Source organism: Natator depressus, chromosome 2 (assembly GCF_965152275.1).
Source record: "Natator depressus isolate rNatDep1 chromosome 2, rNatDep2.hap1, whole genome shotgun sequence".
Lineage (NCBI taxonomy): Eukaryota > Metazoa > Chordata > Testudines > Cheloniidae > Natator > Natator depressus.
In genome coordinates, this window is record NC_134235.1 from 263,059,955 (window position 1) to 263,120,902 (window position 60,948).

The window sequence follows — 60,948 nt, forward strand, 5'->3', positions numbered from 1 at the left end:
TATGTGGCAAAAACCTTTACTGGCAAACTGATAAGTATTAAATAATTTATATTGCAGTAGTGCCTGAGGAGGACCCCATTCAAGAATCAGGGCCCCATAACACAGAGACAGTCCATGGGAATCCAAAGGAAACGAAATCTGGGATCCCAAATTACATTTGACTATTTAATTTTGGCATCCATTCTCCATGTCTCAAGAATGCCAATAATGCAAAATGGGCATATTTTTATTTTAAACATTAACAATGTGGTTGGACCTGTTGAACAGAGGCTCTCAGCAGAGTGCTGAAACCTTGGGGCTATAGGATATTCTGGTGTAGGTCTCACTCAGTCCCTCCTGTTGAAACTGATTCACTTTAGAGAAATACTTCAACAGTCACTGGGAAAGAGAGAGAGAGAGAAAGACTCTTTAGAACAGTGGTTCAGGCACCCCCATGAGAGAGGTGATGTGGTCTAAGAAGAAGGTTAATATAGAAATTAGATTCTTATTTAGCAAGTATAGGTAGAATAAGGAAATTGTGCTTAGCAGTGTTAAGAAATAAAAAGATATAATTTTGTTTTATATAAAGATAAGTATAGGATTTAAAAGTTAAGCATAGTTAAGAATATATATATATATATATATATATATATATATATATATATATATATATATATATGATGTATGTGCCCTGCTGGCCACCCTGAGTGGATAGCAGAAAGGAATGACCCTGTGTTGTTGGAAAAAACACATCAGACAGGCTGTCTGTGTCTGAACTGATGTTAAGGCAGGAATAGACCAGAACAGTCCTCCTGACTGATTATGGTCACTTTCTGTTTTAGGATACATTTTCATTACAGTATTTGCTACAAGGTTTTGTTTCTTATCTGCATTACAAATTAAATTGTGTTTCTTGTCTGCATTGCAAACTAAGTTGTGTAAGGTTCTTTTGTAATCACTTTAGTAACAATATAATCCTTTTTAAAATGTAATCCTGTCTGAAATTCTCTGTAAAATGGTTTGGTGTGAGTGAGGAATGTGTGCATAGTTAAGAATAAGTGTAAAAGCCTTTGCAAATGTCCAGATGGTCAGGAAAAAGTGAAAGACTTTGTGACACCAGGAGACAATCAGAAAACATCCATTGTATCTGATGCTAAACTAGTTAGCAGCACTGACAATCTTGGAGGTTGGGCAAACATCCCCGAAGGCGAGACAATGAATAAGAGATAATGATGGGAAGTCCAACAATAACCATCAAATTATAACAGCGGAAAACCCTGAGATTAAAACTATTTATGGACTAACAACTACAGAATGAGTCTGCAAAATCCATAGACTTGAATAGGAATTTACAAGTATAAAGATGGAGTGTTTTGCCATGGAACTCTGGGTTCAGTCCTGCAAAGCCTCGGAGCATGGGATTTTCGACCAACAGAGCCCAGCTCCTCACTCGTGCTCAATCTAACTGGCCATTAGATTGACTTGAGCTACAACAGACTGGTAACTATAAAGACCATCTGCAGGACCTGTGTGTGTGTGTATGTGTGAATGGATGTATATGCTGATCTTGTATTTTCAATAAATGTAGCACATTGCCTTATCCCCTAGAAAGGATCCTGTGTGTTAGAGAGCTTATTCCTTCACCCTCCCACTTCCCTGGTCCTTCTCGCATGAACAGAGAGCAACAATACCCGAAGTCCGAAGGTGCAAATAATTCGATGTTTATTGGGGTGAACTTCCGGCAAGCTTAAATACAAGTTCCTTTTTCCTTATTTTCGAATCCCAACTTACTTCCTGTTTGCCCCTAATTTATATAGTAATATTCTTAGCTATACCTTAACCAATCATTCTACTGAAATTTAACTAACCAATCCTAACATACTGTAACATGATTAGCTAACCAATTATATCCCACCACCTTAATTAGTTTACACCCAGCAAAATTAATTATACAGCAGACAGAAACAATCACAGAATCAGACAGAGACCATGCCAATAAACACTAGCAAAGTGGGAACTATAATGACAAAACAATACAGAAGTGGGGATTTCACAACTACATCTATAAAGACATAAGAGTTTCACAGCTGTGCCTATTGGTAAGTGAGTTCTTACCAGACAGAAAACTATCAAGCTCAATTTCCTTTTACATCTTCTAGGCACTTTTCTTTCTCTGGAGGTGATAGGCACTATCAGGACAGGATTGTATTCCTAACAGCCCAATAGCACCTTCTTTCAATGGGACTAGTTTGGAATGTGAGGATCTGACCGTTCACTTCCCAGTTTATGGCTGCCTCTGTCGCTTAGCCAAAGGCCTTAGCCTAAGCACAGGGCCTCAGACTGTCACAGTAAGAGAAAGACCTTACACTGGCAGACAGTGATTTTGATTCTTTCTTTTATACCTCTAACTAGACAAGTGATAAGAACGCACCTAAATTCTTAAAGTACAGGCCTTTGCAGACAGGGCTGAATATCTATATCCTAACACCGTGTCCTTCTTATAAGCATAACAGTGAGACCCCCAGATCCAGTCCCCCTGCTTCACCCACTCTTTCATTATGTATCCACAGTGGAGCAGCTTCTACAGGACAGGTCAAGGCAGCCCCACCTCAGAATGTCCCTCAGCTCAGTGTTTAAAACTACTGGGGAAGCCGATAAAGGGGAAAGAAGGAAGGGTGACAACCCCCTTTGCTGGTGTACACGTGGTGCCTTTTGCAACCAGGGGGCAATGGGTCATTGATGGTGGGCTGAAAAGTGATCCTGCCCCACACTCATCCAAGAATGGACTTGGCTCCCTGCTCCAAGTGTTGTCATACCTGAGTCTCCCACAGCTCAGCCTACTACCCTAAGCACTGCACTGTTCTGCACAAAACTTGCCCGGATCATGTGTGGCATGAAGTCCAACTCAGTCACAGGCCTCATGTGGTCCACAGAAAATATTGCCCTCATCTCTAATATTCAAGATTTTGCCCTGGAATACGCTAAAAATTTTCATTGACATCACTACATTGCTCAATTAACCCCTGCTGTTAGATCTGGGTAGGCTGCCAGAAGAATGCTTCTGTTGACATAACTACTACTGCTCAAGGAGGTAGAGTTACTCCAGTGATGGAAAAGCCTCTTACACTGCTGTAGGAAGCATCCACACTACAGTGCTACAGTGACATAGCTATGATGCTCTAGCACCTGGAGCAGACATACATTCTGCTCTCTCTTTCCCCGCTCACTCTCAGATCCTACAATTGCGAAGAAGAGACCACACTTTCTGCAGACCTTAGAAGTGTACAGAACAGCCTGTGTGTCTGAGGGGATTGAGTGAGCAGGCTAGGGAAGGGGCAGGAGAAAGTGGGAGGCTTTGCTGAATCCAGTTAACCTTTTTTCAGAGTTGTAGCTGATGAGGGAGGAAAGGTGGACATTTAACTGGCTGACAGCTACAGGTGGAATTCACAAAGACCTCCCATTTTGCCAAGGGATTCACCAAGGTATTTAGGCCTGGTCTACAGTACGCGATTAGGTTGAATTTATCTGCGTTAGGCTGAATTAAAACTATTCACACAACCAACCCCATTTTGTCGACTTAAAGGGCTCTTAAAATTGAATTCTGTACTCCTGCCCAGCGAGGGGAGTAGCAGTAAAAGCGACCTTGCTGGGTCGAATTTGGAGTACTGTGGACGCAATTCGATGGTATTGGCCTCCGGGAGCGACACCAGAATGCTCCATTGTGACCGCTCTGTACAGCAGTTTCAACTCAGATGCACTAGCCAGGTACCCAGGAAAAGCCCCGGGAACTTTTGAATTTAATTTCCTGTTTGGCCAGTGTGGTGAGCTCACCAGCACAGGAGACTATGCAGTCCCAGAATTTTTGCAAAAGAGCTCCAGCATGGACCGAACAGAAGACACTGGATCTGATCGCAGTATGGGGAGAAGAATCCATGCAGGCAGAACTCCATTCAAAAAAACGGAATGCCAACATATATGCAAAAATCTCCTGGGGCATGACAGACAGAGGTTACTCCAGGGACACACAGCAGTGCTGCGGGAAAATTAAGAAGCTCAGGCAAGCCTACCAAAAGACAAAGGAGGCAAAAGGTCGGCCCGGGTTACAGCCCCATACATGGCGCTACTGTGATGAGCTGCATGCAATTCTAGGGCTGGACCCTACCACTACCCCACCACTGTCTGTGAACACCTGCAAGGGGAGAGTCTCACGCAACAGGGAGGATGATTTGGTGGAGGAGGAAAAGGAGGACAGTGCACAGCAAGCAAGTGGTGAATCCGTTCTCCCCAGCAGCCAGGAACTGTTCATCACCCTGGAGCCAACACCCTCCCAACCCTCCCAAGGCGGGCTCCCGGACCATGAAGCCAGAGAAGGCACTTCTGGTGAGTGTACCTTTGAAAATACAATACAGGGTTTAAAAGAGTATGTGTTTACTGATTCATTTGCCCTGAAGACTTGGGATGCATTCACAGCCAGTACAGCTACTGGAAAAGTCTGTTAACGTGTCTGAGATGGAGCCGGAATCCTCCAGGGACATCATAGAATCATAGAATCATAGAATATCAGGGTTGGAAGGGACCTCAGGAGGTCATCTAGTCCAACCCCCTGCTCAAAGCAGGACCGATCCCCAACTAAATCATCCCAGCCAGGGCTTTGTCAAGCCTGACCTTAAAAACTTCTAGGGAAGGAGATTCCACCACCTCCCTAGGTAACGCATTCCAGTGTTTCACCACCCTCGTCATGAAAAAGTTTTTCCTAATATCCAACCTAAATCTCCCCCACTGCAACTTGAGACCATTACTCCTTGTTCTGTCATCTGCTACCACTGAGAACAGTCTAGAGCCATCCTCTTTGGAACCCCCTTTCAGGTACTTGAAAGCATCTATCAAATCCCCCCTCATTCTTCTCTTCTGAAAACTAAACATCCCCAGTTCCCTCAGCCTCTCCTCCTAAGTCATGTGTTCCAGTCCCCTAATCTTTTTTGTTGCCCTCCGCTGGACTCTTTCCAATTTTTCCACAGCCGCCTTGTAGTGTGGGGCCCAAAACTGGACACAGTACTCCACATGAGGCCTCACCAATGTCCAATAGAGGGGAACGATCACGTCCCTCGATCTGCTGGCAATGCCCCTACTTATACATCCCAAAATGCCATTGGCCTTCTTGGCAACAAGGGCACACTGTTGACTCATATCCAACTTCTCGTCCACTGTAACCCCTAGGTCCTTTTCTTCAGAACTGCTGCCTAGCCATTCGGTCCCTAGTCTGTAGCGGTGCATGGGATTCTTCCGTCCGAAGTGCTGGACTCTGCACTTGTCCTTGTTGAACCTCGTCAGATTTCTTTTGGCCCAATCCTCCAATTTGCCTAGGTCCCTCTGTATCCTATCCCTACCCTCCAGCGTATTTACCTCTCCTCCCAGTTTCCATGAAGCTCTCCTGGAGGTACTCTGAAAGCCTTTGCAGAAGGTTTCTGGATAGGGCTGCCTTATTCTGTCCTCCATGGTAGGACACTTTACCCCGCCAAGCCAGTAGCAAGTAGTCTGGGATCATTGCCGCACAGAGCATGGCAGCGAATGGTCCTGGGTTTTGGGTGCATTCAAGCACATTCGTTCTTCATCTCTCTGTGTCAGCCTCAGGAGAGTGATATCATTCATGGTCACCTGGTTGAAATAGGAGAATTTGTTTAAGGGGTCAATCAGAGGTGGCCGTTCACGCTGGGCTGTTTGTGTTTGGCTTAAAGTGCTCAGCCCTGATCATAGCCACACGGTGGGCAGGGAGGGAAAGGGGTGAAGCAATCATCCCAGAGAATTGGGGGGGGTCATGCTGCACATCCGCACAGAAACCGCAGGCCCTCCTTTTAAATGGTCAACACACCAGACATTGCTTGGTATGGGAAAGGAGGGCACCACAGTTCAAAAGCATTCCCACATGTTATGAAGGCGGAAGAAGCAGAACCCCGCGTACGCCTTGGGCTTATCATGGCTGCCTGCAAGGCGAATTCTGTTGCCCAGCCATGTGTGATATCTCACACCAAACCGGCAGGCACTCAATTTAAAAGGCAAAATGCTACCTTTTACCAAAAGAATATGTGCTGTGTGCTATGAATTGCTTGTTTCACTGAGAAAGAGTCTCCCCTTTGTTCTCTAAAATGTATCTTTTTAAATTCTACCCTCCCTTTTTTTCCTCCCACAGATGCAAATGTTTCTACACTCCCCCTATCATCTCCGTCCCAGAGGCTATCCCAGATTAGGAGGAGAAAAAAACCACACTCGGGACGACATGTTTGCCGAGTTTCTGCAGTCCTCCCGCACTGATAGGGTCCAGCTGAATGCATGGAGGCAAACAAGGGCAGAGTCCAGGAAAGCATTCAGCGAACGCGATGAGGGGAGGGAGGCACGCAATGAGAGCAGGCAGGATGCCATGCTCAAGCTGATCGGGGAGCAAACTGACATGCTCCTCTGTCTGGTGGATCTGATGTGGGAAAGGGAGCAAGACCACAGACCGCCGCTGCATCCCCTGTATAACCGTCCGCCCTCCTCCCCAGATTTCATAGGCTCCACACCCAGATGCCCAAAAACACAGTGTGGGGGGGGAGGCTCCGGGCACCCAGACACTCCACCCCAGAAGATTGCCCAAGCAGCAGAAGGCTGGCATATCCTGAGTTTTTATTTATACTGTGGCCTTGTCTGTCCCTCCTCCCCTCATCCCCCATCCTACCCATTCCTTCCTTCCTCCCCCACCCCACCCCACCCAGGCTACCTTGTGATTTATCTCCCTGTGTTTTTAATGAACTAATAAAGAATGCATGGTTTTGAAACAATAGTGACTTTATTTCCTCTGCAAGCTGTGATCAAAGAGGGGAGGGCAGTTGGCTTACAGGGAAATAGAGTCAACCAAGGGGGTGGGTTTTCAGCAAGGAGAAACAAACAGAACAGTTACACCATAGCCTGGCCAGTCATGAAACTGGTTTTCAAAGCTTCTCTGATGTGCAGCGCGCCCTGCTGTGCTCTTCTAACCGCCCTGGTGTCTGTCTGCGTGAAATCGGTTGCCAGGCGATTTGACTCAACCTCCCACCCCACCATAAACGTCTCCCCCTTACTCTCACAGATATTGTGGAGCGCACAGCAAGCAGCAATTACACTCCAAACTGATTCCCGACTGACCGTGTAACGATGCTCATTCTGGCGGGACCCAACGGAGAGTGCCAATTCAGGACAAATTGCTTCAAGCCGGGCAGTCACAGCCCGAGGCTGGGGTTTTTGCACCTTTAAGGCAAACCAAACCAGCCAGACAGAGAAGACTTTGGTCTCACCCCACCAGCTAACCACAAGTCACACAAGCAATTCCCTTAGACACTCCAGTTTCCCAGTATCTCCACCAGTGCCATTTGTTATCGGGACAAATGGTTATGAAAACCAATACCCCAGTAAATAAAACAGCCACAGTGAAGGCTGTGAGTGCAGGTTTTACAAAGTATATTTTGTACTTCGGGGTTGCTACAGTTTGTTTTGTTGTTGTTGTATTTCTCCTGATCTATCTCCCTCATTAACAGCCATTAATAAAGTTTCATTGCAACCTAACCCTGCTTCTCCTCAAACCTTTCATCTCAGCTTCTCTGGCCCCTCACTCTTATGCTAGTGCAGCACATTCATACAAAATACAAGTAATAATGTTAATATTTCTTCCTTATTAACATTATGTATTTTAATATTATCAAGTTCTTATATAGAGCTTTTCATAAGTAGATCTCAAAGTGCTTCACAAAGGAGGCTGGTATCATTCTCCTCATTTTACAGATGGGGAAACTAGGGCTCAGAGAGGTGACGTGATTTGCTCATAGTCACTCCACAGGTGAGTGGCAGAACTGGGAATAGTCCAGTGGCCCAGCCATGAGGCCTCAATACTAGGTTGCTTTAAAGATTCTGGACCAAACTCTGCCCTCACTTACCCTGCATTTGCAGTAGTTTGATTCCATTAAGTTCAGTGAAGTAATCTGGATTGTGGCCATGTAACTGCTCCCAGGTACTCTGGAGTTGCAGTGGGGTAGCTCTATTAATTTCAGTGGAGTATTGTGATTTACAGGCATCATAAATATCAAGGGAAGGGTAACAACCTTTCTGTATACAGTACTATAAAATCCCTCCTTTACCTGTAAAGGGTTAAGAAGCTCAGATAACCTGGTTGGCACCTGACCAAAAGGACCAATAAGGGGACAAGATACTTTCAAATCAGGGCGGGGTGGGGGGAGGCTTTGTCTGTTCTCTGTGGTTCTCTCTGGAAACAAAGAGAGAAACCAAGCAAGTAATCCAGCTCCTACTGAATGATACATCTAAAATTACAGAAATAGTAAGTAAGGAAATGCATTAGAGTATCTTTTGTTTAGCTTGTGAATTTTCTCTGTGCTGAGAGGGAGGTTTATCCCTGGTTTTTCTTTTTGTAACTTTACAGTTTTGCCTAGAGGGGAATCCTCTGTATGTGGAATCTGATTGCCCTGTGAGATAATCTTCCATTCTAATTTGACAGAGGTGCTTCTTTTGCTTTTTTTTTCACTTTATAATAAAGTTCTGTTTTTTAAAGAATCTGATGGGTTTTTTAGGACACTAAAAAAACAAAGGTTGGTCTGTGCTCATCTTGTTTATTCTCAAGCCTCTCCAGGAAAGGGGGTGTAGGGCTTGGGGGAATATTAAGGGGTAGATAGGGCTCCAAGTGGCCCTCCCTGAACATTTGTTTAAATCACTTGGTGTGGCAGCGTTTACCAAGGCAGGAAAGGAATTTGTGCCTTGGGGAAGTTTTAACCTCAGCTGGTAGAAATAAACTTAGGGGGTCTTTCATGTGGGTCCCCACATCTGTACCCTAGAGTTCAGAGTGGGGAGGGAACCCTTGACAACAGGTTTCAGCGTGGTAGCCGTGTTAGTCTGTGAATTTATAGTTATGCAACAGACTACAATGTAGCCCTCTGAACAGAGGTGTCAAATAACTTCAGTTATTGTGTAAATTTACAGTAGTTCAAACTCTGAATCATTGAACATTGTAAAGTTTTGACTAAAAATTAAATCTTGAACATTTAGAGGCCAAACTTAAACCTGTGAGTAGATGGAAACTCCATTGGCTTCAGTTACACAAGGAATTAATGCAGCCCATTAAGTGTACCTTCATTTGATATTTTGAAAGCAAAGAGTATAAAATCACCAGAGACATGCGTATGAAATATGGTAATATATGGAATTGTTACTTAAAAAAAAATAAAGTTCAATTTCTTTCTTAGTTAGAACTGCTGCCAAATACAATGGCAATTTCCCCTGAATATAGAGATCAGCATTTGTCCAGTACCTTGTGTGAACAAATCATGAGAACACAAAAAACTTTTCTGCAGCTGAAATCCATGTAATAGAACATCTGGCAGTGCTGATTCAGGGAATGCAATTCATTTTTGTGGAGATTTCTGTTTCCAGGCTCTCTGACCTCAGTGATTTTTCAGGACTATGGGGTGTATAAATATGCAAACAAAAGGTGTCACTCTGTTTTTGATGCACAGTTCTGCTTCTTTAAGTGTAAAGGGGTCGCCATAGCCTGCCTGAAAGGGCAATGCTGTGAGGCAGTTCAAGATGGAGGATGTTCCAGAGACTGAAGCACATAGAAACTTTATATTTGTTCTGATTTTTTGCTGTTTTTTCTTAATCAGAAATAAAGTTATAGAGATTGAAGTTTGGTATTGTTCTTAATGCATAAAGATTAAATATAACAGAATTTGAGAATAGAAAAGTGAAACCACAAATTGCTAACAAAATGTAGAAGCAGGGAGAAATCTTCTGAGTTTCACATACTGCATTTTGCAGAGGTGGATTTACATTAAAACACAGGGTGCCCAACGACAGGGAAAGGAGCAGAATGCCAGCAGTTCCAGCTGCCTCACTGCTCCTAACCCCTCCCCCCCGCAGCCCTGTCAGAGCCCTGCCCTGCCCATCAGCGAAAGGGGCAGAATTCCCAGCCCCCCCCAATCCTGTACCCCAACCACAGCAGCTCTCTGGAGGGGTAGGGGACAGGGCTGGGAGTTCTGCTCCTTTCCCCGCTGCCCCTCCCAGCAGGGAAAGGAGCAGAACTGCCAGCAGCTCCTCCAGCTGCCATACTGCCCCGAGTCCTCCTCCCTTCAGGTAACATGGGATGGGGAGGGGAGGGGAAGAGCATGGGGGTCCTGGGCTGGGGGCAGGGCGGAATCACAAGGGGGTTCAGGTGGGGAGGTCACATGGCTCTCCCTTAGCTGGTGTGCCCTCCCACTTCCATACTGCAAAAACTTTTGTTTATTTGCACCACTGGACGAAGACCCCAGACTCACGACCCTCCAAAACGGAACATGATCATGAGTTGTAAGAAGTGTGACCCAGGGTGTGCATTTCAGGAATAATTATGCCTGCTAAGGAGGTGGGGATGGGACACTGGGAAATAAGGCTCTGCGACATCAGAGTTATGGTATACATGCTTGCTGGAAACTAACCCCAATAAACATTGCATTGCACTGCACTTCGGACTTCTGGTCTTCTGCTTTCTGTCTGTGTGACAAGAACCAGGGGGGAGGGTAAAGGGAAAGCCCTCCCACATGAAGTTGCTCCAACAGTTAATTACTCTCACTGTTAAAAATACGTGCCTTATTTCTAGTTTGACTTTGGCTTCAGCTTCCCACCACTGAATCTTTTTATGCTTTAATCTGCTAGATATAGGTACTTATAGACTGATCAGCTTTCTCTTGGATCAAAGAAATAGACTGAGCTTCTTAAGTTTTTCACTATAAAGCAGGTTTCCCAGACCTCATTCTTCTCCAAACCCTCTCCAATTTGTCAACATAATGTTTGAAGTGTGGACACAGGAGCTGGACACAGTGTTCCAGTAATGGTCTCACTAATGTTGTATACAGGTGATATCACCTCCCTACTGCTACTTGATATTCTGCTGCTTGTACATCCAAGAGTTGTGTTAACCCTCTTAGCTACAGCATTGCTCTGGGAGCTCATGTTAAACAGGTTATACATCGTAATCCCTAAATCCTTTTCTGTGTCACTGCATTCCAGGGTGTACTCCCCTGTCTTGTAAGTGTGACCTACACATTCTTTGTTCCTAGCTGTACGACCTTGCATTTGGCTGTGTTAAAAAGTATGTTGTTACGATGCTCTATAACTGATCTAGCCCCATTGTTATTTACCACTCCACCAATGTTTGTGTCCTCTACAAACTTTACCAGCAATGATTTTATATTTTCTTCCATATCACTGATAAAGATATAGAACAGCACTGGGCCAAGAATAGGTCCCTGTGGGACCCCATGAGAAACACTCCCACACAAGAATGATCCCCTATTTACAATTACTGTTAGGGCTCTATCAGTTAACCATTTTTATTTTATTTAATGTGAGCTATGTTGATATTGTATTAATGCTTTTTTATCAGAATGTGATGGGGGACTAAACCTCATGCCTTACAGAAGCGTGAATACATTACTGTATATCAACCAAACTTGTGATCTCATAAAAATTTCATTTCGTTCCATAAAACCATGTTGATTAGAATTAATTATGTTTCCATCCTTTAATTCTTTACTGGTTGCATCCCATATTACCTTTTCTAGGATTTTGCTCAGGACTAATGCCAGGCTCAGCAGCCTATAGTTTTCTGCTTTACTTCACCATTATATTCACTCATATCCAGCTTCTCGTCCACTCTAATCCCCAGGTCCTTTTCTGCAGAACTGCTGCTTAGTCAGTTAGTCCCCAGCCTGTAGCGGTGCATGGGATTCTTCCGTCCTAAGTGCAGGACTCTGCACTTGTCCTTGTTGAACCTCATCAGATTTCTTTTGGCCCAATCCTCCAATTTGTCTAGGTCCCTCTGTATCCTATCCCTACCCTCCAGCGTATCTACCTCTCCCCTCATCTTAGTGTCATCTCCGAACTTGTTGAGGGTGCAATCCACGCCATCCTCCAGATCATTAATGAAGATATTGAACAAAACCAGCCCGAGGACTGACCCCTGGGGCACACCACTTGATTCCAGCTTCCAGCTAGACATCAAGCCGTTGATAATTACCCATTGTGACCGACAATCTAGCCAGCTTTCTATCTATCTTATAGTCCATTCATCCAGTCCATACTTCTTTAACTTGCTGGCAAGAATACTGTGGGAGACCATATCAAAAGCTTTGCTAAAGTCAAGATATATCATGTCTACCACTTTCCCCATATTCACTGAGCCAGTTATCTCATCATAGAAGGCAATCAGATTGGTCAGGCATGACTTGCCCTTGGTGAATCCATGTTGACTGTTCCTGATCACCTTCCTCTCCTCCAAATGGATTCCTTGTGTACCTGCTCCATGATTTTGTGGGGGACTGTAGTTCCCTGGGTTCTCCTTCTTCCCTTTTTTAAAGAAGGGCACTATATTTGCCTTTTTCAAATTGTCTGGGACCTCCCCCGATTGCCATGAGTTTTCAAAGATAATGGCCAATGTCTTTGCAATCACATCAGCCAACTCCCTCAGCATTCTTGGATGCATAAGATCTGGACCCATGGACTTGTGCATGTCCAGCTCTTCTAAATAGTCTTTAACCTGTTTTTTTTCATTATGGAATGGGCCCCCCACATACTCCAAAAGAACCTGCTTCAGTGCAGAAATAAAACCCCCTTTTGTCACCTACCACTCTGGAATTCATATGGGTTATCATCAAACAACTACAACCCATGCTTCATGGGGACTCATCCTGAAAGAAATCTTTCTTGAACCCCCACTTTTGACATCCAAACAGCCCCCAACCTCTCCATGCTCATCATCAGAAGCAAGCTCCTCACAGACCAGGACCCACCAATTTAAAGCAGCGCCACACCCTGCCAGAGCAACAGATGCAAAATCTGCAGACATATCTCCACTGCTACAATGATCAACACCCTCCACAACATACATTTCAAGAGCCATGGGTCCTGCACATGCCTACCACAAGATATGGTGTGTCTCATCCAGTGCCCTAAATGCCCCAACAAAAACTGTGTGGGTGAAACCAGACAATCACTACGCTCTTGAATGACATGGGTGATCACTTGTCACAGAGCGATCACTCTATATCTGACCTCTCAGTCCTCATCCTCAAAGGAAACTCACACGACACTTTCAAAACACAAGCTTGGGAGCTTAAATTCATAACTTGGCCTGACACTAAGAATCAAGGACTGAACAGAGACACTGGAATTTCTTGCTTATTACAATAATCTATAATCCACTAACACCCCCAGCAGCTTTCCTCCCTCTTACTTTCCCCTCCTATGACAGGAGGGGTGTTAATGGGCCACTTCATTTTGAATGGTCCCTTGAAATGTGTTAACTACTTATGCTAAACAATCTGTTCCACCTCATGCCATCATGTGCCAGTAATGCCCCTCTGCCATGTACATTGGCAAAACTGGACAGTCTCTACGTAAAAGAATAAATGGACACAAATCAGATGTCAAGAATTACAACATTCATAAACCAGTCGGAGAACACTTCAATCTCTCTGGTCATGCGATTACAGACATGAAAGTCGCTATATTACAACAAAAAAACTTCAAAAGCAGACTCCAACGAGAGACTGCCGAATTGGAATTAATTTGGAAACTGGATACAATTAACTTAGGCTTGAATAGGACTTAGAATGGATGGGTCATTATACAAAGTAAAACTTTTTTAACTATAAATTGGTTAGTCTCTAAGGTGCCACCAGTACTCCTCTTCTATTTCCCCATGTTTGTTTATTTCCTCCCCCCTACCCCCCCTCCACTGTTCCTCAGTCCTTCCTGTTAATTGCTGGAAATGGCTCACCTTGATTATCACTACAAACAGTTTCCCCCCTTCTTGTTAACTGCTGGAAATGGCTCAACTTGATTATCACTACAAAAAGTTTTCCCCCTCCTTCCCCCCACCCCGCTCTCCTGCTGCTAATAGCTCGTCTTAATTGATCACTCTCCTTACAGGTTTGGTTTTCTGGTTTTGTTTTTTTCTCATGTTCTCTGTGTGTATATATATGTCCTCACTGTGTTTTCCACTAAATGCATCCGATGAAGTGAGCTGTAGCTCACGAAAGCTTATGCTCAAATAAATTGGTTAGACTAACTGCAGAGGAGTGGGGTGCCCACTTCAATGAGCAACTAGTGATGACAGATAAGATGGTGCAAGAAAATGAGACACATTGTAATAATGGGACATAAAAATATCCTGAGAAAAAACATTCAAGAAAAAACAGAAGCACTGCAGAAAAGATATGGAAAGAAGAAAGAAACACATAATTTTGAGGAACAGTTAAAAAAAACTGAAGGAAGAATTAAAGATGACAGAAGTGGAGTTCAAAAAAAGCAGTTAAATAGCCCATGAAAATGAGTGTTTTCTTTGGCAAAAAGATATAGTAGAAAAGGGGAAAGCTCTGGAACAACGTAATGAGAGGGATTTAAGAAAGAGCCAGAAATATGTATCAGCAAAGCAGGAAGTCCAAGGAAGAAGCCAAGACAAGACTGGCCAAATTATTTGGCAAATAGTGCAGATGACCTTGGAAGCATTTAACTTTATATTCTACTCCCAGGGGAATCCTGCATCAAAAAATTAAAAATTCTGCACATGCTATTTTAAAATTCTGCATATTTTATTTGTCAAAATAGTACAATCTTACCAGTTTCAATTGTTTTGGTAATTTATTTCAAAATACCTGCCAGCAAATATGTCTGCAATAATACAGACAACAAAAAAGATTCAGGAAATATTTTTGGACAAATAGATTCCTTACTAGGCCTACTAATACAGATTTGATATACCTTTGTTGATAGTTATCTTCTGTTTCAATGAAATTAAATATTTAATTTAAACAAAGTCATTATACAAAAGTGTGTTATACAAAAGTATTGTAACAACCTGGCCTAAGAGGGTGCTAATGTCTTAAGGATTGTTTTGTGTCTGTCTGTCAAGTCTTGTCCAAGTTCAAGCTTCTATGTGTACTGTAAGGTATTTGGATCATGCCACTGTAGCAGGAAGGGGGTTGGTGAGTTCGCGGTAGTTTAGTTGTAGGATAGCCGGTGGTTAGCAAGGGGAAGGGAGACCCAGGGTAGGATGTGTATGTCAAGGGGAGTGTGTGTGTTTCTTTCTGTGGGTTGGGTCATGTACATGGTTCGCCAGCCAACACCTCTTCATCTCGGAAGGTGGTATTCGTGCCTCCGTGCCAGTGATAGGTGGGAGTGGAGATGGGTGGGTTCAGGTTGGCAGGGAATATAAGAGGAAAGGCAGCACCACTAGTGTCAGGCCAGTGCAGAGAGGAGGTCCAGGTGAGGTACTTCCATACAGTGCATTTTGGTGGAACTCACAAATTCTGCATGAAAAAATAAAATTCTATGTGAAACATTAGTTCTGCACAAATTCTGCATTGTTCAGTGGCACAGAATTCCAGCAAGAGTACATTCAAAATGGTTAGAAAGTGGTAAATGAATGACTGAACTTCCTTTCTGTTTGCTTTTTTTTCTCCTGTGAGTTTAGCTGAAATATTCATCAATAAAGTCTCAGTACTTTGTAAACGTAGTGTACTGGACAGACCTAAATATTGATGCAAAAGTGTTTATTAATAAAATCGTTCTAATTTATTCTTATGATGTTAGGTCATTACAAGTGTGCCTACACGTTTACTGAATTTTAAGAGACATCTACAATTATTCTTGTACCCTTGATGCTAGGAGAATATAATAACTCATGCTTATGGTTTTGGTTGCTTATTTTATTTAATGAAATGTTCAGGGTAATTTAAAGAAATTCTGAGGAAACCTGCTTTCTGTCACACAGGGGCAAGCCTCAAATGTCAACGGAGACTGCGTTCATACAGGTTCTGAAATGCAGCTTAACTTCTACTTTGCTTTAACATTTGCACTATTTTCTTTTATGCTATGTTTTAAAAGATTTATATAAGCATGGGTACCGTGCTTTGTATTAAATATTTGATGGAAGCCATTAATTGCAAATTATAAATGTACTGCAATGGCAGATCATAAAGCCAAGAAACATTGAATCAAAAGGAAAGAACCACACAATTGTCTTCTAAAAGAACAAGATACACTCTGGTGTAGAGATAAGATTAGTTTAGGAGAATAAACTTCATAAGATGTTTGTTTTAGGAAAAGTTTTCACTTTAAAAAAGGAGGTTTCTATGAGTATAAAGAGCAGATTAGATAGATAGTACAAGAGCTTTTTTGGTCTTAAAATCAAGGTATAACTAAGAAAATGAATGCAGGGGATATTTCAGGGGCCACATCCCCAAGTGCCGGTGGCCAATGCACTAGGGACATATCCGCTGTGTCTGAAGTTAAATAACAGCAGAATTGTTGTGGCTGCACCCACTAACCATATGTTATCCCTTTGGTTGGAAATACATATACCCTCTACCAGGATACAATTAAGAGAACTAAGAGAAATGAAGTAATTTATTACCTATATTAGATTAACAGTTGAGCTATTTGAGGGAAAAATGGGAAACATGGAATGAACTGATTTAAAATAAACTGACAGAACTTTTTCAAAAATAATATAAATACCTGCTTGTGTTGCCTGATCCCTTTTAATGCTTGATGATACTTGTACTGCTTGCCAATTGATCCTGATGAATGAGCTGAGGGTCACAAGGTTTTTGTTCCAGAACCAGGAAACACAGAACTAAAACCAATGAGTTTACTATCTTGGCAAGGTGCTTGGCAAGGACACTCACACAGAGGGCAAAGCCAAGCCTTGGTGGTTTTTATTAGAACCAATAATAAAGACAGAACAGCTGCAAACCACAGAAACGGCTAGGCATAGAACGGTATTGGGGATAACTGTGGGATCATTCTTTGCATATGCTCTTAGACTTGCATGCTCACACCCTTCCTTGAGGACCTGGTGGTGAGAGCCAAAGGACAAGCCCTGCCTCTGGCATGCTGAATGAGTCTGATGGTCCAGGTTCCTCAATGCCCACGACTGATGGAAGATAATAATAGTGCTGAAGGATCAAAAGATGGAAAGTTAACCCCCTCCACGTGGTGGTTTGCACTGTTATAGGGCCTTAGCTCTATCATGAATATTTATTCTAATGTCCAGCCTTCCATGTCCAAATCCAGTTCTTCACCCTCATAATATTGAGGGTGCATTTATCCGATAGGTTAATGTATTAATGCCATTTAACTCATTATCAGATACGTCACCTATTGGTCAAGCAAGCTGGTGCTTAGACATCTGCCAACGATTCTACCCTAAAATATCCCAGTCCACTATCACTTCCATGTTCCTGCAGTTGCCTGGTACCATTAGGTTCCAATGCCTGTTATTGAACAAGCTAGTCCTAGTTTCCCAAAATCTAACGGTACCTGTCAGGCCATTTATCTAAGCCAATGGTCACAGGCCTAATATACTTGGCTATTCTTATGCTAAGTTGCTTATACTGATTTCTTACAGGATACAGGCCTGTAGTTTCCTTGTGTTACTGCTGAATATAATAAAAAGCTAAGCGAGCTCTATGGGCTACACTGGAAGGCACAACTTATAATATCCTAGTTATTCCTTATGCCTTACCTTTTGTATTTTTCTCTCTCTCTTTTAATACTTACAGAAGGTTATGAAAAATTCTGTGTATTTTTCAGTAAAAAGGTTAATATTCACCTTCTAAAAACTACTGTGTCTTTAAACATATAGAATTTATACCACAGATTATTATAAAGTATCATAAATACTTTGATCTTTTGCCATTTTCTCTCCAATTCATCACTTGGAAAAACAGGCTGGCGTGTGAGCTAACATGTACACCTATGAATGTTCCTTTCGCCTTAACAAAGCTCTTTGCAAGTATTTTAAAACATGTCTCTGTCTTTTTTACATTTTAGCTTTTCATTATTTTAGCTGCAGTTCTTTGTAATTTCTAGAGGTTATGCTACATATAAATCTTGGGTCTAGAGGCATGGGGTCACATACCAAATCCCATTGCCTTCCTTCTCTGGATCAGGAGGGTCTTGGGGAGTTGGAAGACTTGGTTATGTCCTCCTCCAATTAAACATATTGGGGTGATTTTATTAACACTTAGATTCAAACAGCCCTTTTTACATTAATTTTTCCTTAACAGATCTATTTGCACATATTGTAAAACATCTTCCCCTCTCTTTTAACATTTTCAGTTTTTTCATACATTTAGCTGTGTTTCTTTATTACTTCTAGAAGGGGTGATTTTATCAGTCACTAATTTAGAGGTGCTGGCCTGTATCCCAAATCCTATTGACTTCCCTCTCTTGGTAAAAGGGTCTTTTGGTTAAGGGTCAAATGGAGTTAATCAGGAAAGATGAGTTAGGCCAGAACCCCTGTCTCCAGTGCTTCCAGGCCACCACAGCAGAGCTACGACCACTGTACTGTAAACCCTAGCCCCCAGAAAGTGCCACCCATGGAAGTTCCAACTAGCAGCACCCTCATGGCCTCTGATGGGTCCATGCACACTATTTAAGCATGGAGGACATTCCAGGCTGCTGTCTGTACAACCAGGTAGAACCCTGATCTGCTGCTGAGCCAGACACTGCCTTCCCTAACTGCAAGTTCTGACTCTGGTTTGACCTTTGGATTGGGCATTTGTAGTCCATGATTTCCATAAACTTATACCAGTAACTGTCAGGTGTGTATTTGTCTTTATCCCTTTTCAAAAGTTCAAAGAACTATGGACGATATTTCTAGATCTCTCTTCAGTTTATTTTGCCATTACAGTTCTGACAGACAGAATGGTCAGTTTTGAACAGTTTTAACTTCCACAGATATTTATATTGTATGAAAAAACCCATATACTAATAAAGGAAATAAGGATAACCTGGGGAATTACAGACCAGTCAGATTATCTTTCCGGGTACTGAAGTTAATGGAGCAAATAATTAATCAATCAATTTGCAAACATCTAGATAAATAATAGTCAGCATGGATTTGTCAAGAACAAACCATGTCAAACCAAACTGATAGCTTTCTTTGACAGGGTAACAAGCCCTGTGGATGGGAGGAAAGCAGTAGATGTGGTATATCTTGACTTTAGTAAGACTTTTGATATGGTCTTCCATGACATTTTCATAAACAAGGTAGGCAACCTAGATGGAGCTATTACAAGGTGGGTTTGTAACTGCTTGGAAAACCATTCCCAGAGAGTAATTATCAGCGGTTCCCAGTCAGGCTGGAAGGGCACAATGAGTGGGGTCCTGAAGAGATCAGTTCCAGGTCTGGTTCTGTTCAATATCTTCATCAATGATTTAGATAATGGCATAGACAGTACTCTTATAACATTTGCAGATTATACAAAGCTGGGAGGGGTTGCAAGTGCTTTGGAGACTAGGATTAAAATTAAAAATTATCTGGACAAATTGAAGAAATGGTCGAAAGTAAACAGGATGAAATTCAATAAGGACAAATGCAAAGCACTTCACTTATGAAGGAACAATCAGTTGCACACATATAGAATGGGAAATGACTGCCTAGGAAGGAGTAGTGCAGAAAGGGATCTGGGGGTCATAGTGGATCATAAGCTAAATATGAGTCAACATTGTAACACTGTTGCAAAAATAAAAGCAACCATCATTCTGGGATATATTAGGAGTGTTGTTAGGAAGACACAAGAAGTAATTATTTCGGTCTACTCCATGCTGATTATGCTTCAACTTGAGTATTGTTCCAGTTCTGGGTGCCACATTTCAGGAAAGATGTGGACAAATTGGAGAACACCCAGCGAAGAGCAACAAAAATGCCTAAAGATCTAGAAAACATGACCTATGAGGGAAGATTGAAAAAAAAATGGGTTTATTTAGCCTGGAGAGGAGAAGACTGAGAGGGGATATGATAACAGTTTTCAAATACCTAAAGGGTTAATACAAGGAGGAGGGTGAAAATTTGTTCTTGTTAACCTCTGAGAATAGGTCAAGAGCAATGGGCTTAAATAGCAGCAAGGGAGGTTTAAATTGGACATTAGAAAAAAACTTCCTAATTGTCAGGGTGGTTAAGTGCTGGACCAAATCGCCCAGAGAGGTTGTGGAACCTCCATCATTAGAGGTTCTTAAGAACAGGTTAAACAAACACCTGTCAGGGATGGTCTAGGTCAGGGGTCGGCAACTTTTGGCATCTGGCCCGTCAGGGTAAGCCACTGGTGGTCTGGGACGATTTGTTTACCTGGATTATCCGCAGGCATGGAGCTCCGCAGCTCCCCCTGGCCACAGTTCGCCGATCCGGGCCAATGGCAGCCGCAGGAAGCAGCGGCCAGCACAACCCTCGGCCCGCACTGCTTCTCACATTTATGCTCTTTTTTGGTTTAAGAATGAATGCCGATATTCTGCAGCAAATAGTAGGCTCCATAGTAAATTCCACAGCTGCAGAATTACAGATAAATGATACGGAAGAGAATTGTGTATCATTTGTATTACAGTGACCAGGATCAGGACCCCATTGTGCTGGAGAACATGCAGCACAGAAAAAGCAATCCCTGCTCCAAAGTGTTTACAGTCTGTATAGAAAGGACAATTATGTCCTGTTTATGTTGCACATTGCAAACACTGCAATCAGACATGCCCACAGCAGAGTTGTAACTGGCTCTCCTGACTCACGTGCAGTTGCACTATGGCTGTATTTGTGGCTGAGCTGCTTGTCTTAGCCTCTAGGGGCTTTAGTTTCATTTTGATGTTTTTCACGTGTTCCTCTCACTGCTCTTTGTGACAAGCTGATCTCCACAAACTCAGTTCCTGTCAAACTCTCCGAGGTTGTTCTTCCCTTGGCCTTACTGACCCATTTGGACGCACGCCTGCACACACACAGAAGGGGACTGAACTCATTCTTTGCTTTGCTCTCGTCCCTTTGCCACTCCAGCACTTTGTGCGAGAGCATCTGAGACTGTTTTGTAAGCTGAAGAAAGCAGACGAGCTCCCAACCATCTGGGTAAAGCAGCAGCAGCAGCAGCCTGGAAGGCTGTTGTAGAAGGCAGAAGGATTTTCAGCTGTAGGAGATACAATATGTCCTGTGAGCAGAGCCGGAAGGGGAGAGGTAAAGCATTGCAGGGGGTGAGGAAGGGGGGATGGTTCAAACTTGGCTACAATGTCAGAAAAAAACCCCTCTCTCAGTGAGGCTTGTCACTGAACATGTTCCTGCCTTACAAGGGACAATGATTTTTCTCTCTTTGGGATCTAGATATACCAAAAACTCTTTGATCCCCATTTCTACGGGGGGATGAGAATACACATAGGTGATGATTAAAAGGTATAGCAGAGACTGATTTATAATATTGTTTGGGGGTAACTGACACTTTCTTGAACTGATCTTGGCAGTAAATGTGCATGATAGTCTCGGCTCCAGGCTACACGTCCGCTGTAAGTGATAGTCACCAGACGAACATATTTAATATCGAGTTACAATTGTGGCTTGATGATCAATGCACCCTTCCTAACTGGGAGAGTTAAATGCCCCAACTGCAATGTTGGAAAACAAACAAATCTGGTATTAAGTTTTCCAACTCGCCATATCCCTTATGTAAGTCCCAGAGCTAGGAGGTGTGAAGGGAAAAAAGACACTCCTGATCTCTCTATAAGAGAAAGGGGAACAGCCGGCTCTGACATTCTTAATCTCTATACATTCACCATACTGCAGGTCCATACGGTTGTTTATTTGGAGTTGATTTGTCATGTTTTTAAACTGTCAAGTAACTTAGTTTACGAAAGGGGAATACACTAGAAATAATATACCCTAGAGAAAGTGGGGCACCCTAGGCTGAAGAGTAATGGGTTCAAATTAGGCAGCTATTATTTGTTTTACCAGAGTGCCTAGAAAGTCCTAGTTATAGACCAGGACCCCACTGTGCTGTACAAAGATGGTGCCTGCGATGTTGCACTCCATGCGTTTTATGGAAATATGCTTATAAGTGTAAATATAATGGAACTGGAATATGCTTTCTGCAAAAGGTCTCTTGTAAGGTATCATAACAAAGGTTATAACCTACTGAATATATTCCCCCTATTTGTATGCATGTATCATTCTTGTATCTGAAGCTAGAAATATGAAGTATAACTCTGAGGTCCTATTGTAATGATGCAAAGCGTGGGCCATTAGTGGTGGTTTAGAATCTTGAAGGCTCCCATTGACTAGGACAACTGGTTGTAAATGGTTTATTTACCTGCAAGCTTTCCTGTGTACCTGTGGGCCAAAGCAGGAAGAATGGAGACAGTCTTCACTCTTAGGTTGTCAGCAACAAGTCAGAGACAGTTTTATTTGAGCAATTGCAAGGGAAAAATACAGCTGACACAGAGCATCTCTGCCTCAGTTTCTTTGAAATACAAACAATAACACACAAGCATTTATACTCTTTAGTGGCATGTATTATTTAAAAACATCTATATCTTATTTTATGTTATTTCCTGTCCATTCCAGTATTTTTCACTACTCTTCTCAAAACATCGTTATTTCAAGGCTAGTCACACTGACTCTGTTCTGCTGCTTTCCCACTTGCTTCTGACATGAGCCCTGCTTCTACAGGTCTCGCAATATTAGGCTAAGACTTAGCTTAACAGTTGCTCTGTCTCTGACACTTAAATGGCTGTACTTAAACCCTCTTTTTCTTTTCCTACTCCCACATGGTCTTACAGTGACATGTGACCATGTCTGGGTGTCTGGGTGCTGGAGGCAGGTAACCTGCTGAGGTGTTTTCACTTAAAGTCTGCAGCTTTGGGGGTGTGGCCCAGACCCTGGGTCTGTGTTCCAGGAGGCTAGCATGTCTGGCTCAACAAGGCAGGGCTCTGGAGTCACAAGCTGGCAGGGAAAACAGGCTCAGAGGTAATTTCAGCACATCAGGTGACAGTCCCAAGGGCATCTCTGTGACTGTGATGGGTCTTGTTACCATCCCTAGCATGTACAAAAGTTTTTCCCAAAAAACAAGGTCTCGAATATTGACTATGGCTGGGCTAAAAAGAAGTAACATTGATGTCAGGAGTGAGAGCCAGTTTTCAAGGAGAGAAATTGTGAGCTGGTATTCCTGTTGAATCAAGATGGAAGAAATGAGAGATAATGTCTTCTGCAATTTCCACAATATGCATCCGATGAAGTGAGCTGTAGCTCACGAAAGCTCATGCTCAAATAAATTGGTTAGTCTCTAAGGTGCCACAAGTACTCCTTTTCTTTATACTGACAAAAGTTACAGATGTCCAAAAGAACCTAAAATAAGAGCTTTACAAAAGGAATTAAAATAAAACCTAAAGAAAGACCTAAAACTGGAGAGCGGGAGGCTTAATAAAATAAATTAAAACAAGACCAAAAACAAATGTGCCAGACTTCACAGAAGGAATTGTTACCTGCACAAATTTCTCTAACTCTTCCACACTGTAGGGACACACACACCTTTACCCAATTCCTAGGGCTTAAGGTGCAACCCTGTTAATTTATACACCCACCCTTATCCAATTCCTAGGGCTCAGGGCGCATCTTCCTGCAGGTTGGCAGGATCTTTAGCCACTGAAAGACCCTCACACAGTAATATCCTTATCCTCTATTTATTGACAATTCCCAAACAAACAGAATACACATACTAAGCACACAGTGTCATGCTCACCAATCCTGGTATAGGCAGGCAAGCTTCCCCTGTTGGCCAGGCAAGGTCAGTCTCTGGATCTTAGCGGCTGCACGTCATGGTTGTGCAGGAGAGTCCTGGCAGCTGTTATCTTAGGCTGGGTCTTGGAGGTGAGTTCTCCTTGGGGTTCCTTGTCTCCTTTGGTCTTCTTCAGCCTTTTTCTTCCTTCCTTCTGCTTTTTTTACTTCCGATCTTCTTCCTCTCTTTATCTCCTTCTTGGACCGCAGTTTATATAATGAAACTTGAGTCTCGCCTAGCTATATCTTAACCAATTATTTTAGTATAATTTTACTAACCAGTCATAAAAAAATTACCTAACCAATCATACCCCACCACCTTAATTGATTTACACCTAACAAAAGTAATTGTACAGCAGACAAAAACAGTTACAAACCAGATAGAGATCACACAGTCAAACAATAGGAAAGTGTAATGACAATGATCATACAATGAGGATTCCACAACATTCTCTATGGATAAGCAGTTTCTTGCCAGACAGAATGGTGTTACTTAAGTTTTCTTTACCCATCTTGAGATCTGTTTCTTTATCTGGTAACAGTGAGGAGCTATCAGGGCAAAGTCCCCCCCTCACAGCCTGGCGTGACACTTTTAACACATTTTAGATGGAATGTGCGTATGTGACTCCAGGCCGACAGCTAATGGCTGCTGCTACTTCAGTCTGGCTGCAGAAGGCGGCTTTGGTTCAGGCGTTCCAACATGGCTACAGAAAAGCCATATTGTTACAGAATAGAGCAACATCTCAAAGCTTCCCAGAAAGGACGGAGAGAATCTTGGTTGGGAAAGCAGTTACAAAGCGTTCCGAGCAGAACTTGAATCCCCTTTATACAACTACCTCTGGGTTGCCAAGGCGAATTGATGAGGTGACCCACAACCTGACTGTCATGAATCAGAAAGTTTTCCACAAAAACTGGGAGACCAGGAAAGCTCTGTCCAGCTTGGTACTTGGTAAGGGAGACAAGCTGCAGCAAGGACTTAAGGAGCTGAAAAATCATTCAAAGAAGAAAGTCAAAGAGTCACAGAACACTGAGGAAATCAGCCACCTGGGAGTGGAATTGGGACAGAGAACTTTGGCTAAGACTAGATAGTTATAACATCATTTGTAACCCACAATAGCCCAGATGGGAGAGGTAGATTTGTACTGTCGAGATGGGACAAAGTACTATCTTTGGTGTGTGTGTGGGGGGGGACCCCCCAGAAGGCTCCTTTGGTTCAGTTCAACATCTCAGCCCAAATGAGTGGCTAGGAAGATGAAGAGTTGGTGAGGGAGGCAGTTATAGCAGCCCTCTTGTGGTGCTGAAGAGTTTACCCCCAGAAAAGAGACTAAGTTTTCCAGATCTGGTACAAGCACAGTGCATCAGAAACTAAAGCTGATGCTGATCAATGCATGATCTGCCACTAACGAACACTACATGACCTTATCAGTGATGAAGCACTCAGTGTATCCTGCCTCACTGAGACTGGGCTGGAACAGGTCTTGTTCTAGCCCACCTCAGCCTCCCCAGACACGCCATACATCACAGCCCCAGGCAGGACAGAAAGGCCGGTGGCCCTGCACTCATTGTCTCTACATATATCAAATCCCAGAGAGGTGCCTCAGGTAAGACAACGTTATTCAAATTCATTCACATGGCAGTAGAAACCAGAGTCAAAGTTAACAGATTTTATGCTCATTTACAGACAACCACAGACTAAAGGATCTGACAAAGTGGGTTCCAGCCCATGAAAGCTAATGCCCAAATAAATGTGTTTGTCTTTAAGGTGCCACGGGACTCCTCATTGTTTTTGCTGAAACAGACTAACACAGCTACCCCTCTGAAACAGACTAAAGGGTTGATAAAGGAACTCATTGATATCTTGTCAGCAGTGGTGGTGAAATACCCCAGATTTTTCATCCTAGGAAACTTCAAAATGCATATTAACGAGGCCATGGATGCCCCAGAACTCATCTCCTCCTTTGCCTCCCTAGTAGTTTTACAGGTCATCTCTGGTCCAGCCCACACAGCTGGTCGCACACTGGACTTCCTCTTAGGCCTAGATATCAAGATAAAGGACATCAGAGCACAGCCAATGCCTTGGACAGACCATCACCATATTAGGGCAATGGTCAGAGACCTTCCTGGGCCTAGGCAACAAGAAAGACCAGTGGTCCTGATTCAACCACAAGGAATCACAGATTCTAACAAGTTCCAAAGCTTGCTAGATAACAACAGAACACAACCCACAGGACAAGCTATCAAGGATTTGGTGAATCATCATCATTCTACGCTAGCCTAGACCATTGACCTGTTGGCCCCCATTGCCCACACACCATGACACCCTTCTCCAAATGAAGAGGGGGTGGAAACTCAAGCACCACTGGCAGAAAATGAAGGCAGGTGCAGACAGGATGAAACATAATGAATTCCTACAAGCCTATGCTGAGGCTGTAATGGAGGATGTCTGCACTTTATGCTGGGGGTGTAGTTCCCAGCTCAAGGAGACAGACCTGTGCTATCTCAAATGTGAGCTGCCCTGAGATGTGTGCCTATGGCCTTGGATAGGTATGTACTCAGGGTGAATGTCCCCTCCTTCGGTTTGCGCTGCCATGGCTACACTCTATTTTTAGCACACTAGCTCAATCAGAGTGAGCGCTGGTCTGTCTCCTCAAGCCCAGGGAATCACACTCCCAGCTCAAAGTGTAGACAAACCAGACATTACAGACCATGAGAAACTTCCTATTAGCCTCCATTGAGGCTGCCAATCTTTCCCCTAGGAGCTATCCAGGGTGGTAAATTGTTTCATCACTCCTGGTTGCTTGCAACTTGCACCAGAACTGAACACTGCCAAGAACTATCATCCTATTGTTCTAAAACCAGAAATCCAACTGTGCTAAAATGATTACGCACCTTCAGGAAGCCTTCTCAGACCTTCAGGAAGCCTGGATCCGCTCCACCTCCTCCCACCAACCAGCAGCCCACCTGCACTCCCAGAGTTCAACACATTCACTCATCAAGAAGTTCTGCATATCCTAAAGGAATCTCAACCCAGGCCCTTCCTGGCTTGTGAAAGTCAAGAATAACTGGTGCCACTCCTGACCAACCTAGCCAATGTCACATTCAGTGGAGAGGACCTTCCCTTCCTGAGCAAACTCATAGAGAAGCTAGCCAAAGGCCAATGACAAGCTCATCTAATTATGCCAGGTCTGGAATGCTAGCTTCAAACTGGATTCAGTCCAGGACACAGGTCTGAAACTGTTCTTAGTGGCACTGGTGGGTGATCTCCTGCTGTCAATGGATAGAGGACAGACATCCATTCTCATCCTTCTGGACTTCTCTGCAGCATCCTGTACTATTGACCATGAGATACTATTCTTTTGCCATGATGAGGTGGCAGGGGACCAAGGTAATGTGCTAAAATGGTTTGAGAGTATTGACTAAAAGGTGTAGCCGATTGTTAGACTACACTCACGGTTTGTTCTTAAAAATGCAAATAGCTGAACTCAGCCAAATGTATTGTCTAAAGACAAAACAGTACAGTACAAAAAGGAGACGTACATATCCTCCGTCCAGGAATCAATTCTTATCTCGCAGCATTTTCATCTTACCCAGAGCTTGTAATTCAAGCATATGCACTTCAGCTCATAGTGTTTATAGTCTGATTTTTACAAGTTACAAAACTTTTTACATGTTACATAAAGGTTAAGTTTAACCAACTAGTTTGTGCCAGCTTTGTCCTTAGTACCTCCCTATATTCTCTCATCTCATATTTTGAGTACTCATACCAAGTGTGGGGGGATATTGATATGGGTGAACAGAATTGTAGGAAAAGCAGAACATATATATAGTTAACATAACTTCCCAACACATTACAGATATAGATATAGATATAGATATATATACATCCAATGAGTAGTAATGAGAAATGACACCTCCACCCCTTGACTCCTCACTTGTGGAATCCCTGACGGGATCAGTTCTCTCTCGGTCCTTTTGAACATCCACCTGAAGCCTTTAAGTGAACTGGTCAAATGAAATGGGCTAAAGAGCCACCAACATGCAAATGCCACACAGCTCTAGCTATCCTTTGCATGCTGAACTCAAGCAAGACAGAGATGACCTTGGTGAGCAGAGGACTTCATTTTGAAGAGTTTGAAGTCATGGTGAAGCCTCCTTTGGTTGAAGGTTCACACCACAATTGGTCGGTTCAATCTGTAGTTTAGGAGCTGTCAGGGTTCCCTCCCCACTCTGAACTCTGGGGTACAGATGTGGGGACCCGCTTGGAAGACCCCCAAACTTATGTTCTACCAGCTTAGGTTAAAAGTTCCCCAAGGTACAATTCCTTTCCTTGTCTTTGGATGGTATTACTGCCACCACCAAGTGATTTACAAAAATTCAGGAAAAGGGTGACTTAGAGGCCCTATTCCCCCAAAATATTCCCCCAAACCCCTTCACCTCCTTTCCTGGGAAGGCTTGAGAATAATATACCAACCAATTGGTTACAATGTGAGCACAGACCACTCAATCAGGTTCTTTGAAGAATAATTTTATTTATAAAAAAGTAGAGAATCACACTTGCAAAATCAGGATGGAAGGTAACTTTACAGGGTAATAAAAAGATTTAAAACACAGAGGATTCCCCTCTAGGCTCAGCTTCAAAGTTACAAAAAAAAAAAGGAATAAAACTCCCTCTTAGAATAGGGAAAATTCACAAGCTAAAACAAAAGATAATCTAACACATTTCCTTGCCCTTGCTTACCATGTTTGTAATCTTAGATACTCATTTCAGGTATGTTTTCAGGAGATGTTTTTTCCTGCCTGGTCTCTCTCTCCGTTTAGAGAGGGAACAACAAAGAGAGCACAAACAACCCCCCTCCCCGCACAATTTGAAAGTATCTTCTTACCTTATTGGTCCTTTTGGTCAGGTGCCAACAAGGTTATTTGAGCTTCTTAACCCCTTACAGGTAAGAATTTAGTACAGCTGTTCAGGAGGGATTGTATGTGCCCCTTAGCTGTATGTTTATGACAGGAGCACTCATAGATTTCTTGTTAATGCTAAGCTCTCACATAGCAGCATCTGTAAGTAATGCTGTCATCTCCAATCAACTAGGAGCAGTGGCAGAGCCAGGTTTTGGAACAAGGAGGGAGATGAGTCACTGGTCGTAGGCTGGAGAGTGAGATCACCTGCACTCCCCCAGCAGCAGCGGCTCCGGCCCATGCAGGGGGGAGTCTGGCTTCCGACTTCTGGCGTTGTGGCTTGGTGCACAGAGTCACGGTGCTATTCAGATTTCGCCTGGCCTTCCCCCTATCATGACAGAGGGACAGCCAGGCCAAATATGTGTGGTTGGCCTTATGATATGGTGAATGGGTTCACAGCACCATGTGACCCTGTGCTCCATGTTGCAATGCCTGGAGGGAGAGCAAGGCCCACCCACAGGAGCTACCATTGCTGTGTGAGGGTGGGGTGGGCTTGCTTTCTGCCCCTGTGTGAAAATTCATGCCATATACCTTGAACAAGCATTACACATACACCTAAAAGCTGCTGGGAGAGTGGGAGGGTTGCTTCCCCACCCCATATTTGCTTTACCATTGTCTAGGAGACTTCGTCCCATCCTGGCAGACAATCACCTGGCCTCAGTCGTTCAAGCTTTCAAAGAGTCTAAGAATCGTAGGACTGGACGGGTCCTTGAGAGGTCATCTAGTCCAGTCCCCTGCACTCAAGGCAGGACTACGTATTATCTAGACCATTCCTGACAGGGGTTTGTCTAACCGACTATTAAAAATCTCTTATGATGGAGTTTCCATAATCTCCGTAGGCATTTTATTCCACTGCTTAACCAACCTGACAGTTAACAAGTTTTTTCCTAATATCCAACCTAAACCTGCCTTGCTGCTATTTAAGCCCATTGCTTCACCTCCTACCCTCATAAGTTAAGAAGAACATTTTTTCTGCCTCCTCCTGGTAACAACCTTTTAGGTACTTGAAAACTGTTATTATGTCCCCTCTCAGTCTTCTCTTCTCCAGACTAAACAACCCCATTTTTTTTCAATCTACCCTCATAGGTCATGTTTTCTAGACCTTTCATCATTTTTATTGCTCTTCTCTGGACTTTCTCCAACTTGTCCACATCTTTCCTGAAATGTGGCACCCAGAACTGGACACAATACTTGAGTTGAGGCCTAATCAGTGCGGAGAAGAGCAGAAGAATCAATTCTTGTGTCTTGCTTACAACACTCCTGCTAATACATCCCAGAATGATGTTTACTTTTTGTGAACTATGTTACACTGTTGACTCATATTTAGCTGGTGGTTCACTATGACCCCCAGATCCCTTTCCGCAGTACTCCTGCCTAGGCAGTCACTTCCCATTTTGTGTGTGTTCATCTGATTGTTCCTTCCAAAGTGGAGTACTTATTGAATTTAATTCTATTTCATTCAGACCATTTCTCCAGTTTGTCCAGATCATTTTGAATTTTATCCTATCCTTCAAAGCACTGGCAACCCCTTTCATTTTGGTATCTTTTGCAAACTTTATGAGTGTACTCTCTATGACAATATCCAAATAACTGATGAAGATATATGAATAGAACCAGACCCAGAACTGATCCCTGCAGGACCCCACTCAATAGGCTCTTCCAGCTTGACTGTGAACCACTGATAAATACTCTCTGGGAACAGTTTTCCAACTAGTTATGCATTCACTTTATAGTAGCTCCATCTAGGTTATATTTCCCTAGTTTATTTATCAGAAAGTTATTTGAGACAGTATCAAAAGCCTTACTAAAGTCAAGATATACCACATCTACCACCTCTGCCTGGGTCCTTACCCTTGACTGGAAGGATCGGAGAGAACACCACCTGCACCCCCCAGGTCTATTATCCTTACTCCCATCACCTCTCAGCTGGATTACAGCAATGTGATATACCTGGGCATGAAACCTTCAGCACTTAGGAAATGCCAATCAGTACAGAATGCTGCAGTGCATCTCCTCAGCAACATGGGCTACTGTAAGCACATCACACCTGCCCTCTGCTCTCTCCACAGAATATTGAATCAAGTTCAAGATCTCAGTCCTTCTCTTCAAGCTGTTCCATAGCTTGGCCCCAGGGCATAGAACATGTAAAGGAGCCTCTAGCTCTGGGATGAAGACTATGGTCAAACAGCTTTGCTCCTCTGGCACAATGGAACTCTCTACAATAAGGAAAAATGTGCGTGCAGTGGACAGAACTTTCTGGGAGGCTGGTCTCAGGTGGTAAATGAACTCCCTCAGGAGGTAAGGACCATCGCAAACCTCACCACGGACTGCTCCAAGGGCAAGTGCATTTCTTTGACCTTGCTTTCTCTATCTTAAACACATAGTTACATGGATATTTATTTAAAAAACAAACAAACAACCAAATACCAAAGCAAGGCACTCTGCTGCACATGCTTCTCCCCCTCAGGACAGAATGAGAGATCAAACACATGCCAGATGTATGGTCACATTACTTATTTCACTACTGGAAGGCACTCAGATATGAATATGAGGAGTGGGATAGAAGAACCTGTACAGAACAGAATAGAGTACAATACAGTAGAATCCCTTGACATGTAGTTTGGAACCAGCCATCAATCTGAGCTGGCCAGGCTACAGCTAGGAACTAGAAGGAGAAGGGGGTAAACAGTAGAAGTGGAGATGTCCTCTGGGTCCTGCTCTTTGGATAAGGATGGTAAAGGTCCAATGGTGTCACAGTGGATCCTGTAGTCCGAGTAGAGGGTGGAGATGGCAGCCCTGATGGTGAAGTTCACTCCTTCCTGTCCCCGCATCTTCCAACCAGCCAGCTGCTGTTTCTACCCCCAAAGTTTTTTTTAAGGACCCCAAAAGTCAGTGATGGACAGAATAGCCTAGCTCTTCATTATTTTGTTTGCCAGTTAGGCCCAACTTTAGACCATAATTTCTAGTCCCACGCTCCTCTTATTTAACAAACATGCTTAGAACACAGTCTTTGAGTGGCTCTGAGGGTGGTAAAGAAATAATGAAGAGGATAGGTCACTGCTTCATAGCGATCTGGATCGGTTGGTAAACTGGGCTCAAGCAAACAATGAGTTTTAATACAGCTATATGCAAATTGTAACAGGGAGCAGATGGGCCCCTTTGTTTTCTGCCTCTTCTGTACCCACAAACCAGCCAGAGACTTCTGTTTTGCTGCAATCATCCGTGCTCTTTATTTGCTGTACAGGTTCCCAACACCTTTTAGCTACAGACATAGTCAGGCTCAGAGCCTGCTACTTCTGCAGCCATCAGGGGAGAGTGGCCTCTAACTCCCTGGCTCCTCCCTTTCCTCTCCCTGGCTTCTTTCCTGCCAGCCTTTATGTAGCTCCTGGCTAACGAGGCTGGCAGCAGTTCCCTATTTGCCAGGTTCGTCCTTCCTTAGCCTCTCTGCCCCCTTCCAGTGGCTTTGGTCCGGGGAAGTATCTCCTCCTCTTTCAGACAATCACGGCGTCCTCTACGGGAGATTCCTTCATCCTGCACCTGCAAAAAGTACACTGGTCGGGGGGTGGGTATTCCCATAGCTCTGCCGCCACCCACAGGTCCTCATACCAACCACACCCCCACAGGTGTCCCTTCTCTTTTATCCCCATTTCTTTTGGTAGGAGGTCGAGGCCAATCCCAACCTCCTGCTGGACATCCTGGGCCTCGGGTTCTCCCCAGCCACAAAGCGGGGTCCCCACTTCTTCGGAGAGCTGTGTTGTGGGGAGCTCCAGTTGCCCCTTTTCTCCCTCTCAGGGGCTTGGGCTGGCCATCTCCCCCGCACATCCTTCCCCTCTGTCTACTCTAGCTGGGCTCTGTTGTCTAGGGTTCTCATGTTCATTACCCCGAGGACTTTGCTCCTGCTCCTCCTCCTCCCTGGGGCTTCTCAGTCTAGGGGTCCCCTCCCCCTTCTTTGGGGAACCTTTCCTTTTTCCTCTGGGGGGGAGGGCCCCAAACCATACCCAACACAATATGGTACAGTAACCCCTTTACTACACCAACCCGCTTCCATTTAAAGTTGCCCTGCATTTCTAGGGGCACCTGGGCCACTGGGAAGTATCTCCAGTCCCCTGGATACACTCCAGGGCCATCCATGCGGCCACCCAGTGCAGTTTTATCATCCCCCTCTGGACGAGCGAGCAGGCTGAAGCTGTATCCATCAGGACCCTTTGGGGTTTCCTTCCCACCCTCACCAGGACCGTGGTCAGCCTCTGCCCCCTTGTCCACCCTCCAGCATTCGTCCAGCCAAAACATTTGTCTCATCCACATTCCATATCTGGGCAGTCCCCCTTTTTGTGTCCTGGCCGCCCGCACTGCCAGAAAACAATCACGCCGGCTCTACTGAGAGCTCCTCAGAGTTCCTCCTTCCTCTTTGAAGGGGTTCCCTAAGCTTCTTCCCCAACTCTCTGTCTTTATAGGGTCAGCCCTCCCTTCAGGGAACGTCTGCCTCTGTGTACTCCTCAGTTAGCTTGACTGCTGCATCGACCGTACTTGGCTGATATTTCCTGATCCAGACTTGGATATTCTCGGGGAGGCCCTGTAGCAATTGTTCTAGGACTAGGGAGTCCATTATTTCCTCCACCCTTTGCATCTCAGGCCTTAGCCAGTGGGTGGCCCAGTCCATCAGTCTCTGGGAGAATGCTCCAGGCCGCACAGCCCCTGTCCATTGGGCTGACCAGAACTTTTGGCTGTATTTCTCTGCCAACAGGCCTACCTGGTCTAGAATGGCTGCCCTCACTATCTCATAATGCCAAACCTGTTTTTCACTCAAGCCCATATAGGCCACTTGAGCTTCTCCTGCTAGGTAGGGAGCCAGCCATAGGGCCCAGGTTGTCCTATCCCATCCAGCACCCATGGTTACACACTCAAACATTCCAAGGAAGGCATCTGGGTCATCTGCAGGGCCCATTTTACAGAGTCCCAAGCCCAGCAGCCAGGTGCCATCCCCTACCGCAGAACTCACCATTCATTGGGAGTTGCTGCTTCATGCTGGCCCGCTCTCTTATAAAGTCCTGTAGGCTTTTTTGTTGTTCTGCCTGCCAGGTTAGCAAGGATTGTCTCTCAGCCTGGTGGGGCTGCTGGAAGCTTTGCAGGGCCTTCTGCATCTGCTCCTGCTGTTTGACAAGCCATTGCAGTGTCTCCTCCATCTTCAGGACACCAACCACATCCATTGGCTCAGGATCCTGGACAAGCCCCCACATGTAACAGGGCACAGGCAGGCCCCTTTGTCTTCTGTCACTTCTGATAACCAGCCAGAGACCTCTGCTTTGGTGCAATCACCAGTGCTATTTATTTACAGTACAAGTTCCCACCAACTCATAGCTACCAACAGCATCAGACTCATAGCCTCAGGGACTGCTAGCTTCTGCAGCCAGCAGGGAAGAGTAGCCTCTAGCTCCTCCCTTTCCTCCCCACAGCTTCCTTCCTGACAGCCTTTATGTAGTCTCTGGCTAACGAGGCCGGCAGCTGTTCCCAATTTGCCACTTAGAGCTGGGCTTACTCAGCCAGCTCCAATTCCCCTTTCCTGGCTGGAGCTGGAATGACAGAGGGCTGGCTCAGGGTTTCCTAGCCAGCACCCTGTCACACAAATGTATACTACTAGGAACAAAGAAGGTAAGCTGTACTTACAGGATGGGAGACTCTATCCTGGAAAACAATGTTTCTCGGAAAAAGATTTGTGGGTCCTGGTGGATAATCAGTTGAACATGAGCTCTCAGTGTGACACTATGGCCAAATTTCCTAATTAGAACCTAGGATACGTAAACAGGGGAATCTTGAGTAGGAGCAGAGAGGTTATTTTACCTGTGGATTTGGCTCTGGTGCAATCACTGCTAAAATACTGTGTCCGGTTCTGATGTCCATATGTTGATAAATGGAAAAGGGTTCAGAGAAGAGCCATGAGAATGATTAAAGGATTAGAGAACATGCCTTTATAGTGATAAGCTCATAGAGCTCTGTCTATTTAGCTTAACAAAGAGAAGGTTAAGGGGTGACTTGATTAGAGTCGATAAATACCTACATGGGGAACCAATATTGAATTATGGGGTCTTCAGTATAGCAGAGGAAGGTCTAACACAATCCAATGGCTGGAAGTTGAAGCTCGACATATTCAGACTGGAAATAAGGCATAACTTTTTAACGGTGAGCCTAATTAACCATTGGAACAATTTACCAAGGTGGTGGTGGATTCTCCATCACTGAATCATAGAATCAAAGAATATCAGGGTTGGAAGGGACCTCAGGAGGTCATCTAGTCCAACCCCCTGCTCAAAGCAGGACCAATCCCCAATTAAATCATCCCAGCCAGGGCTTTGTCTAGCCTGACCTTAAAGACTTCTAAGGATGGAGATTCCACCACCTCCCTAGGTAACCCATTCCAGTGTTTCACCACCCTCCTCGTGAAAAAGGTTTTCCTAATATCCAACCTAAACCTCCCCCTCTGCAACTTGAGACCATCACTCCTTCTGTCATCTGGTACCACTGAGAACAGTTGAGATCCATCCTCTTTGGAACCCCCTTTCAGGTAGTTGAAAGCAAATCCCCCCTCAGCTATCAAATCCCCCCTCATTCTTCTCTTCTGCAGACCAAATAATCCCAGTTCCCTCAGCCTCTCCTCATAAGTCATGTGCTCCAGCCCCCTAATCATTTTTGTTGCCCTCCACTGGACTCTTTCCAATTTATCCACATACTTCTTGTGGTGTGGGGCCCAAAACTGGACACAATACTCCAGATGAGGCCTCACCAACGCCAAATAGAGGGGAATGATCACGTCCCTCGATCTGCTGGAAGTGCCCCTTCTTATTCAACCCAAAATGCCGTTAGCCTTCTTGGCAACAAGGGCATACTGTTGACTCATATCCAGCTTCTCATCCACTGTAACCCCTAGGTCCTTTTCTGCAGAACTGCTGCCTAGCAATTTGGTCCCTATCTGTAGCAGTGCATGGGATTCTTCCATCCTAAGTGCAGGACTGGAATGCGTTACTTAGGGAGGTGGTGGAATCCCCTTCCTTAGAAGTTTTTACGGTCAGGCTTGACAAAGCCCTGGCTGGGATGATTTAGTTGGGATTGGTCCTGCTCTGGGCAGGGGGTTGGACTAGATGACCTCCAGAGGTCCCTTCCAATTCTATGATTCTATGATTCTGCACTTGTTTTTGTTGAACCTCATCAGATTTCTTTTGGCCCAATCCTCTAAATTGTCTAGTCCCTCTGTATCCTATCCCTGCCCTCCAGCATATATACCTCTCCTCCCAGTATATTGTCATCTGCAAACTTACTGAGGGTGCAATCCACGCCATCCTCCAGATCATTAATGAAGATATTGAACAAAACCGGCCCCAGGACCGACCCTTGGGGCACTCCGCTTGATACTGGCTGCCAACTAGACATGGAGCCATTGATCACTACCTGTTGAGCCAGACAATCTAGCCAGCTTTCTATTCACCTTATAGTCCATTCATCCAGCCCATACTTCTTTAAGTTGCTCGCAAGAATTTGGTAATTTTAAAATCAATGTTGGATGTTTTTCTAAAAGATCTGTGGTAGGAATTATTTTGGGAGGATTCTATGGCCTGTGTTACACAGTGGTCTGATGGGGTATATAGTTCCACACTGGAACTGAAGGAGTTAAGGAGAAGTTCTGGGCACAGGTGACTCTGCCCCCACCACCTGTACAATCTGCTCCTGCTGGAGGAGGAGCATAAAAAGGAGCCAGACAGCTCAGAAGTGGACAGACCTATCCTTATGTTACCCGGGGTTCTTTCAACCTAAACCTCTTGGTAACTTTTACTCTGCGTGAGGTGGTGTCAGGAAATAAATCAGGGGAGACACGGCCGTCCGACCAGTCGATGGCTGGCACAAACAGGACAACACAAGAGTGCTTTCACTTAAAGCTAAACTTTACTTAGTCTCAAGCACCTATACACACGTCCGCAAGAGGTTAGTAAAACACCCCCAACCCTTGATAATTACCAAAGCTGAGTGTGGCTCTCGAGTGGCACAGCGGCAGCCCGTCTGCCGCTGGGGAACACAAGATGCATCCAGAGGGCGAGTCCAGTCCTGAAGAGTCCCCCTGACCTCAAACTTTTTCCCCTTATTTATACATTAGTAATCGAATGATATGTCCCTTAAAGCAAACTTGTTAAGTAAGCAGTTTCAATAGTCAAGCAAGAGGTTCCTTCTGATTATCGATTAACCAGGTGTGGGTTTTTCCAGAGTTTGCAGCCTTGAGGCCCCAATAGACATTCCTGGGGCACATCCTGCTCTTCGAAAATGCATGTATCAGCCACTTCAACACAATTCGTATCAGGAAGAAGGCGGGGTCAAGCTGCCCTTTCTGTGGCACCCCTCCTGCCTTGGTTAAGCTAAGCCTGCTGACTTGGCTAATTTACAGCCTGCTGACCTGGCTGCTTTTAGCAATAAGCCATAGTGGTTTTAGGCACTTTACTGGTTTGCCAAAGTCTCCCCGTACACTGAGAGCTCCCGAATGGGGGAACTGCAGAAGCCTTCGCTCTCAGGAAGAGGCTACCAGCTGAGCCCAGCTGGATTTCTCCTCTCTTATGTTAAACTTTGAGTCTTTTGGGGGAGGCGAATGGTAGGAAGTGGCCAAAGGAGGCACCCTTTAGGTGCTCCAGGGTCCTTGATACTGTTGCCTCTCATAGGGCCCTGGGTTGGAGCCCATTGAAGAGAGAGGGCCCAGGTCCTTGTTGCAGGGAAGGGAGGTGTATGCCCTCGGAAGCAGCCCTCTCAGAAGTAAGGAGAGAGTAGAGACATTCAAAGCCCCGAGGCAAGGGTGAGCCACTTATAGGGGTCAGGAGGTGGACTTACATCCTTATCACAGGTAGGGCCTTGGGACTCTGTATATTTTTTGAACTCTGTTACTCCAGAAAGGGGCATGAATTGGTGACCCAATTGGAGGGTATGTCAGCAAGAGTTGTTGTTGAGGATGAGGTGTGTGGGGAGTGGAGGCCCAGTGACCTAACCACTAGGTGACACCACTGGTAAACCCAGCCCTCTACCTGTCAGAAGGGGTCAGATTAGATGATCACAATGGTCCCTTCTGGCCTTGGAATCTATGAATCTCTAGCAGGAGACCTTTTCATTTGGGCTAATGTGTCTTTCTCTCTCCCTTTTTTGTACCTTTTCGCCATCATCATTTCCTGTTACATGTGTTTAGAATATTGTATATACTTTTATCCAATTTCTCATCATTAGGCTCACAAATGGGGTGGGTCTATCAGTCCGCAAGTCTTACAGCAGCCGCCCCTAACACAGGGAGGGCCCTTTGCAGCAGTGTCTCGAGCACCAAGGGAGTGCATTGCTGTCCGTGTGCTGGGGCCTCTGCCTGACACAGACGCTGGCAATCAGTATTTACTGGTAGCTACGGATACTTCACAAAATGGCCTGAGGCTTATCCGATATGCAATCCAGAGGCTGTGACGGTAGCAGGGGTTCTAGTGAATGAATTCTTCACCAGATCTGGGGTCCCAAGTGAGTTGCACAGGAATCTAGAGGCAGATTAAGGTTCCGGGGGGCCTGGGCCGGAGCCAGTGGGGGACCCCTCCCCACACCTTCTGCCCACTGTCCCATCCCTATTCTGCCCCTTCCACCTGCAGCCCTGCTCAGGGCCTCACACCGTTCTCTCCCTTCCCCAACGGCCCCGCCCTTGTTCTACCCATGGTCCTGCCCCATTCTGCACCCCAACACTGCAGCCCCCCGTTTGCTCCCTGGGGCCGCAGCAGGGAGTGACAGTTTCCCCAGCCCTGAGGCTGAGGCAAGGAGCTAGAGCTCCTCTAGTCTCATGGCTGCAGATGGGGTCCCGGTGCTGGGGCATCCCCTGCTGCCTGGAGCTTCTGCCAGGGAGCATAGCGGAGTCGGGGAGCAGGGGCTTCCCCTGCCCCATCCTGCCTGCCCAGTGCTCCTGCCAGGGAGCAGAGCGGGGTTGGGGCACGTGGGCTTCCTCCACTCCGTCCGGCACTGCTTCCAGGGAGTAGGGGCAGGGCGCGAAGACTTCCCCTGACCTGCCCCAGCGCTTGTCTGCTGGGGGTGGGGTGCCCATTTTTCCGGGCCCCCTAATTGGACGGGGCCCAGGGGCCCATTGTCTAATCCGCCACTGCATGGATCAAAGGAGAAACTGTGACTCCAAAGTGTTTCAGCAGGTTTGTGAGACTCTAAGGATCCCCACCTCACCCCACCCCAGCACACACACAGTCTGTTGGGGGGGGGGGAAGGTTCAATAGGATTCTGGGGGCTCAGCTGGCTACTGTTGAACAACACACCAAATGGATGGGGACCAGCATGTCCCATTCCTTGTGATGGCTGATAGAACAGCAGGCTATGAGAGTTCGAAGCGTACCCCAGAACTCCTCATGTTTGGGCAGGAGCTCAGCACCCCAGCAAACCTCTAGAATGGAGTCCCTGAAGAGGAACAGAGGGATTTGAACCATCTGGACGATGTAGAAACCCTACACCTACAACCCAGAATAGAAAGAGTTCATGACTTTGCTAGAGAAAATGTGAGGGCAGCCTCTGACAAACTGAAAAAAACTCTGTGATTTAAGGTCATGTGGGGAGATGTTTAAGGGGGGATCCAGTTCCACAATCTTAGCAGAGTGAATATTAGGAACCCTCAGCTGCATAAACCTTGGGAGGCACCCTACACAGTACTAACACAAATAAATTAAGTGGTGTTCAGAATACAGTTGGAACCCAGGCCTAAGCTTAAAGTTATCCATGAGGAACATCTGCAAAGACATCACGGGGACAGAATGTCGGGATGGTTGCCCGCCAGAACCTGAGAATGTAACTGTGGAAGCTGAGGCTGGAAGAGTTGTGATAGTAATGAGTTCCCCATTAAAATAGAATAGAATGGACAGGGCCTATCCCAGACAGCAGATTTCACAGGAACAACAGACACACCTCAAGGTTCACTGGAAGAGGCCCCTACTGGGTGGCTGAAAGGAAATCAGGTAAAGACATAAAAGGGGTTCTCCAAGAAGATTTGTGTTTCATGTGAAAACATCGTAACAAAAAACACCATGTAAATAGTTAAACTTGCATCATTTGTACATTATTTCTTTTCTTTTTGTTTGGGTTGAGTCACACAGGGTGTCACCATTTTGAACTCCATTAGGAGCAAGAGAGTTGAGCTGAAGTATGCATTAACAGTTATCCTCACAGCTGCAGTCTCTCCGTCGCTACCTTATTACCTGTGCAATTATGTTCTGAATCTCATTTGTTTCCCACAGAGTCTCATGCTGATGGTCAAGACCCTGGAGGACGTGAACTGAGAATTGTCCTCGTTGGTAAAAGGGGAGCTGGGAAAAGTGCGACAGGAAACACCATCCTTGGCGAGAGAAAGTTTGAGTCCAAGCTCAGTGTAAAGTCAGTAACTGAGACTTGTGCTAAAGGGAGGGTAACATGGGATGGGAGGGAGGTTGTGGTTATCGATACTCCTGATATTTTTGATACAAAGGCCCCTGATGAAGAATCTGCCTGTGAGATCGCTCGCTGTATCATGCTCTCCTGCCCAGGCCCCCATGCTCTGGTGCTGGTTACACAGCTGGGCTGTTACACTGAAGACGATAAGGCAGCAGTCAGGCGAATACGAGAGATTTTTGGGGCTGAAGCGATGAGGTACACGGTTGTCTTATTCACCCGGAAAGAAGACTTAGAAGGTGACTCACTGAATGATTATATAAGAGACCTGGATAACCAAGATCTTCAGAAGTTGATTAATGTTTGTGGGAACCGATGCTGCGCTTTCAACAATAAAGCAACTGGCACAGAAAGGGATGAGCAGATTAATGACCTGAGGAAAGTGATTGAGGAAATGGTGCAGGGGAATGGAGGCCGATCTTACAGCAATGAGATGTACAAATATGCCAAAGAGAAGATTGAACAACAGGAGAGGGAATTTGAGAAAAAATACAGAGAACTAGAGGAAGAAAAGGTAAAAGATATGATACATCACTTCAAGGAGGAATATAAAAATATAAAGGAAGGCTTAAAGTCAAGGCCAGAGGAAATAAAGGAAATACATCTAAAACTAGGCGAGACTGTATATCGAGCTTTAGAAACGCTGTCAGAAGCTCAAAAAGCCAGAGAGGCAGAACAGGAAGAAAAGCTGCTGAAAGAAATACAGAAATACTACAAGGAAATGGTAAAACAAGGGAAGAAGGAAGCAATGATGGTAATGAGATTAGCTCTGTGTTTGCATATTTAAGTATACTTACTCCTGTGCAAATGGGACCTAAACGAAGTTCTGCGGTATTTAGGGGAATCTGGACTTGAGAGGGGCTGAGTACTGAGGGGTCTGGCACCTTGCCAAAGGCACTCAGCCCTTCAGCAGATTGAAATCCCAGGACTGTAATTATGACACTGATCACCTTTAGAAAGTGATTTGAAATCGACTAATGAAAAAGGCTATATGAGAGCGAGGTATTTATTAATTATAAATTATAAATTAATTATAAATAATTGGATTATGTTTTAATTATTAGTATAACAGTAAGTGTCTGGCCTACCTTCTTCTCCTCCGGCAGCTGTACCGCCCCAAGTCCTGCCCCCGGTAACGTGGGGCGGGGAAGAGAGGGGGAAAGCATGGGGACCCCAGGCTGGGGGTGGGGCAGAGTCACATGGAGGGTCATGTGGGGAGGTCATGTGTCCCCTTAGCCCCTCCCCATACCTGGGAGAAATAAAAGTTACTTGCACCGCTGGCGAGGAGACAGAGCTGGGGAGCTTGGGGCTTGCGATGACTGGGGTTTGTGGGACCTTCCTGCTTCCTGTTCCTGTTGGTTTCCTGGGTTCTGCTCCCTGAACTCAGTGTTGCTGTTCGTGCTGTGGAAAGGCGGTGTGGGTGCGTGCGTAGCGTTCGGTGTGCGCAGCCAGGCAGGCCCTGGGGCTACATACCTGCTCTTGAGACTGTTACGTTCTATTCAGACTCTGCTGATCTCACTGGTTCATGGCTGCTGCGTGTTTTGACTGATAACTACGTGCGTATCCTGCAATAGTCGCGTCTGGTCTGCAACCCATGCTGCCTGCACGTCCTTTGGCTGTTGACTGGCAATATTTTATTCAGAATTTTGGAACTATGTGCCGGTCATGCAACCCTCTGCTGGTGCTAGGTTACCCTTGCTGCAGAACTGCTTAGGCTGTGATGGCACGGATTTTCTTGATGGACTCCTGGACTCCAAGTCCTCCATTCATGCCCCCGTGCAGAGCCTCGGTGAGGATTTTAGCACTAGAACTTCTGGTCTGTTAAAAAGGAAAACATTTTTTTTGAAGCTCACCAGCAGCCCAGCAAAACCATACATGAGGCTGCATGTTGTTTGCAGTGGTTGGCCCAGGACTGTGAATTTGGGCACATGATGATGATCATGCTCAGGGATATTTTTGTGACTGGTGTAGCCAGTGAGTGCCTGGGTGAACGGTTACTGGCTGAAGGTGCTAGAATTGCTAACTTTTGATTCTGTGTTTGCTAAGAGTGGCACATTTGAGAGGGCTTGGGCTGAAAGGGGTTCTGTGTCTCAAACTGCTGCTAATTTTGTGTCTATGTTTAAACCATCAGCTGCTCCTCCTAGTTGTCTTGACTAGAGTAATACGACACTGTCTACTCCCACTCCATGCCGCAGCAGCAAACGTTGCCAGCTCCTCACTGTTTCCGCTGTGTTAGTACTGGCCACTTGTCCACTTTCCCTGCCTGGCCAGCTAGAATTGCTGTGTGCTGGGCTTGGGGGCAGGGAGGGCACGTCACGTGAGTGTGCCACAGTGCACTGGTTCACGACGTGCGGCAGCCTGAAGTCCATACTGTGCATGTGGAGCCACATGACACCACCTTTACCAGGGACCCCAATGGTTCCTTTGTATAATCTTCTCATGCGACAGGGTGCTGGAGATGGTATCCCATACGGAGGAAGTAATGGTAAACTACTGAGGTCCACAGTGGATACTGGTGCTGAAGTTAACGTTCTTCCATCTGAGGCCATTCACAGTCTGGACATTTGCGCAGCTGCAGTGGTTATAAAAGCTTGTGGTTTGTGTGCCTTGCAGACAGATCATACAACTTCACCCACTATGCTCGATAACGGCATAACCTTGACAACAAAGTTTTACGTTGGTAAAGGTGGTGCTGTGAATTCTGTTCCATTATTGTCCTACTATCTGTATTGTTCATTTTTATTTAACGGTGATGGTGCTCTGTCCATGGGATATGTGTATCCTCCGCGGTTCGATTTGAAAGCCACCCCCTTTGCACCTGCCGCATGCCATTTACCTCCTGCACTTGTGGACAAGATCCAAGAAGAACTGCAGTGCATGGAAGTTAACTGTATCATTCGGAAGGTGAAAAGATGAACAGGTTGGAGCTCACCCAGTGTTGGTAGACAAGAAGAATGGTGACATTTGACTCCATAGATTTTAGGGCACATAATAAATATATAAAATATGACCAGTTTCATTTGCCAACCTTTGAAGAGGTGATGTACCAGGTAAGTAGATCCCAGATTTTCTCTTTGTTGGACTACCAATCCAGTTATTGGCAGATACCTGTGGCTGAAAGTTCACCGCTGTTGTTGACTTCCAGCATGCCATTTGGGGGTTTTACTGCTATCAACTACTCCCTTTTGGCTTAGTCTCAGTTCCTGAGATGTTTCAGAGAGTGCTCTCTCAGCTCCTTGATAGTATCCAAGGTGCATGTTGCTATTTGTATGACATTCTCTTCTTTGATAAGATCCTTCTTCAGCATAATGCTATTCTGGACCAAGTGCTAACCCAACATCAGCATAAAATGGAATGCAACCAAAAGGAGATTTGCAAAAGATGCTGTAGAGTTTTTAGGGAATTCTCTCTCAGCCATTGGTATGAAACCAATGTCTGAATGGTTACAATCTGCTGCTTTGCTGCCATTACCCACTGATTGTAGCTGTTTATGTTCGTTCCTTGGATCAACACATAGGTGGCCATGCTCTGCCCTATTTTAGTACCCTTGCTAAGCCACTGTGGGATTTAACCGAGGGCCAGGGCCAGTCAGTTTGGACTAAAGAAGGAAACAGGATTTTGAAACCTGCATTAAGCCCTCTGTTGGATCCAATCCCATGCTCATTTTGATCCATGGAAGCTTGTAGTGATTCACACTGATGCATGCAATTGGGGTCTGGGCACAGTTCTGCTTCACGAGGGATGTCCAGTTATATTTGCATACAATACTGTCACCCCAGTGGAAGCTAAGTATTCCCAGGTTGACCTAGAGTTCTTGGCAATGGTTTTTGCTACTTTATACTTCAAGGTCTACTTAGAGGGAAGACACTTCACCTTAGAAACTGACCATTTGCCTATTCCGAGCGTCCGTCACCAGGCCAGTGACCTGTAGAGTGGGAGGCTGCAGCGGTGGATTATTCAGTTGCAGCAGTATGACTTTGATTTGGTACCTATCAAAGGGAGATGTAATTTACTTGCCCGTGCTTTTTTGAGAAATTCTGCTGGATTGGCTCACTTGTACTATGCTGTTTCTGCCTCCATCATATGCTTTTTACTTAGAGACATGCCAACTGATTTAGGGCCAACTTCTGACGCCACTCCAAGATGCTGAACTTAGGTGATACGTGCTATACAAAAAGTTTAGATGGACCCAATCCTTAAGAAAATTCATTTCAAATTCACAGTGAAGACATGCTACTTGACATAGCTTATGCAGAGAAGACCAGGTTATCATCCCAGCAGCATTGTAACCAGCAATCATGGATGTAGCTTGTGAAGGACATTTGGGAGTTACGAAGGTGAAGGAACTCCTGTGTAGTTATGCTTAGTGGCCAGGGCTGCACTCAGACATTGAGCATCATGTGAAGGTATGTTCAGCCTGCACAATGCATGGAATTACTGTTCCTCTGGCCCCTTTGAAACCAGTAGCCATAGATAGACCATGGCAAGAATTGCAGTGGATATTACTGACCCCTCAGTTGTATTACTGGCCCCTCAACTGTACTGCATGGCTACAGAATGTCGACTACACTCAAGTTACTCCTCTGCATTCCTAATTTCACAAGGCACTTCAAAGGAGCTCACTTGTTGCCTAACCACTTTATTTTCAATGTTTGGCCTACCGGAAAACCTTGTTTAAGATAACGGGGCACCTTCTGTATCGAGAGTTTGACTCCTTTCTGATGGGTATGGGTCCAACACTTCATAAATCTGTTGTGTACCTTCCCCAAGCAAATGGGATACAGGAGAGACTGCCTGGGACTCTGAAGAAGTGTGTAGCTTTCATACTGGAGGAATGTCAAGATGCATCCTTCTCTATCGCAGTGAAGTCAAGCTTTATATGATATTTGGAATACACCTCATGAAGGTACTGGAAAAACCCTGTTCTATTGGCTCTTCAGCTGACCTATGAGTTTCATTCCTTTGGTAGTGCTGCTATAACGCTAGCCTGCCTGCTGGAGAGCTCACTACTACGGCCTGGGGCCTCCCTTCAGCTCAGTTACCCTGCTCCCCACACGCCATGATTCAGCCTTGGGAACACTTGCCCATTCTGTCAGAGAAGGTTCATCCCCCTGCCATCACTGTCCCCAAAGCCGACTGATGTGAGTAGGAAATATGCGAGTCTCAACAAGCATATTCATGCAAGACTCCATGTGTTCTATCCTGAACAAGCAACATGTGTTAGGCCAGGGTCTGGAAGCATTTTTGATGATCATGGCATGATCTTGCGGCTGCAGGGTATGAAGCGTGGCAAGCGATTATATCACAGGGAGCGCACGCTGCTAACCAGCACGATATACTGCCTGTTGAAAGGGGAACAGATAGGGAAGAGGATGCTCTTTTTGCGGATGCAGGAGAGTTGTAGATTCAAAGCCCTCGTGGCTGCTGGAGAGAGGCAGAGCTGTGGAGGGTTCTCTCACAGTCCCCCATAGTTCTGTGAAGATTCCCCCAGTCTTTCTTCTGATAACACAGGAGAACTTTGTCAGAGACAGGGGCTGCCTTGTTCCTTGACTCTGCATTTCCTATGTTCCATGGCAGTCACTGACATCCCCAGGTGTCCCAGTATCTGGCACCCCCAGATTCCAGAGCTCCTGTGCCTGGCTAACAGGCTGCTCCCCCTGGCTAGGGGGCCTTATCCAGGTTGCAAGGGAAGCCCTTGACTCCTACAGACACTCAAAAAACAAATAAATTAACTAAAAGAATTTCTGTTTTTTCAGTTTGCTTTTTTAAATCCTAAGAAATTACACACACCCAACCCCTACTACATTCAAACATAAGAACATAAGAATGACCCTACTGGGTCAGACCAAGGGTCCATCTAGCCCAGTATCCTGTCTACTGACAGAGGCAAGTGCCAGGTGCCCCAGAGGGAATGAACAGAACAGATAATCATCAAGTGATCCATCCCCCGTCACTCATTCCCAGCTTCTGGCAAACAGAGACTAGGGACACCGTTCTTGCCCATCCTGGCTAATAGTCATTGATGGACCTATCCTCCAAGAATTTATCTAGTTCCTTTTTTGAACGCTGTTATGGTCTTGGCCTTCACAACATCCTCCGGCAAGTAGTTCCATAGGTTAACTGTACGTTGTATGAAGAAATACTTCCTTTTTCTTTTAAACCTGCTGCTTATTAATTTCATTTGCTGACCCCTAGCTCTTGTGTTATGAGAAGTAGTAAACAACACTTCCTCATATATTTTCTCTACACCAGGCATGATTTTATAGACCTCAGTCATATCTCCCCTTAGCCGTCTCTTTTCCAAGCTGAAAAGTCCCAGTCTTATTAACCTCTCCTGATACGGGAGCTGTTCCATACCCCTAATCATTTTTCTTGCCCTTTTCTGAATCTTTTCCAATTCTAATAAATCTTTTTTGAGATGGGGCAACCACATCTGCACACAATATTCAAGTTGTGAGCATACCATGGATTTATATAGAGGCAACATGATATTTTCTGTCCTATTATCTATCCCTTTCATAATTATTCCCAGCATTCTGTTTGCTTTTTTGACTGCCACTGCACATTGAGTGGATGTTTTCAGAGAATTATCCACAATGACTCCAAGATCTCTTTCTTGAGTGGTAACAGCTAATTTAGACCCCATCGTTTTATATGTATAGTTGGAATTATGCTGTCCAATGTGCATTACTTTCCATTTATCAACATTAAATTTCATCTGCCATTTTGTTTCCCAGTCACCCAGTTTTGAGAAATCCTTTTGTAGCTCTTCGCAGTCTGCCTGAGTCTTAACTATCTTCAGTACTTTTGTATCATCTGCAAATTTTGCCACCTCACTGTTTACCCCTTTTTCCAGATTATTTATGAATATGTTGAATAGGACTGGTCCCAGAACAGACCCCTGGGGGACACCACTATTTACCTCTCTCCATTCTGAAAACTGACTATTTATACTAGCCCTTTGTTTCCTATCTTTTAACCAGTTACCAATCCATGAGAGCACCTTCCCTCTTATCCCGTGGCAGCTTACTTTGTATAAGACCCTTTGGTGAGGGACCTTGTCAAAGGCTTTCTGAAAGTCTAAGTACACTGTATCCACTGGATCCCCCTTGTCCACATGCTTGTTGACCCCCCTCAAAGAATTCTAGTAGACTGGGGAGTCTTGATTTCCCTTTACAAAAACCATGTTGACCCTTCCTCAACAAATTATGTTTATCTATATGTCTGACATAAATGGGTTCAGTAAAGAACTAGATAAATTCATGGAGAATAGGACCATCAATGGCTATTAGCCAGGTTGGGCAGGAATGGTGTCCCTAGCCTCTGTTTGCCAGAAGCTGGGAATGGGTGACGGGGGATGGATCACTTGGTGATTACCTGTTCTGTTCATTCCCTCTGAGGCACCTGGCATTGGCCACTGTCGGAAGACAGGATACTGGGCTAAAAAGACCCTTGGTCTGACCCAGTAGGACCATTCTTATGTTCTTATGACAATATTGTTCTTTATTATAGGTTCAACCACTTTACCTGGTACGGAAGTCAGGCTTACAGGCCTGTAATTGCCAGGATCACCTCTGGAGCCCTTTTTAAAAATTGTCATCACGTTAGCTATCTACCAATCATCTGGTACAGAAGCTGATTAAATGAGAGGTTACAGACTACAGTTAGTAGTTCTGCAATTTCACATTTGAGTTCCTTCAGAACTCTTGGGTGAATGCCATCTGGTCCTGGTGACTTACTGCTGTTTAATTTATCAATTTGTTCCAAAACATCCTCTAATGATACCTCAATCTGGGATAGCCCCTTAGATTTGTCACCTAAAAAGAATGGCTCAGTTTTGGGAATCTCCCTCACATCATCAGCCTTGAAGATAGATGCAAAGAATTCATTTAGTTTCTCTGCAATGGCCTTATTGTCCTTGAGTGCTCCCTTAGCACCTAGATCGTCCAGTGGCCACACTCATTGTTTAGCAGGCTTCCTGCTTCTAATGTACTTAAAAAAAACCTGCTATTACTTAGTCTTTGGCTAACTGTTCCTCAAATTTTTTTTTGGCCTTCCTAATTGTATTTTTACACTTCATTTGCCAGCGTTTATGCTCCTTTCTATTTTCCTCACTAGAATTTAACTTCCACTTTTTAAAGGATGCCTTTTTGCCTGTCACTGCTTCTTTTACTTTGTTGTTTAGCCTCAGTGGCTCTTTTTTGGTTCTCTTACTATGTTTTTTTAATTTGGGGTATACATTTAAGTTGAGCTTCTATTACGTTGTCTTTAAAAAGTTTCCACACAGCTTGCAGAGATTTCACTCTAGTCACTGTACCCTTTAATTTCTGTTTAACTAACCTCCTCATTTTTGTGTAGTCCCCCTTTCTGAAATTAAATGCTATAGTGTTGGGCTGCTGTGGTGTTTTTCCTGCCACAGGGATGTTAAATTTAATTATTTTATGGCCACTATTACCAAGTGGTCCAGCTATATTCACCTCTTGGACCAGATCCTGTGTTCCACTTAGGACTAAATCAAGAATTGTCTCTCCTCTGGTGGGTTCCTAGAAGCAGTCATTTAAGGTGTCAGGAAACTTTATCTCTGCATCCCATCCCAAGGTGACGTGTACCCAGTCAATATGGAGATAATTGAAATCCCTCATTATTATTATTGAGTTTTTTATTTTAATAGCCTCTCTAGTTTCCCTGAGCATTTCACAGTCACTATCACCATCCTGGTCAGGTGGTCGGTAATATATTCCTACTGCTATATTCTTATTATTAGAGCATGGAATTTCTATCCATAGAGATTCTATGGTACAGTTTGATTCATTTATGATTTTTACTTCATTTGATTCTACGCTTTCTTTCACTATAATGCCACTCCCCCACCAGCACGACCTGTTCTGTCCTTACGATATATTTTGTACCCTGGTATTACTGTATCCCATCGATTATCCTCATTCCATCAAGTTTCTGTGATGCCTATTAGATCAATATCCTCATTTAATACAAGGCTCTCTAGTTCACCCATTTTATTATTTAGACTTCTAGCATTCATATATAAACACTTTAAAAACGTCTCTCCTTTTAGCTGTCTGCCATTACATGACGTAATTGAATGGGACTCTTTTTTTTTTGTGGTCTCTTTTTGATCAGACCCTGTATTTTATCATTTTCCATCCTCTCGTCCTCACTAGGAAATAGAGATTCTCTATTAATAGATCCTCCCCTAAGGGATGTCTCTGTCCGAACGACATGCTCCTCTGCACCTGTTGGCTTTCCACCACCCCTTTAGTTTAAAAACTGCTCTTCGACCTTTTCAATGTTAAGTGCCAGCAATCTGGTTCCATTTTGGTTTAGGTGGAGCCCATCCCTCCTCTATAGGCTCCCCCATCCCAAAAGTTTCCCCAGTTCCTAAAAAATGTAAACCCCTCCTCCTATACCATCGTCTCATCCACGCATTGAGACCCTGCAGTTCATCCTTTCTAATGAGCTCTTCGTGTGGAACTGGGAGCATCTCCGAGAATACTACCATGGAGGTCCTGGACTTCAATCTCTTACCTAGCAGCCTATATTTGGCCTTCAGGACCTCTCTCCTATCCTTCCCTATGTCACTGGTAACTACATGTACCATGACCACCGGCTCCTCCCCAGCACTACACATAAAGCTATCTAGATGTCTCGAGAGATCCGCAACCTTCACACCAGGCAGGCAAGTCACCATGCGGTTCTCCCGGTCATCACAAACCCAGCTATCTATGTTTCTAATGATCGAATTGCCAATTACTAACACCTGTCTCTTCCTAATAGCTGGAGTTCCCTCCCCCGGAGAGGTATCCTCAGTGCGAGAGGATACCACAACATCATCTGGAAGGAGGGTCCCAACTATGGGATTGTTTCCCTCTGCTCCAGTTAGATGCTCTCCTTCCCTGGGACTTTCATCTTCCTCAACAGCTGTCAGAGTGGGGATGTGACCGTTCTACTGTGTCCCGGAAAGTCTCATCTATGTACCCCTCTGTCTCCCTTATCTCCTCTAGTTCAGCCACTCTGGCCTCCAAAGCCCATACATGGTCTCTTAGGGCCAGGAGCTCCTTGCACTGAATGCACACATATGCCACCTGCCCATACGGCAGGTACTCAGACAGAATCATAGAATCATAGAATATCAGGGTTGGAAGGGACCTCAGGAGGTCATCTAGTCCCACCCCCTGCTCAAAGCAGGACCAATCCCCAACTAAATTATCCCAGCCAGGGCTTTGTCAAGCCTGACCTTAAAAACTTCAAAGGAAGGAGATTCCACCACCTCCCTAGGTAACCCATTCCAGTGTTTCACCACCCTCCGAGTGAAAAAGTTTTTCCTAATATCCAACCTAAACCTCCCCCACTGCAACTTGAGACCATTACTCCTCGTTCTGTCATCTGCTACCACTGAGAACAGTCTAGATCCATCCTCTTTGGAACCCCCTTTCAGGTAGTTGAAAGCAGCTATCCAATCCCCCCTCATTCTTCTCTTCCGCAGACTAAACATCCCCAGTTCCCTCAGCCTCTCCTCAAAAGTCATGTGTTCCAGCCCCCTAATCTTTTTTGTTGCCCTCCACTGGATGTTTTCTAGTTTTTTCATATCCTTCTTGTAGTGTGGGGCCCAAAACTGGACACAGTACTCCAGATGAGGCCTCACCAATGTTGAATAGAGGGGAACAATCACGTCCCTCGATCTGCTGGCAATGCCCCTAATTACACATCCCAAAATGCCATTGGCCTTCTTGGCAACAAGGGCACACTGTTGACTCATATCCAGCTTCTCGTCCACTGTAACCCCTAGGTCCTTTTCTGCAGAACTGCTGCCAAGCCATTCGGTCCCTAGTCTGTAGCAGTGCATGGGATTCTTCCATCCTAAGTGCAGGACTCTGCACTTGTCCTTGTTGAATCTCATCAGATTTCTTTTGGCCCAATCCTCCAATTTGTCTAGGTCCCTCTGTATCCTATCCCTACCCTCCAGCGTATCTACCTCTCCTCCCAGTTTAGTGTCATCTGCAAACTTGCTGGGGGTGCAATCCATGCCATCCTCCAGATCATTATGAAGATATTGAACAAAACTGGCCCGAGGACCATCCTTTGGGGCACTCCACTGGATACCGGCTGCCAACTAGACATGGAGCCATTGATCACTACCCGTTGAGCCCGACAATCTAGCCAGCTTTCTATCCACCTTATAGTGCATTCATCCAGCCCATACTTCTTTAACTTGCTGTCAAGAATACTGCGGGAGACCATCTCAAAAGCTTTTCTAAAGTCAAGGTGCATTAGGTGCAATAAACTCGATAGCCCCTACTCTATTGCTGGACTTCTGCCTGCATTGTCTTTTTACTCCTGCAGCTGGTTCCTTTATTGTTGTTTTGTTTATATCAGGGGGTTGTTTTTGGCTTTAAGTTTAAAGAATGTTGAATTCTAGCCCCTGCTCACAGTCCCCCTGGAGGACTCCCTTGCAAAACTCCCCTCTTAGCACCCCCGTTTTGCTAGCTCCTCTGGTTGCTGAGGAGGGGGCTTTTTAAAGCCCTGGTCTCCCTGAGTAGCCCTGCCCCCTGGTTAAGGGTTGATGGGTGCTAAAAGGCTTAGGGTTCACAACCTTGTTAGGAAGCTCTCAGCCTTCCTTAGTAGGCGGCTAGGCTCAGCACACACATGGTCAGCACACAGTCCCCCAAACAAACAAACAGAGCACACGGTATATTTCAGTCAAGCAGACCACAAAGACACACACTACAGACAACAAATTTACCCCAAGGGTGACGTAATCGCTCCTCCTTCACCTGGAGAACTCCCTCGCAAAACTCCCGTTAGCCGCACTTGTTCGCTAGTTCAAAGGTTAACGTTGCATTCCAGAATTAAAGTTTCCTGCGCTACCTTGACTTGGCACTCTTCTGCATATGCATCATGACAGTCTAACTTCATGATCACAGACTGTTTTCCCACAGGACCCCTGCCTCAGGAGTGCACAGGAAGGCAAGTGCTCTGGTAATCCCCCTCCTAAATAGAATGCATTAAAAGCTGGCTGTCTCTCACCCTTCTGAAGCAGAGTTTTTTCTACTTAAATCAATTCCCCCAAACATACAACCTCTTTTGCTTTCACTGTTATCCAGCTCATACTCTATGGTGCCAAAGGCTTTTTTTTTTTTTTTTGCAGTTTCTGCTGATCCTGATCCAGTCTCAAGTTTTGGGATCTGACAGATATGTCAGAAGACCTTTTCATGGGTAGCCATTTCTAAGGAACAGTAAGACCATGATTCAAGAGAAGATGCATGTAATTATTGCAGAAAATTACAATTTGAGCGAGAGGCTGATCACTGCTGAACAAATACATTAAAAAGAATCTTAGAGATGGCAAGGAGAATTTTTGCAGCCTTATTCATGATTTTTCTTTGCTCTGATAACATGTTTGCAAATAACTGTTTATTTTTACAAATCTTTCAGCCAGAAAGGAAAGGGAGAGAAAATGAAGAAACTGCTGAAGGCAAGTGACACTCAGAAATCTGTTCCGCACTCGCTACTGACTTAGGCACCGATGCTTCAATGAGTTACACACAGGTGTAGTTTTAGGCGTGGGAATAGGAACTCATAGACCCAGATTTTAAGCCCAGAAGGACCCATTAGATCATCTAGTCTGTGCTCCTGTATAGCAGAGACACAAGAATTCCATCCAGTTACTCCAGTAATGAGATCAATAACTTGTGTTTGACTAAAGCATCTCTTCCAGAAAGACATCGAATCTTGATTCCATTTTTCAGCTTGTTTTTTTTAAAAAAGGTGACACCAGAACTGGACGCACTATTCCAGTATCAGTCTGAGAAATGCCGTAAACCCGGATAAAATCACCTCCTTATGCCTGTTTATACATCCAAGGATCACATTAGCCCTTTTTGCCACAGCGTCGGACTGGGAGTTCGTGTTCAGTTGGTTGCCCACTGTGACCCCATAATCTTTTTCAGAGTCACTGCTTCCCTCGATTGTTCCTAGAGTGCTTGTTGCTAGAGTCCTTGTTGCACTTGGCTGTATTATAATGGATTTTGTCTGAACAGGCCCAGCTTTCCTAGTGCAACAGATCGCTCTGCAGTACTCATCATTCTTTATGACTCCACCAATCTTTGTGTCATCCACACATTTTATCTCAGTGCTTTTATATTTACTGCCAGATATTGAATACAAGTATCAAATAATGTTGGGCCTACCCCCAGTCCTCACAAAACCCCTCAGAAACACTCCCATCTGATGATGATTCACCATTGAAAACTCCTTTTTGAGATCTGTCAGTTAACCTAATTGTAATCCATTTAACCTGTGCTGTGATGTTGTATAATTCTAGTATTTTCATGAGAATGTCATGCAATACCAAGTCCAATGCCTTACAGAAGCCTAAGGATAAACATCATACAGCTTCTTTTATCAACTCAACTTGTAATCTTTCATATTAGAAAAGGGACGTGAGGGTGCAGCAAAAGAGCTACAAAAGGGATTTGAGGGCTGGAGAAAATGCCTTATAGTAAGAGATTTAAAGACTCAATCTGTTTAGTTTATCAAAATTAGTATCAAGAAGTGACTTGCTTACAGGGTATAAATACATTCATTTGGAGAAATTACTGTGTACCAAAGGGCACTTTAATCTTGCAGAACACGAACCAATTGCTGAAAATTAAAGCCAGATAAATTCAGTTGAGAAATTAGGCACACCTTCGACAGTGAGTGTAATTAACCATTGGAACAAGCTCCCAATGGAAGTGGGGAATTCCTTCTTTCTTGATATCTTCAGATCGAGACTGGTTGCCTTTCTGGGACATGCTTTAGGTAAACAGAAGTTACTGGGCTCAATACAAAGGTAACTGGCTGAAATTCTCTGCCTTGCATTATACAGGAGTTCACACTAGATTACCATAGATTACCTCTTCTGGCCATGTACACCTGTGACCCCACGCAACTGTTACTGGAAATAATGATACACTAAATCCCCTTTGATTCCTTTTAGAAAAGGAGTACTTGTGGCACCTTAGAAACTAACAAATTTATTAAGGTGCCACAAGTCCTCCTTTTCTTTTTGCGAATACAGACTAACACGGCTGCTCCTCTGAAACCTTTGATTCCTTTTGTAAGTCCTCAGAAATCTCAGTCCATGCAGATCAATGCTAACACACCACATCCTCCGTTGTTTCTGTTCTCCTATTCCGAAGAGGCTGTCATATTTTTTGTGTTACGGTTCTGTGATGATATCAAAAGCCAACTGGCTGCTCAGCTCTGACACCATAGTGGTGAGAGCAGCACCTTTCACATGTGACTTAAAATCCATTTGTATCAAAGCACTGGGATGCTCCAGTGACCTGGACTTGAATTCTGATCTGAATCCAAACACAAGGAGGTTTCAAATCCAGACCCAAATCTTGAAACTCAGGCAGCCTGTAGTTTTAATGCAAGTTTATATAAATATTGTTTTAATTAAGAGAAATCTTAAACCCACCATCTCTACATTATTATACATGCAATAATATAGTAAATCTGTCAAAATTCTTCCCAACAGGTGCACAAGAAAGCAGCCACATCAAATTAAAATTTATCCTTGTTGGTAAGGAAGGAGCTGGGAAAAGTGCAACGGGAAACACCATCCTTGGCAACAAAGTGTTTGTGTCCAAACTGGGGGTAAAGCCAGTAACCGAGGCTTGCAGTACAGGGAGCATGAGCTGGAACGGGAAGGAGGTTGTGGTTATCGATATGCCTGATGTATTTTCTCCAGAGGCCAGTGACACAGAAACCTGTCGAGAGATCAGTCGTTGTATCCTGTTCTCTGCCCCAGGCCCCCATGCTCTGGTGCTGGTGACTCAGCTGGGCCGTTACACTGAAGAAGACAACGAAGCAGTGAAGCGAGTCTGGGAGATTTTTGGAGTCGAAGTTAAGAGGAACATGATTGTCCTGTTCACCCGGAAAGAAGATTTAGGGGGTGACTCACTGAGGGACTATGTGACAAACTCAGATAACAAAAATCTTAAGGAGCTGATTCAAGAGTGTAAGAACCGATACTGCGCTTTCAACAACAAAGCAACTGGAGCAGAGAGGGATGAGCAGGTTAAAGAGCTGATGGAAATAACTGAGAGAATGGTGGAGGAGAATGGAGGCAGATGCTACACCAATGAGCTGTATTCTGAGGTGGAGCGTATGGGGGATGGAGAAAGTGAAGAAAAGTACAGGAAGGTTGAAGAAAAACTGAGAGAGCAGATGGCAAAACAAAAGACACCCAAGAAAGAGGCTATGACTACTAGACTACACAACATGTTGAGGAGACCCTGGCTGTAAGAGTGATGACCGAGGCCCAGCAGCTCCCATCTTCCACTGATTTGTGGAGGAAGGGGCCTGTACCATTGGGGCAGCCTCCAGGACAACGTGGAAAAGGCTTATCCCCCTGGAAGCAACTATAGCCATCATCAGCCAATAGCAGGGAGCCAGGGAACAGAACCTTCACAGCCTGCCATGTGATAACGAACTTTTGGATTTCCCATTTTGGACTCTGAAACCTACTTCAATCATTATGCATGAACAACCCACCCCACTGCCAATAATGCCACCTGCCCTGGAATATCGCTGCACCCCACCATTGCCTCTATCCTTCTTCCCTACCTCTTTCCCTTCTTTTCATCTCTAATTTGTTCCCATATGCCCATCCTCCCCCTTTTGCCTCTGCTACACCCTCACATGCCCTCTACCCCCGAAAACAGTTATTTGTTGTATGTAGCTATAGTTTGGAAACATCAAAATACAATCATATTAAGGCTAATGCACTGGTTTATGTATATTTATTTGTATTTCATTAGCATGTAAGGGCTCCAATCAAGTATTAGGGCAGGGGTGGGCAAACTTTTTGGCCGGAAGGCCACATCAGGGTTACAAAACTATATGGAGCGCCGGATAGGGAAGACTGCCTCCCCAAACAGCCTGGCCCCTACCCCATCCACCCCCTGACTGCCCCCCTCAGAACCCCCAACCAACCCAACTCCCCCTGCTTCCCGTCCCCTGACCACCCCCTCCCGGAACCCCCGTCCCTAACCGCCCCCACCCGGACCTCACCCCCTATCCAACCTCCCCTGCTCCCCATCCCCTTACCGCCCCCTCCCAGACCCCTCCTCCCTAACCGCCCCCCGCAGAACCCCACCCCCATCCAACCCCCCTCTAACGCCCCTTTCGGAATGCAGCCCCCGAACATGGGCGGAGGACTCAGGAGGAGCAGGGGCTGCTGGACAGAAGCGGTGGTTTCCCCTTCAAAGCGACGCTTCTCTCCGGCTGGCTGCGTGGCCGCCCAGTGTCCTCCTGAGTCCTCTGCCCGCGTTCGCTGCACTCCTGCCACCCGCACCGCCCGCCTGCTCCCCTGAGGCTGCAGGTGAGCCTCCCTTCCTGCTCTCCCCTGCCCCCGCAGTGCAGCCCCCAGGGCGGGTGAGCCGGTGCTGAGCTGCCCCAGTGCCCAGCCCTGTGTTCACTTTTAAATCTGCCCCTGAGCCGCGCCCCCCGGCCGGAGCCAGCCATGCCGCTACGCTGCCAAGAGCGCTGGCGGCGTGGCAAGGTGAGGCTGCGGGGGACAGCAGGGGTGGGGCCGGGGGCTAGCCTCCCCAGCCGGGAGCTCAGGGGCCGGGCAGGACAGTCCCGCGGGCCGTAGTTTGCCCACCCCTGCATTAGGGCCTTATTGTGCTGGATGTTCTGCAAATATGCAGTAAGAAGGCAGTCCCTGCCCCTACAGCCATACATGTCTTCTTTTAGTATGTAATATAATCAAGCTCATGGAGGTTAGCCACCGTGAGCTGGGAGAAGATTGTGGTCTGTCTGTTCAGTGAAGGGTAAGTGACAGTACAGGGTGAGATGACATTGTGTGCACAAGGGTGAAAGGGTTTTAAAATTTAGCAGCTGTGATGTTCTTTCTGTGGAGTACGCTAAGTGTGTGAGTGCCGGGCAGGTGTATGTAGCTCCTGTTCAGTACAGGGCAAAAGCAGCGTGCAAATATGTGTTATGAGTGTATTGGGGCCTCACTCATAGAGGGGAGAGTTGAGATTGCACGAGCATGTATCCTGCATGGGCATGTAACTCTGTGTTTCCTGGATTTCATAAGCTTGAGTTATGCTAAACTCAGTGTTCTAGAAGGGCACAACAGACCACTGGTCAATTTTCACTGTACGAATGATGGTTTTTGTCAGTGAATGTCCTGGGGTGTTTTTTTTTAACAGAAAGAGAAGTATTGTTGGTAGGGAGCAGTGGTTATTGAGGCAGCTGTAATTATCATGTGGTGTGCAGCTGAGATGCCATGGTGGCCAGGTAATAATGATAATAGCTACCTCTTTTCTTCAGATCTCAAAGAGGGAAGCATCATTAATCCCCTTTTACAGAGGGGAAACCTGAACACAAGAACAGCCACACTGGGTCAGACCAATAATCCATCTAGCCCAGTGTCCTGTCTTCTGACAGTGGCCAGTGCCAGGTGCCCCAGAGGGAATGAACAGAACATGGAATCATCAGGTGATCCATCCCCTGTCGTCCATTCCCAGCTCCGGCAAACAGAGGTTAGGGACACCATCTCTGCCCAACCTGGCTAATAGCCATTGATGGACCTATCCTCCATGAATGTATGTAGTTCCTTTTTGAACACTGTTAGAGTCTTGGCCTTCACAACATCCTCTGGCAAAGATTTCCACAGGTTGACTGTGTGCTGTGTGAAGAAATACTTCCTTTTGTTTGTTTTAAACTTACTGCCTATTAATTTCATTTGGTGACCCCTAGTTCATGTGTTATGTGAAGGAGTAAATAACACTTCCTTCTCTACTTTCTCCACACCAGTCATGATTTCATAGACCTCTATCATATCCCATCTTCGCCGTCTCTTTTACAAACTGAAAAGTCCAAGTCTCATTAATTTCTCCCCATATGGAAGCTGTTCCGTAAACCCTAATAATTTTTGTAGCCCTATTCTGAAATTTTCCAATTCCAATATATCTTTTTAGAGATGGGGCAACCACATCTGCACACAGTATTCAAGATGTGGGCATACCATGGATTTATACAGAGACAACATGATATTTTCTGTCTCATTATCTATCCCTTTCTTAATGATTACCAGCATTCTGTTTTTTTTTTGACTGCCGCTGCACATTGAGTTGATGTTTTCAGAGAACTATCCACAATGACTCCAAGATCTCTCTCTTGAGTGATTGCAGCTAATTTAGACCCCATCATTGTATATGTATAGTTGGGATTCTGTTTTCCAAGGTGCATTATTTGCATTTATCAACATTGAATTGCATTTGCCATTTTGTTGCCCAGTCACCCAGTTTTGTGAGATCCCTTTGTAACTTTTCACAGACAGCTTTGGACTTAACTATCTTGAATAATTTTGTATCATCTGCAGATTTTGCCACCTCACTGTTAGCCCCTTTTTCCAGATCAATTATGAATATGTTGAATAGCACTGGTCCCAGTAGGGGACACCACTATTTACCTCTCTACATTTGACCATTTATTCCTACCCTTTATGTCCTATCTTTTAACCAGTTACCAGTCCATGTGAGGTACTTCCCTCATCCCATGACAGCTTATGTTGCTTAAGAGCCCCTCCCCCCGTATAATTTGTACACCTTGTAATAGTGACATGAGACTAATGGTTCTGATGTGAAATGTTGGGAGTTTATAGCTGCTAATAGATCTGACAAAGAATGGACTTTTTGGATCACTGACAGCTTAGAAAAATGTCATGTTCGGGTTGACCCCAGACATTTTTTTAAAGTTTTCAGCACATTGAATAGTTGAAGAATTTTCTGAGTCAAAACAAAACAAAGTTTCAAATTTGTCTACCTGAAAATTTTTGCTTTGATTTTTCAGGTATTTTGACAGAAGCCTAGTGAAAATTCACAGCTGGAGGGAAAGACGATGGTGGGTGATCTCTTATATGCTCTTATATGCTTTAGCACAGTGGTTGGGGCACTCCCCTGGGAGGTGGGAAACCCCTGTTCTGGCTGATGAGGAGAAGGGATTTGAACTTGAGTCTTCCCTGTTGCATGAGAGTTCTCTAGCCACTAGATATTCCGGTATATTGGCTGACATCACTGGTCTCGGGGACTTTTTCACTCTTTCGTCCTGAACCTCCTCGATTTTTCATAAATAAAGAGCCATTGGAGCAGCGACTTGAACTTTGGTCACCAACAGCTGAGATGAATGCCCTAACTACCAGCCTGAGAATCATTCTCATGCTGCTTCCTGGCCCACAGCGTCACAGACTGATTGCAGCGTGTCTGTCTTCTGCCCTCTAATGGGCTGCCGGGGACTTCTGTTGTCTCCCCTCCTCCCATTAATTGAGGGAGGAGGGTTGCCAGGGTGACTGGGGTGGGAGTCATGTCTCCCCTTCCCTTCAACTGCCTGGGGCAAGCCAACAACCTGTCGTGGGACACAGCTCCCTTGCTAAGCAGGGTGGGGGCTACATATAGATGTAATTCCTTCTCTTTGCCTCCTAACCAAGCTGGTTTTCTAACTGCAGTGAACCTGGTCTGCAGTTATGGAGCTATGTTTTTCTGGGCATCTAGTACTTGTTAAATATCTCCCAATTTTTGTTCAGATTTTTCCTTCCCACACATTTTGCTCATTACTTTCAGTTTTGGGGAATTGTTCCTTTGGAAAGCATCACGTAACTCCATTACTGGTAGGGGTTGGGTGCTGTTTGAACATAACAGATATAATCAGCTGCTGATCACCACAAATTTTCAGTTCTGTGAAATTCATCTTATCCTTCAGAATGAGAATATTACAGAACTATCCTGTGAGTGCACTTCTTTTGGTAGAGAAGAGATTTAGTAACTCCAAAGACATTTTACTACTGGCAGCATCAGCCATCTAGCATGTCTCCCAAAATTAAGGCTTCCCAAATAATTCAGATTTTAGGTGTCAGTCGTGTAATCACTTACTACCGCATCTAGTGCATTGGTCACTGTCGGTCGACAGGATACTGGGCTGGATGACCTTCGATCTGACCCAGTGTGGCTGATCTTATGTTCTTATGTAGATATAGTCCTATTGACTTCAACTGGACTCATGTTCAGCAGTAAGCATTCTGTCTGGTAGTAAGCGTTTGCAGGATTGGACCATTGTTTTGTAAAACATAGACCAGGATACTATAAATTGCATTTGTAATATGTATTATGAGGGGGCTGGTAGCAACCCTAGCACCTTCCAATATAAAGGAGTCTTGTGACCTTTTCTTTGAGAAGCTCTGACATTTCCATTGGTTCACCACACAGATATGCGAGGCACAGCACCCAGCAGTAACTGGAAAGGTTCTCCTTGCTGAGACAGAGCTTTAACATAAGACCGCTCCACTTGCCCTTCAAGCTGCAAAAGGCTCACCCTCCATTCAGTCTGCCACTGCTCTGCTGGAACATAAACCCTTGCTTGTTTGCTTCTGTAAGGAGCCAGTGGGCTAGAAATGCAGGTCTGCAGGGCTCCAGGTGATTGGTGCTTCCATGGCACCACCTAATTGCCCTGAGAGAGCCATGGTCAATGCACTATAAACCTTGGGAGACTAGGCACCACAGGCAGGGCCCCCCACAGAAGACCCAAGTGACCTCTGATGGATCCCGGTGCACTATTCAAGCATGGAGGGAGTTCCAGGAAGCAAAGTGGATGCCTGACCTATAGCTGAGACAGACCCTGCCTTGTCCCAGCCCTGCTCCTGCCTTGGACCCACTTCTGTTCCTGCCTTCTCTGAATTGCAGGTACTCCAGTTCTGACTCTCTGCTTTAGTGCCTGGCTCTGGTCCTGGTTTGACCCTTGACTCGGGTATTCAGCCTCTGACTCCCATTCAGATTCTCAGTTCTGATTCATAGCTCTTGTTCTTGTTCTGGTTTGATCCGTGGCTCTGGCATCCAGCT

The 60,948-nt window shown here is 45.0% G+C and overlaps 1 protein-coding gene across 1 annotated transcript; it reads left to right on the forward strand.

Annotated features, from left to right (window-relative positions):
- Positions 1-40,043: 40,043 nt before the first annotated feature.
- LOC141983429 (GTPase IMAP family member 1-like) lies at positions 40,044-55,794 on the forward strand. The gene is made up of 3 exons (XM_074946558.1): positions 40,044-40,793; positions 52,490-52,529; positions 54,582-55,794. The coding sequence occupies exons 1-3, from the start codon at positions 40,119-40,121 to the stop codon at positions 55,349-55,351; spliced, it is 1,485 nt and encodes a 494-aa protein (XP_074802659.1). The 5' UTR covers positions 40,044-40,118; the 3' UTR covers positions 55,352-55,794.
- Positions 55,795-60,948: the final 5,154 nt, after the last annotated feature.

Excerpts from the sequence above, each read along its gene's own strand:
- LOC141983429 (XM_074946558.1), top strand. The coding sequence starts at position 40,119 with ATGCTCTCCTGCCCAGGCCCCCATGCTCTGGTGCTGGTTACACAGCTG. Across the intron at positions 40,794-52,489 it reads GGAAGAAGGAAGCAATGATG|CCAGAAAGGAAAGGGAGAGA; the intron begins GTAATGAGATTA and ends CAAATCTTTCAG. Across the intron at positions 52,530-54,581 it reads AAATGAAGAAACTGCTGAAG|GTGCACAAGAAAGCAGCCAC; the intron begins GCAAGTGACACT and ends TCTTCCCAACAG.